Source organism: Lathamus discolor, chromosome 2 (assembly GCF_037157495.1).
Source record: "Lathamus discolor isolate bLatDis1 chromosome 2, bLatDis1.hap1, whole genome shotgun sequence".
NCBI classification, from domain to species: Eukaryota; Metazoa; Chordata; class Aves; order Psittaciformes; family Psittacidae; genus Lathamus; species Lathamus discolor.
This window is the reverse complement of record NC_088885.1, coordinates 86,161,939-86,232,008: the sequence shown is the minus strand read 5'-3', so window position 1 is coordinate 86,232,008 and position 70,070 is coordinate 86,161,939. Positions and strand designations below refer to the sequence as shown.

General features: G+C 43.3%; 4 protein-coding genes across 12 annotated transcripts; 1 reads left to right on the top strand and 3 right to left on the bottom strand.

Moving 5' to 3' along the window:
* Positions 1 to 4,259: 4,259 nt before the first annotated feature.
* On the bottom strand, positions 4,260 to 14,161 carry ATPSCKMT (ATP synthase c subunit lysine N-methyltransferase). Of its 6 annotated transcripts, none has more exons than XM_065667636.1 (5): positions 14,007 to 14,161; positions 13,101 to 13,384; positions 10,773 to 10,910; positions 9,700 to 9,750; positions 4,260 to 5,012 (listed from the first exon to the last, which is right to left on the bottom strand). In XM_065667636.1, exons 2-5 carry the CDS (start codon positions 13,380 to 13,382, stop codon positions 4,815 to 4,817), a joined length of 669 nt encoding a protein of 222 aa, XP_065523708.1. In that variant the 5' UTR covers positions 13,383 to 13,384; positions 14,007 to 14,161; the 3' UTR covers positions 4,260 to 4,814. The 6 variants fall into 6 exon arrangements, with proteins under 6 accessions (XP_065523708.1, XP_065523707.1, XP_065523705.1 ...); XM_065667635.1 differs by lacking the exon at positions 14,007 to 14,161 and adding an exon at positions 13,847 to 14,000; XM_065667633.1 differs by lacking the exon at positions 14,007 to 14,161 and adding an exon at positions 13,881 to 14,000.
* On the top strand, positions 14,160 to 22,316 carry CCT5 (chaperonin containing TCP1 subunit 5). Its single transcript, XM_065667630.1, has 11 exons — positions 14,160 to 14,345; positions 15,003 to 15,063; positions 15,153 to 15,317; positions 15,796 to 15,994; positions 16,726 to 16,918; positions 17,851 to 18,000; positions 18,314 to 18,433; positions 18,823 to 19,008; positions 19,985 to 20,122; positions 20,493 to 20,673; positions 22,029 to 22,316. The coding sequence occupies exons 1-11, from the start codon at positions 14,241 to 14,243 to the stop codon at positions 22,154 to 22,156; spliced, it is 1,626 nt and encodes a 541-aa protein (XP_065523702.1). The 5' UTR covers positions 14,160 to 14,240; the 3' UTR covers positions 22,157 to 22,316.
* Positions 22,317 to 38,155: 15,839 nt separating this feature from the next.
* On the bottom strand, positions 38,156 to 47,227 carry LOC136009288 (serine/threonine-protein kinase SBK2-like). 3 transcript variants are annotated; one of them, XM_065669306.1, is made up of 4 exons: positions 46,926 to 47,227; positions 40,248 to 40,443; positions 39,322 to 39,524; positions 38,156 to 39,071 (listed from the first exon to the last, which is right to left on the bottom strand). In XM_065669306.1, exons 2-4 carry the CDS (start codon positions 40,432 to 40,434, stop codon positions 38,502 to 38,504), a joined length of 960 nt encoding a protein of 319 aa, XP_065525378.1. In that variant the 5' UTR covers positions 40,435 to 40,443; positions 46,926 to 47,227; the 3' UTR covers positions 38,156 to 38,501. The 3 variants fall into 3 exon arrangements, with proteins under 3 accessions (XP_065525378.1, XP_065525377.1, XP_065525376.1); XM_065669305.1 differs by lacking the exon at positions 46,926 to 47,227 and adding an exon at positions 46,747 to 46,788; XM_065669304.1 differs by lacking the exon at positions 46,926 to 47,227 and having other exon boundaries at positions 40,248 to 40,476.
* A 12,934-nt stretch (positions 47,228 to 60,161) lies between these two features.
* LOC136008411 (carboxymethylenebutenolidase homolog) lies at positions 60,162 to 69,575 on the bottom strand. 2 transcript variants are annotated; one of them, XM_065667629.1, is made up of 6 exons: positions 69,400 to 69,575; positions 65,705 to 65,927; positions 64,771 to 64,878; positions 63,087 to 63,229; positions 61,558 to 61,649; positions 60,162 to 60,555 (listed from the first exon to the last, which is right to left on the bottom strand). In XM_065667629.1, exons 2-6 carry the CDS (start codon positions 65,917 to 65,919, stop codon positions 60,376 to 60,378), a joined length of 738 nt encoding a protein of 245 aa, XP_065523701.1. In that variant the 5' UTR covers positions 65,920 to 65,927; positions 69,400 to 69,575; the 3' UTR covers positions 60,162 to 60,375. The 2 variants fall into 2 exon arrangements, with proteins under 2 accessions (XP_065523701.1, XP_065523700.1); XM_065667628.1 differs by having other exon boundaries at positions 65,705 to 65,941; positions 69,400 to 69,574.
* Positions 69,576 to 70,070: the final 495 nt, after the last annotated feature.

The following is a 70,070-nucleotide window of genomic DNA, read 5'->3' as shown; positions in this document are numbered from 1 at the left end:
ATTCACAGGAAAAACATGAGTCTGACATTACAACCAAAGCCCCTAATAGAAACCCCAACATTATACTTCGAAAAAGAAATCAGCAAAATTCCCACCTGAACAAATAACCCCAATCCGAAGAACTACTGAATGGATAAAAGGCCTGTATTCATTTGCCAAGTGATGAAATACAATAAAAATGTGAAATTAAGTACTTAAAACTACTAAATAGTCAGAATTGTTGTAGACCAAGGCTATTTTTCAGTCTAAATACCATATGGGTGGATGTTTTTCTTTCATTTAGTGGAAACAAAAGTCATGCTGTGTCAGCACACAGACACCTAAATAAATCAAGGAGGTTAGTTAAATACATGTTAGAAATGCTGGAGAGAAAAAGGACATTCCTTGACAAATGCACTCTTCCTGCAAAGTTGCTGAAAAAAAACAGGCAACTAGGTTAAATGGGAAAAAAAAAAAAAAAAGGGAAATACAGGAAGAGATCTGATGAATTTATGAAGTCAAATTATAAAAAGACAGCATGAAAAAAAAAAAAAAGCCCACACTGAAATAAGAACAACTCAGAAAAAGAATGAAAAAAGAAGTACCTATCCATGTATAAGTCTCCCCCAGTTGAAGCATGCAAGGATGAACAGAAAGTTTATCAGTTAAAGAGATACATTGAATTGCGCAGCTCACTCAAGGGTGTTTTTTTTAAATTAAACATAGGTACCACAGCATCCTGTCAAGAACTCAAGAAGACTTCTAGAAGAAACTTACGGTACTTCTGAAAAACAAGTTGGGGCTACATTGTAAAACTACAGATTTGGCAAATGTAAAAGAAAAATAGATGACTGAAAGCAGAATTTGTTGGTATTATACCTAATGCTAGGCTGCCCCCTTCAAGCATGAATTTGAAGGATTAGTGTCTTTTCTTGAGCAAATGCTTCAGTATTTGTAAACCATCACAAAAAGTGAAACTACAGAAATATGAGGTGATCTACCAATAACCAGTTTTCATTCAAGTGTAATGGTATTAGACATTAACCCATTGCTGAGTCATGGCATGCTCATGACAGCGAGAAATGGGCACAGCTGATGTGCAAGTCTGTCAAACTGCTTCTGAAAAAGTTCAAAATGCCACACTTAAGGAAGGGAATCCTATGGCCCCTTTTCTCCCTGTCCTGGGTTTACCAGGAGCCGTTTTGCTCCTTCTTAGTAACTGGTGCAAGCTCTGTGTTTTGACTTCCAGCCTGGGCAGAGAGCTGATAATACCGATTGTTTTTAATTGTTGCTAGGTAATGTTTATTCTGGCCAAGGACTCTGTGAGTCTCATGCTCTGCTGGGGACGAGGGAGGCCGGGAGGAAGCAGAGACAGGACACCTGACCCGAACTAGCCAAGGAGGTATTCCATACCATAGCACGTCATGCCTGGAGGGGGAACTGGAAGTTACCCGGGAGGGGAGGCTCTGGCTTCTTCGGGGGGGTCGAACTCGTTCGGCGGTGGTATCGTATTCTCTTGTTATTTTCTCTTATCAATATTATCATTTGTGGTAGCAGCAGTGGTTTGTGTTATACCTTAGTTACTGGGCTGTTCTTATCTCAACCCGTGGGAGTTACATTCTCCTGATTTTCCTCCCCATCCCTCCGGGAGTGGGGAGGGTCGGGGGGGGGGGGTGAGTGGACGACCTGTGTGGATTGGTTTAAACCACGACACTCCCATAGCTCAAAACATAAGAAGATAAACAAATGCTATCTCTGCTTACTTCTCCTGTAGATCTTGGCATGGTATTACTGTGGTAAAAAATTTAAAGTACACACACATGAGAAAAGCAAATCTCAAGTCCTTCTTAAAATATTTATGCAGAGTTCAGGAGATCTCCGTCATCTCCTGAGCTGCACCCCACGTTAAAGGTGACTTTCCCAAAGCCTGGACTTCGGAACGTTTTTCCTCACAGACCATACTCATACATAAGTATGAAATGTGATACTTTACTTTAAACCTGATTCTGTACTGTCTTACCTGGCTACAACTCATGAGTCAGAAATAAATAGCAGCTCAGAGACAGGGGATTAAATTAGTTGGAGCAACATTAGATTAAGTGGTAGCATATAATCAGACCAGACGATAAATCAAGAACTTCTATACAGCCAGTAATAGAGAAGTGCCTAAAGCTCACAAAATATGTGCACATTTCACAAACAAATCTGGACAACCTTGGTTAGTGTTGCTGTGTAGCTGCAGTGACTGTGCATACACTGTGAGCAACCTGCATATCAAATGCCTCTCTTGTAGCCATACCCCTCTCCCTCTCCTGAGAAAACAAATTTATCCAAAATAGGAAACTACAAAATTTGAATTGTAGCATTCAGATGCCACATTGGTACAGCTTATCTTGCATCACAAAGCCTGTGGGGACACAATATGTTTCAACATTAAAAAAGAGGAAAAAAAAAATTGAAAGTTTGACTCCTGGAGAACTCCAACCTGTATTACTTTCAAACTGATCAAATTCTACATTATTTCAGGAAAGCATTACTTATTCAACAATGTAGCAACTGATTTTGCTAAGATCTAGCAGGGCAAGGAAGGAATAAAACAAGTAAGTCCCAAGAGGCAAGGGATTCTACTAGAAGACATAAACAAAGATAAACTATAGGTTTTTCTGTGCATCTGAATTACTTTGGTATTGAACAGCATGCACATCTTGCATTTCCTTCTACTGGCTTCAGACCTATGCTATAACTTGATGAAGCCAGTTCTCTAAGGCTTTCCTGGGTTTCAGAAGAAAGAAATTTGTGCTCTGCAGTAGAATATCAATGAAATCGTAATACACTATCCTAGCAATTGGAACTGTATCAACATAATAATCCATGCAGTGATAACTGAAGTCACAGTTAAGTATTTAATCTTGTAAACTACCAAATGAACAGAGCGAGTGATAGAAAAATTGAGGACATGACAAGAAACTGCTTTCCCAGCTCCTCCCCTCCCATGTAAATTAGAGCAATTTGCTTTCCATTTCATACTCCTGCCATGAAAACAGGAAATACTCCGCATTTTCTTTTGTAATAAGGAATTCTGAACCTTCAGACTACTGCCTGTCTCAGTCTAGGCCCCTAAAAGTAAATGGCCAGAGCAAGAAATAGCCCTCTGCCTTTAAAAGCATTCATACATCTTTCCTTGCTGTGAGGACAGTACTTAGCACCCTCAAAGCTCAGGCCATCACATCATTAATTCTATATTGCCCTCCTCAACAAATATTTCTGGAGTGATAGGTGGGAACTAAGAATTACACGCCCCAAAGCCTTTCCCATGAGCATTTACCTGAAATTATAGAATCATAGAATAGTTAGGGTTGGAAAGGTCCTCAAGATCATCTAGTTCCAACCCCCCTGCCATAGGCAGGGACACCTCACACTAAACCATCCCACCTAAGGCTTCATCCAACCTGGCCTTGAAGATTTGTAGGATCTTTTGTACAATGTAGGAAATTGTAGGATCTCAGCACTTCTCTTGTCCTGAGGTAATTTTAGTTGTGGTAACAACTGTCTAAAAGTAAGGTGGCAATTCCCCAGCCTATTTTAGCTTCATTCTATGGGTATCATACATGCAAAAGTCTGACAAACTTGCAAGTCATTGCTTAACAGTTTATATGCTAAACGGCACCAGGAGGGGTTAACTACAAATTCTGACTAATTTTTAAAGGGTGAAACCGGTAAAGTTTTACCTGGGAACCAAAACACAAACCAGGTAAGCAGACTGACAAAATAGAAAAGTGCTGTAACCATGTCAGAAAAGGAAAATGTCACAGAAGTAGCAGCAGTACCTCACTGCAAATCAGCAGACAAGGGGAGAACTTGCCTCGCCTTCCAAGAAAAAGCCATGCAGCGATGCCATGGGTTTCTGAGATCTCATCAGATGGCATAGAAAAGTAAAGCATAAAAGAAGCCTGACTGAAAATCTCCCTTCCCATTTCACTAGAAATTAATGAGGTCTAATCAGATTTAACCAAGTGAACCAGACCAACTATCCCTAAAATCAGAGACAGTCTCTATGACCCATTCAAGTAAGCAGCTCCTACCCATACTTTATCCAAGGTTTGAACACACGAAAGTGGTGAAACTTCACTGCCAAGTAGGTGACTTCTGAAACCCTTCCTAAATCAGAGAGGTTAGGAAAAATTATGGTTACTTGCAAAGTCTTATACCAGCAAGTGTTCAGTAAGACACTTCTGTAGTTTTGTCTTCACAAGTTAAATAAAAACACATCAAGGGCTGCATTTGTGTTAATGAACAAGCAACTCGTTGTATTTGCTTGCGTCATATTCAACTTCAAAAAAATACACATTCAAGGCTGAGGTGCAAAACATCGGTATCATAATCACACTCAATCTGCATCAGTTTGATGTATTCAGCTTTATGCCTACTCAGCACACATAATGGACATTTGGGAACCACGGCTCATTTTAGAAGCCATTTGCACACCGCTTTCAACACCAGTAACAAAAGCCACATAGGCTCAAAAAGAATGCACACATTTAGTTCATCAATCTGAGAATCTTAACTAGTACATACATTCCCGTTAACATCAGTGAACCGTGTTTTATCCCATTTTCCATGCTAAAGTTGCCCAATTCTTATAAAACGTTTTCTTAATTTTTACTAACTACATTAAGCCACTTAGCTACACCTTTCACAAACCTCTGCCTGCTTTCAGATACCCCGTGCATTTCATTTATTTTAGTAACTATATATCTCCATATCCTGGGGCTCTGTTCACTCTTTAAAAGGTGAACTCAAAGCCAGAAATTTCAGCTCAAAAACAAATCAGATTTTTAGGACTGTGTCTCTGGTGAAATTTCCAATCTTTTTGTTTCACATCCTCTGGAATGTTTCAAATCATAGGCCCACACAGTGTCTATTCCCTCTCCAGTAGTATGATCTGGGATCCAGCAAGGGAAAGGAAAACGACAGGCAATGATTCTGGCATTACATTCCAGTTCTTCTTCCAGCTTCTTCTCCAACTGTGGCATCTGTTGAATGACAAGGAAAAGCTTTCAGAAGCAGTAAAAACCAGAACCATTCTCTTTAGAATCTAGTTCAAGTATTTAAGAGAAGTCCAAGGTTTGAAAAATTTTTGGAAAAGAAATGTAGGAAAGTATTCATGACATAGATTTTGCCTTTGATGCACTGACAAAGAATATCAAACTAGAAAATGGTTACTGTGCCTTGATTGGCAAGTCAAGAAAACTGTAGCTCTAAGTTCTAAAAATTCAGTCAAAACCCCATAAATAAGCCCTTAGATAACCACACATTAAGAAAAGACTTTGCATGTCCCAATTTATCATTCTCTTCAGTGGGATTCTCTGTAGAGAGAATTTATGATACCCCAAGTCACATGAACTTTTATGTGATACTCAAAGGCCAATGCATCTTGTAGTTTCCAGTCTCACCCCAAGACATATCCTAGGACACTCAAAATGTTACACAGCCAACAACCCTAAGCAAATATACTGCTGCCACTGTATGTAAAGTACTGGCATGTTAAATACTATCGAACTTGAACTTTGTAGGGTCCAGCCTGCTAATATATGCATGTAAATTGCTGCACTGCATGAAACAGCATATAGAATCATAGGATGGTTTAGCTGGAAGGGACCTTTAGTGGTTATGTAGTTCCGATCACCTTGCCATGAGCAGGGACATCTTCAGCTACATCAGGTTGCTCAGAACCACATCCAGCCTTGCCTTGAATGTCTCCAAGCGCATCTACCACCTCTCTTGGGAACCTGTTCCAGTGTTTCACCACCCTCACTGCAAAACAATTATTCCTCATATCTAATCTAAATCTACCTTATTTCAGTTTAAAGACATTACCCCTTGTCCTATCACTACATTCCCTATTAAAAACTTTGTCCCCATCTTTCTTATAAACCCCTTTTAGGTAATGGAAGGCTACTGTAACATCTCCCTGGACCCTTCCCTTCTCCAGGCTAAACAACCCCAATTCTCTCAGCCTTTCTTTGCAGGAGAGGCGTTCCATCCCTCTGATCATCTTTGTGGCCCTCCTCTGGACTCACTCGAGCGGGTCTCAGAGCTGGACACAGTATTCCAGGTTGGGATCTCACCAGAGCACAGAAGAGGTGGAAAATAACCTCCCTCAACCTGCTGGTCACACTTTTTGATGTGGCCCAGCATACAGTTGGGTTTCTGGGCTATAAGCACACACTGTCAGCATAGTATGCATCAGTACCCCCAGGTGCTTCCGGAAGGGCTCTCAATCCCTTCATCCCCAGCCTCTATTGATACTGAGGATTGCCCCAACCCACGTGCAGGATATTGCACTAGGCCTTGTTGAACCTCTTGAGGTTCACATGGGCCCAGTTACTGAGCTTGTCCAGGTCCCTCTGGATGGCATCCCACACCCCAGGTGTGTCAACTGCACCACTCAGCTTGGTGGTATCTGCAAACTTGCTGAGGGTGCACTTGATCCCACTGCCTGTGTCACTGATAAAGATATTAAACAGTACTGGTTCTAATAAGGGCTCCTGAGGGATATCAGTCATGACTGATCTCCATCTGAACACTGAGCTGTTGACCACTATCCTGTGGATGCTACCACCCAACCAATACCCTATCCACTGAAGAGTCCATCCACCAAATCCATACCTTTCCAATTCAGAAAGAAGGATGCAATGATGCTGTGGGGGACTGTGTCAAAATACCACTACACAACTCCTTCTGGTTAAAGACCTGCAGTCTAACTTTCCTCAATCTGCAAAAATTGAGCAGATACAAAAGTCAAAGGAAATATCACTACTCTTTCAAAGAGAAACACCCATCCCCGTCAGATACTCTGTTTCCAGTAATTATTTTGCAAATTCTGCTATGGATTAAATGAGAAATGAATTAACACATCTAGACTTCAGAGAAATCTCTTGCACATCCTAGATACTGATATGGGTGGGGGGGTGGGCATGGGGGAGCAAGAAAAGAGAAAAAAAAAAAGGGGGGGAGAAAAAAAAAAAGAGGGAAAACTTGATAGATTTAGCCATTTTTGTCCTTTGGAAAAATTTGACGCGACATTTTATCTGATCAGTGCACATCCATTTGGAATTCCTTTATTTCTTACATACTCTATCTATCTCAGGGAGTAATAACAGCAGCAAGCTGCACAGGTTACCTCTATTACATATAAAAGTCTACTTACTTGATATCTAAATGTTACGTCATGATACCAAAAGGTTAAAAGGACAGCAATGATTTACAAATACAAATCAATATAAGTCACAAAGGACATAAAACATATGAAAATTTCACCAAAAGGAAAAAAAAAAAGGCAACAGAACATTATTAGAAAACAAGACTGACTGAAGCAAATGTATTTCCCAAGGCTGAAGACAGCTTCCACTATCATATACACACACAGCATGCCTTTGATGTAACATCCTATTATAGCTACATTTAAGCTTACAATGAAATATCTTAGGAAAATTATAGTCACAGATCAAATACATCAGAGAGTTACCTCTGGATATTTTTGAGCATTCTATGCTCCGATTTAATCCATACAGCAAATACTTTAGAACATTTTTGCTACTGCACTTAAATAAACTAGAAAAATAAGCCCACTTTGGAATCTCAAACCAAGCTGAGACTCCAGAAAAGGAAGGACTAAATTATTACAGAAATTACAAATACAGATAGAGCCTATTTTTTAATGAGTAATTATAAAAATTAGTGACACTGTAGGTCTATATTAGCTCAAATTATAAAACATCATTAATAGCTCAGGCAAAAAAGAACCATACCCTTGAACTAAACAGTCAAACTAGTTTTTAAACTAAATCTAGCAGTAACATTAGGTGTTATAATCATACTATATCTTTTACCAAGCCAGGTTGGGGGGCTTTTTGTATGTCTACATAGATATACAGCTTACTAAACCTTTTGCACAATATATAATCAGTTAAAATACAGAGAACCTGAGAACATGCACACCTGGTAAGATTTCTTTCATCCCACCCTGAGCAAGTAGAAGCCCCTGCAATTACTCATAAGCCCCCCTTTCCCCACACATTTGCAAGAACAAGAGAGGTCTTAGTTTTCTCTGACGATCAGTAGCTCTACATTCTGTAAGCAAATCTTGGATATGTAATAAAAGCACTGCTTGACAGCATGAAATCAGAGCAGTATTATTAAAAAGCTGAAAAGATCTTTTGCCCTCAGTAAAAACTAAAAAAAGCATTAAAGGTTCTAGAAAATCAATTTAATCATTCAGGAAGCTAAGCATTGACGACTTCTAAAGTAAATTTAAAGGGGATCATGAGCAAACAAACACTCAGGAAATGCAGCAGTTCATATGTTTGGATCTATCACATTTATGACAGTATTTTTATTGGAAGAATTTAGCCCAGTGTTTACTGAACTTAGTGAAGTTATTCTGAGCCCTACAGCTACTCTTTCTGTCATAGCTGTTACTAATTTATCCCACTTTATACTATTACATTTAAAGTTAAGCCAGTATTTCTGATGGGTTTACTCACATTTTCCCAGGGCACTTGTTTATTTCTAGTTTAGTGAAATCTCCTTCTTCACCTGCACTATTCCCCTCAGTGGAACTGCAGAACTTCTGATTGCAAATTCAAATATTTATACTGCCCCCTCCCGGAACTCAAGCTAGAGAGTACCTAACATCCAAACTTGGCAACATCTGTAGCACAAGTAATGTAACAATTCCCACTAATATGCCACCACAAAAGCAGAGAAAAAGAAAAATAACTATTTTCACTTCAGTTTCCATCATGTGTTACGATTTAAATCTGAAGTATGTATCTTAATTCCAATGCTGTTAAAGAAAAAACAGAATAGCGAAGCTTTATTATGCTTCTTGTTGCATCTTTGTGTTACTACTACAGAAATATTATCAGTGTACATTGTACAGTATAGCATAAAATTCTTCACTCATTTCATCCCACATTTGCCTTAGCAGAGGAAGAAGCAACACAAAAACATTTATAGGATACTTCTGTTTCATTCCTGCATCTGCATTCAACCTATATACAAGATTTCAGTAATAAATCAAAGTACCAAGAATATTTTAAATACTTAAGAAATTTTCCTCTTTTACAGAAAACCAAAACAAAAAACCTACATCATTTGACCAAATTTATCAAATATATTAGTAAAGCAGTCACTGCAACTCAGTTACTACACCGGTTCTGAAGAATACTTTTTCCCCAGAGATACAACGAACATAGGCTTATAAAGCCTTCCTAAAAGGCAAAGAATTTGTGGATTTGTTCTCTAAGCAATTATACCTGAAATATTTCTAAACTTATATCCTATAAGTTTACCAATATCCTATTCCATTATCTCCCTGCAAACTCCTCATTTTTTCAGTACAAAAAACTAAATTTGTCAAGAATCAATCTATCACCTTCCCTCCAAACAACTTGAGAATATCGGTTTTCATTTTGGTTATGAACTAGTGGACAGAAAATACTCCTTAAGAAAACATGCCTATTTTCAGAGCTCCAGTCTGCATGCAGTCACAAGTTTTATCAGGTTTTATCACAGACATTAGCAAGCAGCAATGAAATATCAAAATATTACTACTAACTACCTTTGACATTTTACAGGCTGCTTCATTTTGCAGATAAACGTACTAACACTGAATGCCTCAGTATTAAAATAATTAAACAATGCAAAAAAACTTACCATTTGAGGCACCCCAAAAACAACGACATTTGTATAACAGGAAAAAGAAACCTAAAATAAAATTTGAAAACAAGTCTTGATGAAAATGGCGTTTGTATTTGGAGAAGCTCTCACCATTCTTTGCCCTGCAGCTGCACTCCTTTCACCAGGGATTTAGACCAAAAATTAGAAAGAATATCCTGTATCAACTTTTCATCACGCAAATTTTAAATAGACAGCTTTATATTGCTGAACAGCAAAAAACTTTTACTGCCTGGCCAAGAATACAACTATGTCTAGTAGCACAGAAAGTATTAATTTAGAAAATTATTTTACTCATGGCTGACTTTTTCCGCAGCTCCTGTATGTTAAAATGATTTATGTTTTAGGTTTGCCCACCCCTCATTGTTAAATGTTAGCTAGCTACAAGAACTTGACAAGCATTCCAATGCCCGAGTTCTCCCACTCAGTGCCATGAAGTTTTCCTATGCTCCCTTCTGAAAAAAGGAAAAATAATACGTTAACACTTTTCCTCCAAATTCCTACTATCCACTTGGGAGAGGCCCACATAAACATGACCCAAGAAGGCACACCACATTGAAAAAGCAATTGTGACTCAAATGACTGTAAATTGTGAAAAAAATCTCAGTCACATGTAAGTAAGTTACCTTAAAGCAACACTCAAGACCAGGTAACACACTACACAGCTAGAAAAGGACACACATCTAATGAAATGTCAGGTGAGACTGTGATCTCACACATTAGATGAATAAAGTCTTATTGCTGAGAGCTGATACTGTGGGGTCAGCAACATCTTACATTACAGCACCCCACATCAGTCACCAGGCACAATCATACCATAGTACGTTCAAGGAGTCTGTACTGAAAAAGGACAGCACTTCACCAAAGCACAAAACCAGCAGAGAAGCTAACTGTGCTCTGAGTTTAGTTTCTACAGGCTCAAGTACTTTTCTCAAAGGCCAATACAGCATCTTGTGGCCAGTCAGTATTTCTGGTTCTTTCAAGAAAGTATTTCTAAATTATTGAAATCTCTCAAATAGCCCAGATTTATTCTTATGCATTTCACCACCTACCTTCCATAAGTCTGAAATATAAAATCTGGTGTTGTGATGTACCCCATCTCTCCAGGCACGGTATCTGGAGTACCAGACTAGCCAGGGATTTAATTCATAACCAACAGCTTTGAAACCCATTTTTGCAGCTGCTATCACCTACAAGGAAGAAAGTAAATCTTCATTTAGAAGCAGAGAAAGTGTATTCACACATAGTTTTATTTACAATATAAATCAAAGGAATGCACTTTTGTATTTCATACAGATTTTAATTCCCAAGAGATTAACAGTATAGCAAACAAAACCTCAAACTACATTTTAGTGTTCTGACTAGTCCCATTGAAATTAATATTCACATGAATAAAATGAACCACTTAAACATTCACAGGGCAAAGCTATAAGCCTGTAGTATGTCTATGATTCGCGTAAGAGTTTAATTTAACATATTCATGACACTGCCTTGGAGTTGGAATACTGAAATTGGCAGTAGAGAGAACAGTGAAATAAGCAGAAAAGCTCAAAATGAGACTACTTAACTTATTTGAAAAGCAGTGATGGGTTGGCACTTGAGAGACACCTGAATTTGAGACAAGATGACCCACCAATAGAAAGAGCATGAAAATAAACTGCTGACCTACATTTAAAAAAGAGGTGAGAATTTAAATGTAGGATAAAAAAAAAACTGAAAAAGAAACCCACATATAAATCTCATAGCAGAGCTTTCATCCACTTCTAAGCTTCATATAACATTTTAAAAGGCAAAAGGTAATTCAGATAAAGAGATTTTTAAAGATATTCCTCTAAATTAGACACTAAAATTTAGAATTGTTAAGCTGTATTGCAAGCTTCTTCAAACAAGATCAAAACCTATTGAGATTTTAGAAGAAGTTTCTATTCTCATAGAAGCATCACCAGTATCTAGAATTAAGACTTAAGTCATAATTTAAAAGGCTACTGCCAGATTCTCACCAAGAGAAGCCTGATGAACTACAAATTACTGAACAAACAAGGTGCAATCGGTAAGTACACATCTCAAACAGCATTACCTGGACAGTGTGTTTCACACTATTAAAATAGCACATCTTTCATCATGCACACAGCACATGCAAATACACTAGAAAAATCTGACATTCTTACCAAGCTTGGAAATAAAAATGTGGTCATATTTATCCATTGATCACACCGAAGCACCAACTATTTAAAAACTCCTGAACAGAAGGTCAGCTTTTTTTAGGACAAATTAAGGCAACACCAAGTATTCAATTTTAGGCCTCTCCAAGCAGTTTTCAGACTCCATTGAAGCACACAAACACAAATAAATATATACATATAAAAATCAGAATTAAACATGGAGTGCCTATTTAATTAGATGCCTCACGTGAGTGTCAAGTCAGACTGCTGAGAAGAGAGGGCATCAAAAACTTCAGCTCACATACCTACATGCTTTTCTCCATTTCCTACTTGGGCACAATTCCTTCTAAGCCACTTTAACAGATTTGGATTTCCAAATCAAGTTTTTTTTAGTGTTGAGAAACGGTTGATTCATTCACATGAACTATGGATGAAGGCAGCATTCAAGAACTTAATTCCATCAAAAACCCACTTCATGCACCATCCTGTTACTAAACCTGACTTGAAACAGATGGCTATGGTTCACAAAACATCACAACTACAAAAAAAAGACACCATTCTCTACTACAGCCTCACCACCACTTTTCCGAATCAGAGTTCAGACAATGTCCTGGAAGCACAGTATTGCTTTGACTTTAGTGATTCTCACCATTTCTCTTGGGAATTCTTCTAGTTTCACATCATTTTTGTAGCAGGGCTGCTGGCATTGCACAAAGGTGTGAAGACTACAGTACTAGTGATACCAGGATTGTTATTTATGTAATCCACTGCTCATTTCTCATTCTTCGTTCCTCTGTCACCTTTATACAATAAGCATAGAGCTGCAGCTCCAAAAGCACAGTGCTATTTAATCTCAAAACTTCACATGCTGCAGCTATAAACTTGGGTGGAATCACAGCTCTTTGACAATCACAATATCAATACTTCCACTGCATCTTTTCACACGAATTCAAAGCAATCCCTTCAAGCCAACAGCATGAGTTCATCATTTTATACACTGCGTCATCAAGCTGCAGGCAAGACTGGAGTAAAAAACACTGCTTACTCCCCTAAACTGAACATAAACCCTTCTCAGCTCTGAGCCTTTTTCTAAGGCTCAGACAAAAACACTGGATGACAAGACATTCATAAATATGAGAAAACAACATCAGCCATGGCTGGAACATCTGACATTTCTCTGGAAGGCAATATACAAGGAAAGCGATGCCCATGACTTACAATACGGCCATCCCCGCTACCAATGTCAACTAGCGAGCCACTTCTGTTTTCTAACATTCTCAGCACATTCTGGATCTGGGTGGAAGTTGCAGGAACAAAGGGCAGGCACACTTTCCTCAGAGCCGGGGTCACGAAGGGGACGACCACAGCATAGAGAGCCACTAAGGTCCCACCAACAGCAGCGGTGACCATCAGCCCCCAGCTCCTCCCTCTTGATGCACCCTTGCAGTCGCCCTGGGGGGGGGCTGCATAGCTCTCATTTGCTACCACCTTGAACATCATACCTAGAGAGAAACATGAAAGAGTAATTTCTTTAATAGCTTTATTATGTACTTAAGACAAAGCAGTACTAGGATACCAGGAGAGGAAAAAAACCAAAACAACTTACACCCCCTTGGGTGATGCCAAGGCTCTACGGAAAACATTACTATTACTACTTTTTTGAGGCTAAAGCGTTATTTTTCCAGCTACAAAACCAGTTTCCATGTAAGCCCATAGTTCCCCCCACCCGGCCGGGCAGCAGCGCACCCCAGAACAGCTCAGGGACGGCGTGAGGAAAGACCTCCCCGCCACAGACAGCCGGGAGGCCGCTAACCCAAGCGTCCCAGAGTAGTTACAGTTTTTTCCCCAGGAGTAACTTTTCTCCATAGCACAACCGCCCCCTCCACCAACCACCACCCCACCACCCCCACAACACCGACAAGCGTCCGGTCTTAGCCGGCCATATTTATAGGGGAGGGCAATACCACTTCGCCACGCGGGGGTAAGAGGGACCGAAACCTTTCTGATGGCGCCTCACAGAGGAACGGAGCGCACTCTTCCGCCGCGTGTCTGACCCTACCACTTCACGGTAACGGTGCCACCCGGTGCCGCTCGCTGCCACCGCGCTTGGCTCCCGTATTCTACCTCATACAGTATATCTCCTCCCCGCCCCTTCTCGCATCTGGGGAAGGCGGCCGCGGGCACTCCCGTTCTGAACGCTTCCAGAAGGTCCGCTGGAGGCGCCATATAAGTCTCGCCCGCCAAATACGTCTCGCAGCTGCCGGCTGCGCAGGCGCGGAGCAGCGTGCTGCGTCACGGCGTGGCGGCGTCCGGGTCGTGCTTGCCCGGTGTGTGGGACCCGCAGGAGGGGCTGCAGCCATGTCGGCCATGGGGACTTTGGCGTTTGATGAGTATGGGCGCCCTTTCCTCATCCTCAAGGATCAGGAACGGAAGACGCGCCTTATGGGGCTCGAGGCGCTTAAGGTGAGCTGGCTGGGGCCGCCGATCCGCCCGCTCCTCGCGGGGCGCCGCGCCATGCTGCCGTTAGGCCTCAGTGGGAGGATGGAGCTTAATGGGGCGAGGCGGTGCGACTCTTGTCTTCGCTCTCGCGTCAGGCGCACCTGGGCCCGCAGGTGAGGGAGGGATGGGGACGGGGGCAGAGAAGGCATTGCCCCGGGGCTGCGCCTCCGCCACCCGCGGCATGAGGTGTATGAGGGCTGCGGGGGGTCCTTTCCCCTGTAGTTTCGGCGCGCCCCTCCCAGCGCCTTCTGGGCGCGGCGGGCAGGGAGGCTCCTCGCAGCCTCCTTCTTTAGATCCCCCTTTTTTCCCCTGTCTGAAGGTCTGAAGCTTGTGTTGCTTTTTTCTGTTGTTTCACCCTTTTAAGCTTCGGGGCTGTCGTGCTGCCTCCTTTGGCAAGCTATAGCGGTGCATGTGCATGTGCAAGTAGTGCAAGAAAAGGCACAGAAAATGTTTCTGACGTAAAAGCAATACTCATATTGACTTTTTTCAGTCGTAATTAGCTTATGTCAGTTAAATTACAAAATCTGTGTTAGCAGCTTATTGTTATGTTTTTCTCAGCTTAATATTATGATTTTGGGATGCGGAATAATGATTTGACTTACTTTCTCCTTTGTTTTATAGTCTCACATAATGGCAGCAAAGGCTGTAGCAAGTACTCTGAGAACATCCCTTGGGCCCAATGGTAATAATAATTTTAATGATTCCTTTTCTTTTTTTTTTTTTTGTGGGGGTTTTCTAGATTTTTCTTTCATGCTGTGAATATATTTTTAGGCTTGGATAAAATGATGGTGGACAAAGATGGGGAGGTGACTGTGACAAATGATGGTGCTACCATCCTGAATATGATGGATGTGGACCACCAGATAGCCAAACTTATGGTGGAGCTGTCTAAGTCTCAAGATGATGAGATTGGGGATGGAACCACTGGAGTTGTTGGTAAGACAAGGTTTTAAATTTAACTTAGCTTTTCCAGCTTTAACATCAAGCTTGTTTAGTTATTTTAAGAAACTTTATGTGAAGTAACAACAACCTTTCTTTCGCACATTCTTAGAATATTTACTATTTCAGTTCTTGTATTAGAAGCCTTGTGATAAGAAAGACTTTTGTGATTACATTTTAAGTTGATGTCCTCTTTGTACTTTCAAAATTTTTTCTTCATGGTTTTCTTCCATAACCTTCTGTCTGTCCTGCTGTGATGGCCATGTGGCTTTTTGGTCTAAGAGCATGCAGTTTTCTTTCTAAGCAAAGCAAGTCTGGGGTTGTTTAGGGTTATTTTGTCATTCAGGAAAGCTTGAACTGTTAAAATACTACAGTAAAAATTAGAAGGTGTACTCTTGAATCTTTTGATAATGTATTAAAGCTGATGCTGGGACATGTGGAAGAGTAAATGTTACTGTAAAATTTTGTTTTATAGTTCTGGCTGGAGCCTTATTGGAACAGGCTGAGCAATTGCTGGATCGTGGTATTCACCCCATCAGAATAGCAGACGGTTATGAGCAGGCAGCTCGTATTGCCATTGAGCATCTAGACAAAATCAGTGACAGCTTTACAGTTGATCCACAGAACATTGAACCACTGATCCAGACAGCAAAGACAACCTTAGGCTCTAAAGTGTAAGTCACACAAACTTCAGAAAAATGTATCAGTTTCATTAAAAACGCCTGAAAGGTGAAACCCTGGTGGTTTGATGGTTTATTAAATTGTTTGAATTATTGGAGTGGCTGCTGAAGGCTAATTTCTCAATAGACTTGTGTCTCAGGATAAAAAATTGGGCTTTTTCTCTAAAAGGACAATTCTTTGTGGCTAAAGAGTGCAAAATTAATTTAATTCTAACCTGATAACTCCAGATTTCTTCATCATAGCAAATTCCAAGAGTAGTGCAGACCTCTTAAAAATAATTGTGTGTTACATTTCAAAGGTTGGTTTTGGTTTTTTCCTAATACTAAAAAAAAAAGTTTGTTAGATTGTTCTATAACTGCATATTTCTTTATAGGTTCTAAGTGTATATAAATTCACACATTATAAGCGCTTTGCAGAGCTGTCTTTTTAATAGTAGTTTAGTGTTTTCTGTGACTTGAAGGTTTCTTAACAAATTCTCCTTGCTTCTTTCAAGTATGTATTTTGAGACTATGTCTGCAAAGACTACTTAGACAAATCATGCTGTGTGTTGTTTTCTGCCATATTTAGCACCTTTGTTTCTGTGAACAAACAAGCAGGACCCCCTGTTCTGTACAAAAGTTGTTAGCTATAGTGGTAGTTTTTCTGTTCAAGATTGATAAAATAGCTTTTTTTCTTCCAAACTGTGGAAACATAATGCAACTTTATGTTTTTTTTTAAAACCTAGAGTTAACCGCTGTCACAGACAAATGGCAGAAATTGCTGTAAATGCTGTACTGACAGTAGCAGATATGGAACGTAGAGATGTTGATTTTGAGCTAATCAAAGTACAAGGCAAAGTGGGTGGTAGACTGGAAGATACACAGTTGGTTAAAGGAGTGATTGTGGATAAAGATTTCAGTCATCCTCAGATGCCTAAAGTAAGTAATATCCCTGTTTGCATCTCATCTGTAATGCTCAAATAACATTGTCTAGCTCACTTCAAATGCTGTCCTAGCATTTCTTAAGTATTTAAACAGTGCTGCAGTTTGGCTTGTTTTTTCAACCATATATCAACAGAGGAAGGGGAGAGGAGCATTACATTCTTTGTGTTGGAAGAGACCAAGGCAGAATTTTAGAACAGTCTTCAGAAATGATGGCAGGAGGGATCACTGTGTGGCCAAGTGAGGACAGGTGCACAATTCTGTTTTGAAGCAGAAATAATCATCCGTAATGTGTAATATGCTTGAGATGCTTAATGCAACTTAGTATCAAGAAATGCTTCTTAAGCTTTACGAGTTGCCATATTGTCCTGTTTGGAACAGGAAGCTCTCCTTCTATTATATTTGGTGTAGGTAAGGTCTCCAAGTCTGTGCAGCATACTTCAAGAACAAAGGATGCAATTTAAATTTTTTACTATTCTAAAATACTTTTCTAGTAGTTGATACTGTTTATCCTATGAAAAGGACGATACATAATATCAGTCATACATAAAAGGTGGCTGTGAAGATGAGTATGTAGTACTTCTAGTAGTCACAGTGGATTGGGCAAATAATAGTTTCACAGAAGATTTTTTCTATATGTATTTTTTTAATGATAAAAAGACATCAGTGGTAGAGATGGTTATGGGCTTAAACAGTGTCTAAGCTGTGGAATTTGTTCTAGGTGGGTTAGAGACTTCTGAAAGAATTATTTAGGTGTAGTTAGTTTCAGTTTAGAGTAAGTCAAATGATCCTTGAGTTTCCTCTTATCCCTGTGTTTTTATACATGTCTGTATGTTTCTCAGATACAAGGCAGAGGTGTTACTGAGGTCAAAACTCAACTTTTTTTTTTATTCCATTTTGTTTTTGTGGGTTTTTCTTTAATTATACAGGAGCTTAAAGATGCTAAAATTGCAATCCTTACTTGTCCATTCGAACCACCTAAGCCTAAAACCAAGCATAAGCTTGATGTCACATCTGTGGAAGATTACAAGGCACTGCAGAAATACGAAAAGGAGAAGTTTGAAGAGATGGTGAAACAAGTAAGATTGTTCCTCTGTTTTCTACATTTTCATGACTCTCACACAAAATAGCATAGTGCAGTGTTGTATTTCTGGAAATGAGCTAATAATCCTGATAGGAGGCAACATCCAACCAAGAATAATAAAAGTTAAGGTGACATAAGAAAGATACCACACTAGTTTGAAATTAACTTGAACTCTGTGTATGCCAAATAGTTTTTTTTTTTTTGGACTTGCATTTTGAGAAAATTAGGAGAATTAAAATCATGAAGAGATTGTTATTCTTTACTGTGTTAGTTCTGATCAGGAGATTGACGTTGTATGTTGCTTTCAGATAAAAGACACTGGTGCAAACCTTGCTATTTGCCAGTGGGGTTTTGATGATGAGGCAAATCACTTGCTGCTCCAGAATGAGCTGCCTGCTGTTCGTTGGGTTGGTGGAGCTGAAATAGAAGTAAGTAAAATCTTCTAAAATTGAGCTGTATACCAGTTCTCAAACATTTCTTAAGTACCATGCTGTACCAGTTAAAAGTTTGGGCTTCCTGGGTAGAACTGTGTAAGTATGTGTATGGGTAGGTTCTGGAGAAAAACTAGGGAATCTGTGAGAAGAACCTACAATGAATGGGATTATGGTTTACAATGGGAGTGTATGCATATTGGCTAGGAGTGTTTCTGCTTTTTAGTCTTGCTCTTTGCAGAAACAAGACATTACCTGCAATACTTTGAAGTGATGGGAAGATAACCTTTTGGATTAGGCATTTGACAGAGTCTCTCCCACTAGTTTGTTATGAAAAAGGCAATTGAAAAGTCTTCTCAAAATAATTGATTGTTGTTTAACTTCAGTTAATCGCCATTGCAACTGGAGGCCGCATTGTTCCTCGCTTCTGTGAACTCACAGCAGAGAAACTGGGTTTTGCGGGTGTTGTCAGAGAGATCTCCTTTGGAACAACCAAGGACAGAATGCTTGTCATTGAACAGTGTCAGAATTCCAGAGCTGTGACCATTTTCATTAGAGGAGGAAATAAAATGGTGAGATGCCTGGTTTTTTACAAGTGTTTTATACATACATTGCAGAATGTGTGGTTTCTTCCAAAACCATGTTAGCTCTTCTTGTATTTCTCTAAATTTTCCTTGCAGTGTGGATAAATAGAAGGGGAGGAGGGTTTTAGGCAGTGATGAGTATGCGTTAGAAATCACTTGTTAGATTCATGTACTAAGTTTTTGAATGAAAATTTTGTTTCCTCCTATTAGATCATATAGTTCATAAATAGAGAAGTAATTTTACCTGTGGATGGTCTAATTTCTTTTTTCTCATGGGGGGGTGTCACTTTTATGGGTAAAGGCATACTACTGTTTTTAAAAGATTGGGGTTTATTATAGATTTGGCATACAATTTCTGATTTAATCCTGTTAAAAAAAATTAAAAATCCCAAACCAGCCCCCACCTCCTGAATGAGACCACTTTAAATGCTGACATATTTAAGCTGGTTCTTGGTTTAGTGTTAGTGTTAAATTACATTTACTATTAGTCAAGTCCTACTCCAGGTGAAAACCTTATGAAGAAAAGAACATAACCTCTAGTCTGAAGAGTTCTTTAAGAAAGAAAAATGCAGCTTTAAAGGTTAGCATAACTTGTGAAATCTTCCTACATCTGTTGAAGCTGGGAGTTGACACAGATTGCAGTTTGAAAATAATGTTGGCATTTAAGTTTATGTGTTTTGCATCTTGGAAATAGGCAAGATTGAAAACCTTGTTATGTAAGTATTTGTTGCTTGAATTTACATATTTTACAAGTAACACTGAAAAGGTGTTGGGGGTTTTTAATTCCTGCTCTGCCACTGAATGTCTGACATTTTATGTTGGGAAATTAGTGTTAACATAGCTGCATTAGAGCCATGAAAAGATCCTACAATTTATTTGCAATTTCCACTTCTGTGTTAGGAAATGTATCTTCATACTTTTCAGTTGTGCATGTTGTAAAATACATGCTGGTTTATAATTGCAGATCATTGAAGAAGCAAAGCGATCTCTCCATGACGCATTGTGTGTCATTCGGAATCTTGTTCGTGATAATCGTATTGTATATGGTGGTGGCGCAGCTGAAATTTCTTGTGCCTTGGCAGTCAGTGAAGCAGCAGATAAGGTAAGAAAGAATAGTTGCAACTTCCTTTAATTTATAAAGGGAAAATAAGGATTAGGTTTGTTTTAAGAGATTCCAAAAAAACTGTCAGAGTTTCCAGAATGTACGTTATAGAACTTTCTGACCTTCTTTGATAACCAGTGCTGAAAGTTTTCCTTCTCCTCTGTAAAATGTCATTCCCAGTACCTTTTTCCTTTTATGATAAGAGCAGTTTAAAATGCTTTCAATTTGCAAGTAGTAGGTATTCATTCAGTTGATACTATTTCCAAGAAAATCTGCATATCACATATATTTTGTAGCTAATGTGAAAATCAGCTTTTGCTAACCTTTTTACTCAGAATAGCTGTAGGAACTTAAGTTTCTTTTCCCCTAGTGCCCATCTTTGGAACAGTATGCTATGAGAGCTTTTGCAGATGCTCTGGAGGTAATTCCCATGGCACTCTCGGAGAACAGTGGTATGAATCCAATACAGACAATGACCGAAGTGCGGGCTAGGCAAGTGAAAGAAAACAATCCTGCCCTCGGCATTGATTGCTTGCAGAAAGGAACAAATGGTAAGAACTGCAATGTGAAGAGGGAGGAGCACAATGGGGTTTTCTTTCTCACAAAGTTTCTTGGGGTGTTCTTTGCTTTGTGGTTTTGGCAGGGTTTTTTAACATATATGTCACTTCAGTTATGAACTCTTGCCCCTTACATAATAAGTAGGAATGCAGGTGGACAGATACATGCATGTCTACTAGATAGAAAATGTCTAATTGCTTGAAAAACCTTTATTTTATGGCAGTTCATCATTCAACCACCCTGTGGTACAGGTCTTCCCATGACATCCTTGCAGGCAAGCTCAGGAAGCGCAGGCTGGATGGACAGAGAGGTGAAACTGGCTGAATGGCATAGCTCAGACGGTTGTGATCAGCAGCAGAGTCTAATTGGAGGCCTGTAACTAGCGGTGTTTCCCAAGTGTCAATACTGGGTCCAATATTGTTTATCTTAATCATTAGTGACTTCGATGAAGAGATAGTGTGCCTTCTCAACATATTGTTTATCTTAATCATTAGTGACTTCGATGAAGAGATAGTGTGCCTTCTCAACAGATTTGCTGGTTATACAAAACCAGGAGGAGCATTTGGTATCCCAGAGTGCTGTGCTGTCATTCAGAGGGATATAGACAGGCTGGAGAGTTGGGCAGAGGGAAACCTAACAAAGTTCGGCAAAGTCAGGGTCCTGACCCTGTGGAGGAATAACCCCATGCGCCAGTACAGGCTGGGGGCTCGTGTGCTGTGAAGTAGCTCTGAGGAGAGGGCCCTGGAGGTCTTGGTGGACAATGAGTTGTCCATAAGCCAGCAATTAACCAAGAAGGGTAATGGTATCCTGGGCTGCATTAGGAGTGCTGCCAGCAGGTTGAAGCAGGTTATTCTCTCTCTCTACTCTGCCCTGGTGAGGCGTCACCTGGAGTACTGTGTTCAGTTCTGGGTTCCCCAGTTGAAGAGAGACATGGAGTTACCTGCAGAGAGTACAGCAAAGGGCTACTAGAATGATTAAGGGTCTGGAGAGTTTCTTGTTTGAAGAAAGGCTGAGGAAGTCAGGGCAGTTCAGCCTGGAGAAGAGAAGGCTCAGGGGTAATCTGGTTAATGAGTGTCTTAAGTATCTGAAGGGAGGATGTCAAGAGGATAGGGCCAAGCTTTTGGTGGTGTCAAGAAGTTAAGAAAAGATTTTGCATCTTCATGTTCCAAAATGTTTGGTAAGATCCCAGACATAAAGCTCCAGTTTGTGCAAATTGTTTCTCGACTATGGTGGCCAAGAGCAATAATTTTAAAATGGTCTTTACAATTACATTGAAATTACTACCTCAGATTAAATGTTATGTCTAGTTTTCAGGGCAGCATCTAATTCTTCTGCTTCTTTTTGGCAGATATGAAGCAGCAACATGTCATAGAAACCTTGATTGGGAAGAAACAGCAGATTTCTCTGGCAACTCAGGTCGTTAGAATGATTCTGAAGATTGATGATATCCGTAGGCCTGGAGAGTCTGAAGAGTAAAGGCTGAAAAGCACAGAACATTAAGGGGGCCACCACAGTAGAGAAGATGGTAGTAGTCTGACGCTTCATCTTCAGTTGTTTATTTTGGATACTTTTTCTTTCAGATACTGTAATGGCTAATTGTTGGAAATAAAACACAATTGAGCGCTGGTGGTTTCAAGACTTGTTTCAGAAGTATCATTGCATATTTCCTTACACAGGTGTGAATATTCATAGAAAACACTTACTGAGTGTATAGGAAACAAACATTGATAATGCTGTAATAAAATTGCATGGGTTCTTTTTCATTGCTTCTGCAGCTAATTCCATTAGCTGCTTGTATGCAAAGCCCACAGATTCTCATTTTTAGATGAGAATCTAAATTCTCTTCGTTGGTGAAGCAAGTAGAAGTTTATTGTGGCCTCCAGTTATTCTCATACATTGAAACTTCATTCTTGATCTATTTAGTGTGAAGATTTAAGGGAGCTGTATTTCATGCTTCTGGTTGCCTCCGTTTTTTCTGTTGTAGTACCCTGTTCCTGATCTATGTGCAAGGGTTTTTTTCAGGGCTATAAACACATTCAGGCAAGTGGGGTTTTATCCAAAACTTCTGTCTGTTCTACTGCAGATCAGTGCACTTACTTGGTAAGTCCCAGGTATTATCTTAGAATGGTAGAGTAAAATCTACTAGTAAGGTGCCTTGCTCGTGAAACTGCTAGCAAGAAAAAGTGGTAGACCAGAACTGATGAGCAAATCTTTCTGCAGATTTCAAAAGCTAGGGAACTATTGAAAATACCAACTCAGCACAACGTGTTATGTTACATATGCTTCATTTTAAAGTTTCAGAGCTTACCAGTACAGAGGAAATGTTCCTGTTCAGCTAGCAGGTCTTGCTCTAATAATTACATGCTGTGATGGTATATCACTTGAGTCAAACAAAATCCTTCAATGGGTGTTGATACAGACAGAAGCATAGAAATAACAAGTTTTACTTTTATCATGGGTGTGTTCCAGGACTTCATTATAACCGGCTATATTTTCATTGTTAGAAAATGAGTACTGGCTGTTCCGTTGTTACTCTTTTGCCTTTTCCTAAATCAGCATAATTTACAGGCACTACTGTGGGCAACCCCAGTTAAATCAGGTTTACTGCTGCTGAAGTCTGGCATTTCTATGTCAGTTTGTGATTGTGAGTTTAAAAGCACACTAGCTCACATACAGCTATCTCTCTCTTCAGTAGCACAAATAGAGAAGGGGTGTAGCTAGAATTTAAGAGGATCATACAGTTTTACTAATGTACCTCTTCCACCTCATAGTGAAGTTGTCCATATGATAGGAAGTGAGAAAACAGTTACTCACATTTTACTCATTTTACTAGTTTTTACCTTCAACTCCTATTCCCTGTTATGGTTTAAGCCCTGCTGGCAGCACAGCTCCTCGCTTTCCCACAGGGATTAGGGGAGAGAATCAGAAGGGTGGAAGTGAGACAACTGATGGGTTGAGGTAAAGACTTAAGCATACAAGCAAAGCAAAACAAGGAATTCATTCACCACTTCCCGTGTGACAGGCAGGTGTTCAGCCATCCCCAGGAAGCAGGATTCTATCACGAGTAATGGTTACTTGGGGAGACTAATCCCAAAATGCTGAGCGTTTTTCCCCTCTTCCCCCAAGCTGTTACAGGTGAGCAGGGTGCTGTTGCTTTGGTTAGTACTGGGTTGTCTCCCCTACCAACCTGCTGCGCACCCCCAGCCTGTTTCTTGGGGGGTGGGGATGGAGCATGAAGCAGGATGAGCCCTGATGCTGTGTGAGCATTGCTCAGCAATATCTAAAGTGTGTTTTCAGCATTGTTTTGGTCACAAATCTAAGGCATAGCACCCTACTACCTACTGTGAAGAAAACTGGCTTCATCCCAGGCAGAGACAGTACGCCTGTCTGCATCGGGGAACCCCATAATCATGCACTGCTGCTGAATGTCCCCACCAGGAGGACGGAGGAGGTGAGGGGGAGGGTTCTGTGCAGGCACTGCTGCAGTGGGCAGGCAGAGGGGAAAGCTGTGGTCTTGCTCTGCAGGTGGTGCATGGAGTTGGTATGTAGCACTGGAGCTTATGGCCCATTAACAGTGGACACATCTTCAGTGTGATAGGCTGGTAGTTCCGCAAGGACGTGTGAGCTGAGAGCTGGTCAGAATTGGGTGGTGGTGCGTTGCCTTTGGGGTTGCCTTTTCTTCTAAGGGCAAATTTTGATGGTAAACCCCTGCCTAGTTCAGAAGCCTCCTGGAACTCAGGACAATTTACTTCAAAACTGGTGAAATCCTGTGGTTTTGCTGATGTGACTTACGAAAATAAAGGTTTTGTGCTCTGTAAATAAATATGGTTTTACTGTTTGACCAGATCTTAATATGGGAACTCTGAAGTTTGGTGATGGAACTTTGAAACAATTGTGCAAAAGAAAGTCCTTTTAGAGGCTTGTATCTTCTGGTCTTCGATATAATGAATGTAGAGTGCTAGCATTGATAATTGGTTCATGGAGGCAACTGGAAGACAAACAACTTTAATCACATCGTGCAAGTATTAAACCAAATTCATGAAACCAGTGCAGCTCAAACTGGTATACTTTCAAGCGGTAGTACTTGAAATTGTGCTTTGAAAGAACAGTGAGAAAACCAGTATTTTGCTTTTGTGTTGTGATCTGCCTCCGGTCAAATACAACAGAGCAAAAGTTGTAAATAACAGTACGATTTTGGAGAGAAGCACTGATACTCAAATTAATCATAGGGTGTTTGTCTGTAACCATCAGGAAGTAAAAGCAAGTCCCATTGCGTGTGTGGGGCTGAGGGCTACAGGCCCCCTCGGTCCCTTCAGCTGCCGCTCCATGACTCCAGGGAAAGGCGAGGTTCACCACTGGAGGGCAATACACGCTTGCAGCTGCTGTAGCAGGCTGGAGCCCGAGCAAAAGGAGCACCCGGGCAGGCCTTTCCCAGCATCCCTGACATGGCACAAGTACGTCAACAGCAAGACCTGAATCCTTCCGGATCCCCTTCAAAGGCTCGGTTGCTTCACCTAGTTTCACGTGCCCTCAAATCCAGGTTTTCACATCTTCCTGGGACCCTTACCCTGGCCCTGCCTTGTCCCACTAGTTCTAGTCTCCCTGTTACCAGCCAGCTTTTCTTTCTTAGTCTCTCCTGCTGCATTCCCGGGCCTGGGCTCCTTTCCTTCTCCAGTCTTTCACACCTCCATGCTGACGCAGCGCTCATCTTCGCAGGCACACAAGCAAGGCTGCCAGGAGCAGAGCAGGCAGATTCCTCTCCAACCCTCAGGGTCACATCAGGCCCACAGCAGCCCCAGGCCATGCACCTGAGGCTGGGCTCTGGCTTTGGGTGTGCCGCAGTGACTCAGGGAAGTCAGGTCTGAGCAGATTTTTGTCAGGAATAGTGTTAAGCAGAGTTGTGAAACAACATTCTGGTTTCTCTACAAACTGACACTCTAAGAGAGAGCAACCTGATGTTTCGTCTTTTCTGATTGTGCTCTGCAGGGGAAAAGATGCCTCCTAATGCAAGCAGCTCCTGTCTGAACAAGCTGATCTGATAAGTTTGCAGACAGGGTCTTAAGTGCAACAAGTCAAGCAGTCTCCCTAACACACAGGTCTGCGAACTCCCTCTGTAATATCAAGACACCTGGATATTAGGATATCTAGACCCAGAACTACCTAAGCTATGCTGACTGGCTCCAGGATCTGTCAGGTCCTTATGTAAAGGCTGTACAGAAAAGAGGGTGCCATGGGAGCTGCTCTCCTCTGTAGCAGAATGGCATGTCCGTCCCTTGCACTGTAACAATTACTGTTATATTGGCCATAGGGATCATTATTACACCCTCTGGCCTCCTACCACCATCCAAGGAGGGATGGTTCAGTTGTGAGGTTTGGGTCTGGAAGAGTAGCCTTGTTTGTCCTCCTCGCATACAAGTGCCTCTCCATTTCACTTCTTGGAGGGTTTCCCAGGAACCCTCTGCCAGGGAACATTTCTCACCATGTTAAAGAGCCAATTAAATGGACTGACAGGGTTTGCTTTGTAAACAGCTCATCTCTGTGATACAAGAGAGACAGTTTGCTGAACTTAAATGACTCTGGGGTAGAGATTTAGTACATTCTGTGTAAGATGGGGACCCTGTGATACAGGCCTGGTGTACGTGGAGTAGGATCCACATCCTTGTGAGATTCCTCCCTGGGACCAGTAATTGTGTTATGGTGAGACTCCTGCCCTGCAGTGCTGAATGGCAGAAGCATGGGCACCGAAAGAAACAGATCTCTAGCAGCTTTCTGGTGCCTGGGTGCTTACTGAACATGGGACACTGCCACCAGGGCCCTGAGCGCTCTCCTCTTGCTCCCCACTGGCTACTTTCACTCAAGGCCAGTTCTGGCATAGCACATCTGTGTCACCTGGAATCACACTGCTGGAAGAAGTGATGGGGGTGAGAAAGAGCTGGGAGAACCCAGCAGAATAAACTTTTGCTCCAGAGCTGCGTTTAAGCTCAGGCCCTTGCCCTTGCTTCTTGCCTGAGCTATGTTTCAGCTATGCCTGTGCCTTGCTGGAACTGATGATGGTTTGACTTCCTGACTTGTCCTTAGCCTTGCCTAAGTCATCTTGACAATTCACTGACCCAGGTCACTGTGGCTGGACCTGCTCTGCTTTTCTTGCTTGGGTACAGTGATGTCAAAGAGCTCTGGAAGAGAGCAGTGGCCAGAAGCCTGAAAAGAATACCTCAGAAGGCCATTAGAGGAGACTCAACTCTTTGGGATGGAGAGTGGGGAGACAGCTATCCTGCACTGTACAAGCAAGAAGGGCTGTGCAAGCAAAGCTGGAGTGAGCAAAGGAAAGCTGAGGAACCTCACAGAAATCAGCAAAATCTGTTCACTTGCTTACAGTGAATGGTGGACATCTGGGACTTCAGTCAGGGAAAGAAGAATAAAACATCAAAATTGGGAAAACAGATGTGAGTAATGTTATCAAGGATTGCTGAAAGCATCAGCTCTGTGGGATGGGGTACTACCATAATTCCTCTCTCCCTCTCAGAAAAGTCGAGCAGCTGAGTAACACAGGATTATAAACACTCAGTGTGGATTCTAATGGTTTTTCTGTTTGCAATAGGGCCCATGATAGAGTATGGTGTTTTCTGCCATGAGGAAAAGATCTTGACTGCACCAGCTTCATCTTCAAAGTATCCCAATGCAATGGCCAAAGGGAGAGCAGCAACGAGGAACTTCAAAATGCTACGAGTGAACGAAGGTGCTGGACTTGGCTACTCACCTGTACTGTGTCTCAGGGATTCCCATTCCAATCGCCTGGAGCTTCACTTCTCTGCCCCGATCCAAACCAAGGGAGATTTCCTTCTTCTTTCTCTGCACCAACTGTCTGTGCTGCCAAGGACTATATATTCCCTTCCCTGAACTCCAGTGTGTAGTTTGGCTCTCAGAATCCACAAGGGGAAAAACTATCAAGGATCGCTAAATTTAACGTTTCCATATCTCCGCTGGCTCCTCTTAAGCTAAAACCTGCTGAAAGCTGGGAAGTGTCTTTGAGGAATTATCACCATATATTTGCCCTGTTCTTACATTTATTGTTTTAAAAGGTAGGTTATTGGATTATATTAGCCCTTCGTTCTGATGTGGTACAGGCATTCTTATTATCTGACTATGCTGAATAATCATTATCTAAGTATGATTATGCTGAGTAATCATACTGTCTGACTATGCTGAGTAATCATACTAAGTATGACTATGCTGAGTAATCATACTTGCTAAGTATGACTAGCATATGACATATACTAAGTATGACTGTGCAAGCTTCTCAAACTTTGTGTTGTAGATAAAACCGGCTGGTTTAAAGAACAACAAATAACTGGCTAACACTGGTGAACTGACATATTTTTTCTGATTCTCATAAGGTAGCTATTAAAATTATGAAGCTGCCTTAGACTTTTAAAGAGGTCTTTAAACGTACCTCTTTTCCTGGATTATACCCTAAAGTTACAGGAACAGTGCATTCTCTCCATACACTAATTTCTGGCAAAAAACCAAATACAATTGTTTTATATTTGAATTAATATTGTACCACTCCAATAAGCAAAAAGGCTTTAACTCATTAAAATTTACCGAGCTGCCATTGAAGCAGCATTGCTTTCCCTCAAAATCTTTTTATTGGCTCAATATTAAATGAAGAGTCTAGAAAATATTTTCTTGAATTCACATTTCTAGTGGTTTGTTCTTAGAAGAAAAATAAATATAACCCAAATATTTAAAAGTCTCATTTGAACTTAAAGATTTTGTGATTTCTGAAACAGTATAGCGCTTTCCTTACCCTGTGCAAAGAAAACCGCCTGTTTCCCTAAACCTCATAAGTAGTCAAGCTGGTTCCTCAAAGATGCCCTTTACTTTTTCTCTCCAGATCAGGAGGCAGTGATTTCCCTGCTGGCACTAACACACCCCATGGACAGAGGGGACTATCTAATGTCACCTCAGCTGCTCTGATCTCAGGGCTCAGCCTCATGCTGTCTCAGTTTCAAGAAGCTGATTTATGAGCCTTATGGCACCTAGTTCTCAAAGCATCATAAAAAGCCTGTCCAACATTAAAACTGCTGAGTTCCTGCTCTCTAACTGGATGTCTCATGGTGAACTTCTCTACCAGCTGCTCATATTCATCACTCACTGACCATTCCCTTCATCCAGCTCACAAGTGAAAAGCTCTCTGCCATCTCCTGACCTTTCTCCCACGTGTACACCGAGTCCTCTGCTGCCAGGTATGTGTCCCCGTAACCCACCAGCAGGAGGTGATGGTCCTCACACTTGGCTGGGTTGTCCAGTGAACATAAAGCTTCTCCAAGGAGGCTTGAACCATCTTTTGATGCACTTGCCCCAGATGGTTGTCAATTCTCCCCACTCTCTGCTGCTGTTTGAATCTGAGTCTTGGTCTGAGCTGACATTAGCTGGTTTCCTGCTTTTCACATCCAGCTACTGTGCTGGCTGGCATTTTGCAAGTGCCCTGACTAGACAGTAAGATACGAAGTCTTCTCATTAACACATCTCTTGTAATTGGAAGAAGTCCAAAGGCTGGGAAAGGCAAGTTTCCAGCTCTGCCTTTAACTATTATTAACACTAATAATTAAGGTTAAATGAGTGCAAGTGCTAGTGACTGGGAATGAGCTCAGAGGGACCAGAAGGTGATGTGTGGCAAGTGCTGGGGAAGCAGGAGTGACTGAAATGACTGAAAATCCATCCTTGGCCGAGTGACTTTGGCACAAGGTTACAATGGCACATCCTTTTAATACTTGTTGCACTGCCTCGCTTTTCAGCTATGTTGAATCACTCTCTAAGAAAAGCTACTGCTACAGATCCCACGGGAGCTCCATTTCTGACTCCTCAGGATCTGGGTCAGTGTCTCTTATTCGTTCATGCTGAGACCATGTGAATGCCCAGGAGATGGACAGATCAGCAGAGTCTTGTCTCTCTTGACAAAGAAAGTTTGCAGCAATTTCTTCTCTTTTGCTAATGTAAGATGTATGCACCCTCCAGCTGTGGCTTGTTTAGGAATAGCAGAGAACATAACCAGAGATGTGTCATTTTCAAAACTGAGCACTATTATTGCTTTTGAGTAGGAGTGCAGAAGCTAAAGGCCAACAAAATTCAGTGAATGCTTAGCAGTGGTTTCATTTCTTGGCTGAAACTAAGCATGGGAGAAGATGAAACTTAGTTCTGGAAAGAGCACTCTGGAGCTGGTGGAAAACAGGTCGTGTTACCAAATCTTGATTCCTGATGCAGCGGTTAGTGGGTATGGGTGTTTGAATCCTTGGCGTGCTCCCAGCGTGCTCCCAGCACTGGAAGCTTCAGCCACTGCAACGCAGCAGTGCAAGCATCTGAGGCACTAAGATGTGGTAATGAGAATCCCTGTAGTCAAACTGTCCCTTTAAGGTATCTGTCCCTTTGAAGTACTGCAAAAACCAGATTCCTGCTTTGCTCTGAAGGTAAGGCAGAATAGGGAGAGGACCTTTGCACACCCGTGTGGGATTGTAATACCTACCTCCAAGCCTGAGCTGTAGGCTGTGCTCCAGGTCATTAAAGGAAGATGGGCTAGCTCCTATGAAGGTTTAAGTAGTGCCACAGATGAGAGAGCGGAGGTCTTGCAGAGCACACAGAGAAGGTAAATCAGCAGCTCTGGTGTTCTGACTGTACAAATCAGAGACCTGGTCCTATTGGCTTCTGGTCTATGTACCGGGATTCCTGTGGAAGACAGGAGCTCAGTGACTTTTAGCAATGTGTACTCAGGCTCTTCTCCATCGTGGAAGAGGGATACAGGAAAGATGTGCAAGAACTCATTTACACATATTCCAGTTTATGTGCTACCAGTTTATCAACCCCTAATCCAGGCAGGTTGAATTTATCCTGTGTACATCTTACCAACAGAAAATGTGTACATCTGGGCTCTCTGTGTACTAGCATGAATGACTCTCATGGCATAGCTGCAGCCCTGAAAAAATGGGTTTAAGAAGGCTATACAGCCCTTTCTCAGGAAGTATTCATAGCTATTCCCTAATCATTAGCTATTGACAGCACTATAAGGAAAGAAAACATGGGGATGTGAAGACAATCCAATAAATTCCTCAGCTGTGAGACCTTGAAGTCTGTCTCAAGACATGTACTGGCTGTTTTTCTGTTCTTAAATGCTTCTTTTCAGCCCCAGGATTCAGGCAAGAGATTATTTTCCTTAGTGACTGGCCAGACTAGACTGGTGTGTTAGTCCTTACCTGACAAGCTATACCAAAAGGTGAGTTTTAATCTAAGTAATAGGTGTCTACATGAACTCTTCCCTTGTCTGCAGGCTGACAGGTTGTAGCCCTTGGTTCTTAATTGCAACAAAGTGATTTGGCTATGAAACAGTGAGCAGATTTACCACTAAAGTAAATACATGTTCAAATCACAAGACAATGAAGGCTAATGAGGGAGATTTGCAAAGCAACAGCTTTGTGAAGCAGCATGGAAATTGCTGCCAGCATCTCATGAAACCCTGGAGTAAAGGGAAAAGCCAGAAAAGCAAGCTGAACACTATCCATCCTGAAGTGAGCCTGCCTTGCAAATGGTCTGGTTTTGCTGTTAGTAAAGAAAGGTTCCTCACCTCTAGCAAAGATTTTCCCATTCCCCTTTCTTTTTCTTTATCATCATCTGATTAGGATTACCTATGGGAAAATAGCAATTTCGCCATGCCATTGTCCTCAGACCCTAAGAACAAGAAAGTTTATAAGGAGGGTTGTGAAATCCAACTTAATTTAACCTGAGCATTGGTTCTGGCATGCTACTCTCCTCTGAATAATTCTAACATGTGGATGCTATCCAGACATCCTCTTCTAGCAAGCTGAACGGTCCCAAGAGCCACTGAAGAACAGCAAAATCTATATCAGAGCTTGGCAAAATGAGCAGCTGTGCCAAAAAACAGGAATACAGGAAACAGGACCTGGATCCATACAGACATTATTGCCCCTGCCTTCTCCAACATTAGAAATTTAGCACCTATATGGATTGTGGTGAGGTATGCACTTAACATTGCTGGTATAAGATCCAAACTGCATGACTGTAGACTAGTCTATTTTAATCAAGGCAAGAGAAACGAGTCATTGATGCAGAAAGGAGCTACTGGAGCTGCTCAGAGGAAATTGTTTTGATTAAACAAGAGGGGTACTGGTTTTGGTGTCTTTCTTTCAGTGGGAATGATTGTTACTCCAGCAGCAACAGTACCCAAGATACTTTACTTGTGTGCAAATACTGTGTGGGGTTGTGCAGATAGATATCTTTGTTAGACTTCAAGAATTATCAGCCAACCAGCACAGCAAAAATGATTGCAACAAGAGCAAATTGCTACTGTCTTTGAACGAGACCAACTTAAACATTCATGCCATTTCTTCTGTAGTGATTTAGTCTGTGGCAAGAGATATGGAATTTAAGTTGCAAGTATGAAACTCAGGTTTGTTTTAGAGTTGTGTGGCTGAGTGCCAGAGCTGTCTGTACGCACACCTAGCATACTTACACTATTAATTCCCCTGATGATCAGGAATTCCTCAGCTATTCAGATGCATAGATGAGACAATAGACTGACCTAAGACAGTGGGCCAACTCTGAACTCCTAGCCACCTTCACAATAAAGTGTTTGGCTAATCACCACAACAGCCTCAGAGGGGAGATTTGTAACTACCTGGAGATCCCTCCATGCAGCCCCTGCTGGGCCCTGACCAACTGATAACGTTTCAGGGTGGAAAATATGGCCGTCCCAGAGACTCCCAAAGCGGGGTCTGATGTAGCATTGATCAAGCTGTATGTAAGTCCTGTTTAGGGACTACAGGAATCGTCTTCCAGAGCTGTGAGACTCATTATAGCCCTCTATGAGAAGAGACTAATTCCAGGTCTCTTACTGATGAGCTCTGAGGAGGGCTACACTCTGCTGCTGGACTGAAACACAGAAAGACCTATTAAAATCATTTATATGCTGGCTGAAATCACATAGTAGTGAGAGCAAAATGAGAAATATTGGTTCTGACCTCTGGAGACAGGGTGGTATTGGCATTCACAATGGGAAAGTGATGGCAACCACAATGCAGGCAGAGCAAAGAGTCCAGTGTATTGTAAACTAAAGAAAAGGTGGAAGGAAGTCAAGGCTCTTGTTTCAAGAAATACAGTCCTAAGCTGAAGTCCAAGGTGTAGGAGCTAATGGTAAGAAGGGGTGGAAAGGAAAAAGAGAACTCAGGATCAAGTCTTCCAATTCTGTGTCTAACTCTGAGAGAACAGTGATATGCCTTACTGGTTAAGGAGACCTGAAGTCAGGATTAGTGAATACTGTTCCCAGCTTACTGGGTGATCTAACTTATAGCTCAGGACTTTGCCCTGTGTCCAGACTTCTCATCAGTGAGGCTTCCACCCATTGAACCAAAGCTATTCTTGGTTGTGGGTGGCCAGTTACCTTCCCCCCCCATCATTCCCTTGGCCAGTGCCACATACCACGTGCCATAAACTCATCTCTCTCCCACAGTGACAGAAGAAAAGGAAAGGACAGGAGCATCTTGTTACAGCCAGATCTCTGCCAGCCCTATCCTGTTCCTGACATGCCCTTATGCAGTCAGGAACCAGTGGGAGGGTGGCAGGCTTCTCAGGGGCTGCCTATTGTGGCTCTCACTTAATCCTCAGTTTTCCATTATGGTGCAGTACAGAAGAGACCAACCAGTTAAGCACTTCCTGGGGTAGCCCAGCAACAGTAAACTCAAACAGAGGTTGGCAATGGTTATCTTCAAAGACAAGCAGAGTCACCAGGAGGCCCAGCGTCCCTCTGCCCTAACCTTCTCCAGCACTGGGAATAGAAGCCACACAACCTGCCTGCTGAAGTCCACTCCTACCCTGCTACCAGCAGCACTCAAACAGCAGCTGCTTTTCTTGGAAGTGCTTACTTATGTTTCCAGATGAGCAATAAACAGTCCTGGTGGAGTAAAGGTGCTGCAGTCTTCTCTGAAGTACTATGAGCAGTATGGGTATAACCTGAGGACACAAGTGCATGCCCCTTCTTGCTACAGCTTCCCACATCAGCAGTGAGTCAAATAAGTCATGAGTGAGAGTAGCACCTCTCCCAGCCCAGTGAAAGGAGCCATCAAGTTGTACACCAAGCACCCTTTATTGCTTCTCAAGAGAGCAAAGCCAAGGCTTTGTATCAAGGGATACCTCTTCTGCGGCAGGATGACCCCCATAAAAGTGAAATATAGTGGACACAGAAGGTGGCCATCAGGGCCTAAAGAGAGAGCAGGAGCCTCATGATTTAACCCTGAGATACAGGAGCCAGCCAGAGACATGTGTCCTCAGTTGGGTGCAGCTTGTAAACAGCAAAGAAGGGTTAGAAGTGCAATTAGTCTGTATGACAACTGTGACCACCTTCTGTCACCACGCTGGGCCAGGCCAAATCCCTCTTCCTCCCTCTCTTTCACAAAGTTGGGCCAAGACATAGGGCTTATAAACATGCTCAGCTGCCTGTCAGCCCTGGGGAAAACAACAAACACACCCACAGCAACAGGCAGGGCTGTATATGGGCAAGCCCAGACTATTGGCTGGCACGGCTGGCTGTCAGACCTTGAACAGACTGTAAGTAGGGAAGCCAAGGATACTGGAGAATCGTTGCAGGATTTAGTAGTGGTCAGTTCTCTTCTTGTGGTCAGCACTGACACAGATAGCCCAGCACAACACAAGAAGAGCTAAAACTGCAGTAGCAAAATACTGTGCAACCCGAGCTACAGGATGTAGGAAACACCAAGGCAAAGATCAAACACCTTTGATCTCTCTTATCTAAGGCTTTTCCCTCCAGTTCATGCATCTCCACTCAGGCTAACAGCTGAAACTCCATGAGCCATTGCATGTTTCCCAGTCAGGAACCATGAGTCTTGTATTCCAGCCACTTTCAATCCTACAGCTCTTTGTCCTTTCGCATGACAATGTGGGGTTTTACGACTTCTCATGGCTTCTCAGCTACAAGCAGCTCTAGAAGACATCAGCCGGGTTGCAGTTGTTGCCAAAATGTTCCTACGTGAGTAAGAATGAAAGGCAACAAATTCCATCATCTCTTTCCATCCCTGTGCTCAGAAGGATAGTTGTTCACAACAGAGTTGTATTTTGTGGGGGTTTTTTAATCAAAGGTCCTGCCTGCTTTGTCTTTGAAGTGAAAGGCAAAACTCAAGAATAAGCAGTGTTGGCGGAGGCAGGCACAGGCACTATGCTGTCTTGCATTTGCTTTATCACATTCCCTGAGATGCTTTCCCCCACTCATTTCTGGGTTCCTCTACAGTCTCCTGGCTACAGACCTGGCATCTGTGTGCAGAGACAGAAGGGTCACACACGATGGTCAGCACGCAGTCTTGCTCAGGAAACAAAATTACAAGGGAACTCTGGGGAATATGGAGACTTATTCCTTTGCTGCCCTTCCTAAATAACTTCAGTCACAGTTTCACTAAAGTTATCTTACAGTGTTTAAGTGGGAAGTGACATAATGCCAGTCAACAAGGCAGAAAGAAGATGATATGCTCCACACTTCTAGAAATTACACCAAAAGCCTAACTGGAGAGGTCCTGAAGGCTGGACCTCTGCCTTGCCTTTGGTCACTGGGTCAGCCAGTCCAATTGAGTGACTTTCAGTAGTCTTCATATAGGAGGAAATTACATTGGCCCTGCTATCCACCCTGGTCCTACCCTCCCCTTTCTGTCGTGATTCCAGCCAGCAGCACAACGTGGTCTATGCGCTGGGGGCATTGCTGACCTGTGGTTAGCCCAGATAATTTGCTCAAGTGTTCTCTTCAATATTCAACATTTTAATTCTGAGATGACTCATCTGTGCCACTGTCTGACTGTTATCATAGCCTGGGTTAATCACTTTCCTATCTGCCTGCGATTTCACATCTTTGTAGCAAAGAGCATTCACTTCCACTTTTTCTTACCAACACTTCCTAACTGGAAGGAGTGCTATGACTAAGGGATATGTCCAATTAATGGATCCAGTCTCAACTCATCACCCTGCCCCTGCAATACCAAAGTGCTGGCAAATACCTTCCCTATGTTCTGAAGGTTCTTGTTTGTGTCACAGTCCCCAGGCTGCTGCTCACCATGACTATTCAGGAGTGTACACACAGAATAGGGAGCAGAATCTGTAGTGAGATCCACTGGGGAATCCAGAAACACAGGCCATGCGTCCTACCAAAAGCCATTGGATCCATGCCCCTATACTGTGCATGCAGCATGCTGCACTAGGCACTAGTGCCTGGATTCACACTTCTTGGACCACAGATGCTGCTGCCAGAACCTACATAGTCTGGCGAGCTCTGTAATTACCCAATTTATCTCTTCGTTCCACCCTGGAGAGGAGTGAAGTACCGGGTCTTTCCCTCCCCTTTGGAGCCACATGATGCCTCTTCGGGTATGACACCAGATCCTAGTGCCTGCCTTAGCTGAAATGTTACCCTTTACGGTGCCGGGCACCAGGCCAGCCCTTCTGCACCAGTGGCTGCGCGTGCAAAGGGCCAGCATGTTTGCACGCAGCTCTGTTCCATCCAGCCTCTCCCAGCAGCTGCTGTGGGGGTGATGGGGACAAGCAGATCTGTTTTCAGACCCCCTGGGGGGGCTTCAACAGGTCTGTTTATTCACTGATTTAAGAAATCCAGCTGCAGTTATGGTTAAGCTGCTGAGGAAAGGAGACCAGGCTGGGGGCTTGGCTCGGGGCAGGTCTTCTGCCACTGTGCACGCTGCTGTGCTTGCTCCATTGTTACCCTGCTCGTACCACCATCACACATATGGTGCAGCCACAGTGCTGATCTCATCACTTAGCTACGTATCACACAACTTCCTGAAGCAGAAACTCCTTTTGCCAAAGTCTTAAGGTTCTGTGATAAAGGAGAAAGAGAAACAATCCTCTTCATTGCCACTGCTCACTGTCAGTAGCTTCTGTCACATCGTCTTTGTCAGGCAGCACTGAATCCCTGATCCTCATCAACATGATTGGCTTCTGCAAGAAGACATGCTTGGTCCTGTTGAAATCAGACAGTTTTATCTGTTTCCCCAAAGATGTCAGTGTTCCACCTGTAGTGGTTTTGTATTTACCTTCAAATCATGGATGGAAATGTTGATCGTTTTCAACTATTGATTCCTGCAGAAACCAACCAAAATAACCAAACAGCATTTCCAGCTGACAACTATTTCTCCTATACACTAAAAGTTCTTAGTTCACTTAACTATGCTTTATTGACTTGGCATAGCACATCTTCTTAATCAATACAGCATACTCTAATTTCCTTTATATCAATAGGTCATGCCTTACAAATTGTGTACTGTAATGTTATGAATTCACTTTATCGAACACAACTTTTTTAGCAAACAGTGCTGAGTATCATATTCCAAAGGGCATGTTCCTAACCTATAACTCACTATTAGCAATCATCTGTATCAGATTTTCCACTATTTTTCATCAAATAGTTGTCAGCTGCCTGGCCTTTAGAACCTTTAGGGTTTCTCCACTTTAAACACAGCCACTGTGTTGGTACCTTAACACTCCTGTGCTATTCCTACAATGATCAAAGAGTAATTAAAGCCAAATTTCAGTAGGCTGAAGTTGTGCAGCATTTATTATCTTTTGGGGTAATGAAAGATTATAAAATATGGAAGTGGACAGAAGAAAACTGTATCTTGAACAGGGCAAGCACAACAATGGTTGATAAGGTAGGTTGGGGAGCTGGAAGAAAGACATGAGGGGTAAGTGATGTAGAGAGCAGGAAAAGTACAAAATGAGTAGTATGAAGGTGATGTTGCTGAGAGAAGGATGAATGAAAGGTGTTTACCAGGTGATGGGTAGCAGAAAGGGAAAATTAATGAAGAAGATAAGTAATAGTAGAATTCCACTGGGTGAGAAGACGCTGGCAAAAGACAGTTGGGATGCTGGGAAGGATTAGCAACAGCATAATCCTGGGGACTGGAAAGAGGTAGTAAAGTAAGGAGAGCTTCTAACCTCTAACTCTCTACTTGCTACCTTCCTTCCAGGATTAAAATGTGCACCTAGAAGGACACTGGGGGATTAGGAGGTATGTGTTGCTACGGAAGAGTTAAAGTGGTGATAAGAAATGGGAGATGGAAGATCTTAGAGTGGTAACCAGGCATCTAAGAGCATGAAGGACGATCTCTTAGGATCTGAGAGCAGTACGGGGAAGGAGGTGTGCTCAACGCCATCATCACTGCCCAGCTACCAACTGCAGCCACATGCTGGAGGCTTCCCAGCACCTCCACCCCGCCGGCCTGAAGCCACCCTTCAAGGGTCCTGGTGGAGGCCCAGGCAGCATCTAGGGGTGGTCTCTGCCATGTACAGGTTGTCCTGAGATGGCAGCAGGCTCTGTCATGCCCCTGCTTTCCCACATCAAGCAGGCCCCACAGACATTTTATTATGAAGGAAAAAGAGCCACATACACAAACACAAAAGTACATATTTTGCTCTATTTTGAGACAAGGTAGGCGCTGCAGCACCTAGAAAACACCTTGGAGTCCCTGTGGCCAGGAAGCGACTGGGTGCTTCACACGCAGACAGTCATTTACAAAAGAAAGATATTTTCAAGCCCCAAGGAAGCACAAGCAGGTGGCACTGGGCAGCACTCAACCATGGGGCAAGGACCATCAGTTGGAGGAGCTTGGCTCCATGTCAACAAAGAAGTTGCTCTCTGCATCACCACATCACCACGGCCTCTCACACCCAGGCCACCATGGTGCCCCAGACTCTGAAGTCCCTTGCAGGGTGAGACCTGCCATCTCGCCCCTGTGGGAAGCAGGCTCTAGGGCTTCACTGCAGCCTCCTGGCTGTTGCCATTCTCCAGCCGCCAAGGGCTATCGACATAGCGCAGCACCACGCTGACGGGGCAACGCTTGGCAGGATCTAGGGCTAGCAGGCTCCGCAGCATCAGGGCAGCCTCGGCTGTCAGGCGTTTCCAGTGGCGGGGCAGGTCCTCTTCCAGGCCTGTCTCCTGCCACTGCATGAAATCCTCAAAGAAAGGGTCCTCTGGCAGGCTCTGCTCCCAGGGGAAGTAGCCAGTCAGCAGGCAGAAGAGCAGCACGCCAAAGGCCCAGGCATCCAAGCTGGTGTCGATGGGTACCCCCTGGGCATCAGCGGTGTTGCTCAGCTCCGGGGCGGTATAGGGGATTACCCCAGCCACCAGCTTGAGCTTGGTACCCTTGGGCCGTGTAAGCCCGAAGTCAGTCAGCTTGATGCGCCGACACTCGGGATCGAAAAGCAGCACGTTCTCAGGCTTGATGTCCCGGTACACGAGCCCTCGGCTGTGGATGAACTCCAGCGCGCTCACGAGCTGCTTGGCACACTGCTTAGCGGCTGGCTCGGGGATCCCGTCCTGCCCAGAGAGACAGACAGGCAGTGCAGCACACTCATGACACCTTGGCAGCCCTGCTAGCTACACTTCCACCTGCCTGCTCTGCACTGGGGAAGACCTTTGTATTTCTGGTGTTGCAAGCCTGAAGCTGTTTCAATGCTGTAGACACCAATGCAACAGCCCGTTGCCCTTACCTCCATCTGACCCAGCCAGCCCGCACAGTGCGCAAATGCTACAGTCCCAGTCCCCATGGCCTTGTATCAGCACTCACCCGGGGTTTGATGATAGAGATGAGGTCTTTGTGCAGTGCTGGTTCATAGAGGAAGCCATAGTACTGACTGGACTCGATGGCAATTCCAAACATTCCGATGATGGCAGGGTGGGTGGCAAGGGAAAGTGCCACACAATACTCATACAGGAAGGTGTGCAGCTTGGTACTGGCTTTGGGTAGCAGCTTGAGAGCCATAGGAGTTCCTGGGAATGGGAAGAGTGGGTTAGACTCCCCTGAAAGTCACTCTCCTCAAGGCAAACTGAGAGGACACTGAGCAGCCATGGGGCTGGACACCCACAGCCACAGGGAGGTCTCTGACCCAAAGCTTTGTGTGGATATACCCTGTGGACACCAGATCTGGGACCAGGTATTACCACTGGTGTGGGTTTTGAGCCAGTCAGTGCATGGGAGCACTGGGCAGCGCAAGAGAAACTCAGGCTACGTGGGCCCACCAGCCTGAACTGGGACTACTGGCGAAGAGTAGTGTCAGGGCTCTGTGGGCACTATTAGGCCTTAATGGCCTTGCCCAACTCCACCTAAGACCTCTACTCACACGCTCTCTACATGGGCCTTAGGGCACCATTTAAGCACAGGCCTGGGGCTTCACTCCCTGCCTGAGCTACATGGTGGGAGTGCTGTTTTCCAGCTATGTCACATCCGTGTCAATGCCTAGTCCTATTGATCCTGACTTGTGGATTGACTTCCCAGCTTGACCCTGTACCCGCTTCATCACTGTAACTTTGCCTGATGTTCTGGGCTGTCCCCCGGGCACAATGGGATGCTGCCCGGCTGGGGAGATCCTGTCCTCAGCGTTCCCTGGGGAGCCCCCATGGTGCCTGGCCCCAAGGAACCACCAGCCCACCCAACACCCTGGTGAGTGAAGAGGAGACAAGGCATAGTGGTTGACAGGGCAGTCAGTTCCTTACCTCTCTGCCTGTGGGTCACTAACATCACGTGGCCATACTTGCCCCTGCCCAGCTCCCGAATAACCTCATAGTGCTCAGCCACCTCGGTGCGCACCAGGCTCTGAGCTGTGATCTCCAGGAGCTCCTCTAGCATGGTTGGTGCCGCTGTCCCTGCTGCTGCTGCAGCCACAGCTGAGCTCTCAGCCATCGATGAGTGCTGCAGAAACACCACAGCCCGGGTCAGGAACATCACAACATGCACAGAGAAAACCAGGTGAAACTCGCCACGCAAACCATGCCATGGCAGCGGGTGCTTCTGCCACTTGGAGCCTGAGTGCTTTCACAGCTGTGCTAGAGTTGAGCTTGTGCTTTTATACAGTACACCCCTGGGCAGAGCCCCTCATCATGTAACAGGTCCCCATGTAGAAGAGAACCTCCATCAACCCTCTAATCCTTTCTGGCCTCCAGACAGATGTTTGACTCTTAACTGTAGTCCTGGAGCCTCTCTTTTCAAGGACCTGGATCACCTTTCTGTGTCAGCTTGGCTTTCAGGCCTCCTCTTATTCTAGTCTCCAAGGTGTTAGGCAACAAGCAAAAACATAACAGTCCCTGATTATCAAGCATGAGTGACCCACTCATCTTACTCTCCTTAGCCTACTGCAGCAAGACCATGTCTCTCTACTCAGAAACCCACCCTCGCTTCTTACTGAAGAAAGTCCTTGAGGCAGCAGCAGAGACAGACTTGCTCCTTAGGCAGCGGCACAGCTAGCCTATGACAAAAAAGGGATTACTAGTCAGGCAGTGTGCTCAGAGCAAGCCAAAGGGAGCTCAGTACCTCACATGCCTGCTGACATTTCTGACCCAAAGTCACTCATCTGTGCAGCCAAGAAACCCAGGCAGGAAGGAAGCTTGGACATCAATGGCATTCTGACCTACAGCCAGCTGCTTCAGACCCATTTCAGAGAAATGCTTTTTCAGCCCCCCAGCCAGCTACAAGGCAACATTTTAAGGCACCTACCGCAGCACTCTCCCCCTGACTACCTCCCTGTGCTCTGAACGCAGGCACCCTGGGCCTGGGAGACCCTCCTGGCTTTGGAGCAAGGTCACAGAACCAAAATCACAGCATGGTTGAGGTCAGAAGGTACCTCTAGAGATCACCTAGTGCAGTCTCCTGCTCAGAGGAAAGTTAACTATAGCAGGTTACTCTGGACTGTGTCCAGCCCAGTTCTGGTTATCTCCAAGGATGGAGGCTCCACAACTGCTCTGGGCAACTTGTTCCAGTGTTCAATCACCTTTATGGAAAAAAAGTTTTTTCTTATGCTTAAATAGCAATTCTGCATTTGAGGCCCACTGCCTTTTGTCTTGTCACTCAACACCAGTAAGAAGAATCTGACAGTGTCTTTTTTACAGGTATTTATACACATCAACAAGGTGATCCCATCAAGCTTTCTGTTTTTGAGGCTAAACAAGTCCCAGCTCTCTTAGTGTCTCCTTGTCTAAGAGATGCTTCACTATCTTAATCATTTTCAGAGACTGGATTCATTCCAGTATTGTCCACATCTCTTTTCACTGAAAAGCCCAGAACTGGACCCAGATGTGGCCTCACTAGTGCTGAGTAGAGAGGAAGGATCATCTCCACTGACCTACTGGCAACAATGCCTAATGCAGCCCAGGGTGCAACCCAACAACCCAAGAGCATGAGGGTTGCAGCATTCTCGGATATGTCATAAACACTGTGCAGTGAGACAGAGCTCTAGTGTAAAATTGCTGGCTCACCCCTGCACCTGCAAACTCAGGACCTCTTCCCATCAAGCATCCTGACACACGACACCTTCAGGGGAGGGAATAAGACCTCACATTGCTAAAAAGGAAGATGGCATCCTGGGAATATGAGTGGGAACAGAAAGCATGAAGCCTTTTCCCTTCGTTTTTACATTGTTCTGTCTGTGACCAGAGCTTATTACAGTTCCTTCAATTTTCAATTTCCAGTAATTTTCAATTAATCTGGTCATTCTAAAGAATCCACTAATTTAGCAACAGAATTATTTAAAACCAGGAAAACTACAAAAGGGCTGGATTTTCACACGAGACTGGGACTGCCTGTGGCAAAGTTCCCTTTCTTTGCCTTCCCTCTTTCCTAGACTGCATTAAGTCTTACCCAGTTCAGAAGTACAAAGTAATTTGCCCTACTTTTCTTCAAAGGCTTTGGCTTGGTGTGAGAGCCAACAGCAGTGAAAGTTAGTAAAGTCTGTGGGGAGTTCAACAATGAACTAGTGTATGCACGGGAGGGGAATGAATGGAAGGCTGGTGAGAAACTCACAGAGAAAGACAGTCTGGAAAGTATTTTAGAGATTTTGCTCTGATGTCCTCCTGCTTGCTGCCCAGCCAAACCAGTGTTGCCACATTTAAGTGTTAAAACATATAGCTGAAAGAGTGTTTTAAAGAGACCTAGCTAGGAATAGGAAGAAAAAAAACCCTTAAAGTGTAATAGACTTTTGAAAGACATAGACCTCCCTTGATGTTAAATAGGCTAAAGCCACGCTAAGCACGGAGTGAAACAACAGGAGAGATGTCAGCTTGCCTTGTGCAGAACACATTAGATTCATATTCGGGGGGAGGGGAAAAACACAATTAAAAGATCTCTTCTTTAAGACAGTGTTTCTCCTGTATCAAATTCATGTTCATGGACAAGTTCTTGTTAGCAAATGGTTCACGATCTTCTTGGATAACTTTATTTCTCAAACTTGAGTTAGATAAAATTTCTTCCCTTGTAGGCTGGCCACCTGTTAGTGCTATCCAACCCAAAGGTTAGAATCTTCTCGGTGCATCCACTCACTGTATTAATTAATAATGATGTAATTTTAAAATATTTATTAATTAATTTTATTTGTATTATTTATTATCTGACTCATCTATTCTATTTTTAAATGACTCATTACTTCTATTTACTGTATAAAAACTTCCTTTTGTAAATGGGAGGATATGCTTCTCTGAATATTCTTGGTTCTTACTCCAGATCTGGGAGTCAAAACCTTTCAGTCCATAAGCTTTTGCAGTTAAAAATAATCCCCCAAACTCTTTCGTCCTTCCACTTCACGTTTCAAGTGGACTGCAGTATAGGTGCCAAGGATCCTTACTTTCATGCATGGCCCCACTGGCATGGGAGGGCAGATTGTTTAGGTACAGAATAGACCATCAAAGTAAAATAGCCAGCATGGAAAAAAGATCAGCCAGAGGATATGGGTAGAATGTCTTGTGGGACAATGACAATACTGTGGGTCTGACGAGGGCTCCATATGAAGGAAGCCCCAGCTGCAGTCACTCCAGAAAAGTCTGCAGGCTTTGGCCATTGCTGCCCTTGAAGAAACTGATTACACTACACAGTCCATACTTCAGGAAATAGCGAAAGCTGTCAGGTCTTTCTCTGAGATACCACTGCCATTACATCGGAAGCTAAGTGAGGTCCATATCGGGGTCACCAGTGTGTAGAGCATGTCTGGGTACTCTGTACCTACCTCTGTTACCTTCTAGAGTGCCATCTGCCTTTTGCAGAGTGACAAACACTGAGGAGGAGGCCATCAGCGCTCTGGCCAGGATACACCCACTGTTTTGCTGTGCTGTATTGAAGTCAGCAGGCAGGCTCCTATTCAAAACTGTTCTTTCATCCACTATCCTTCCTGCGCTTCATCCGTGCTATAGGTCTTATTTCCAGGCTGTTAACATGTGAGAAACCCTAATTCCCCACAGGAGTTTCTCATTAGAGCAGCAAGAAATTCACTTCCTTTCTACCACCAGGAGATGCCTTTCAACTTCTTGAGGAGCTGAGGAGGAGCTAGCTTATGGAGACACAATGTCTTAGCTAGGTAATGTTATTCTGGTTCTTCAGCCAAAATGGTTAATATATTTGGCCCACAAAAGCACTCCATACATGTCAAGAGCCAAGGACTGTGTAATCTCTGTATAACAGAAATAGTGTTATGATGGCAGAATCACAGAGGTGTTTAGGCTGGAAGGGGACCTTTTGACACCTGCTAATCCAATTCCTCAGCTCAAGCAGCAGCAGCTGAAGCAGGTTATATAGGAAGGTATCCAGTCAGGTTTTTAGTATCTCCACAGATGGAGACTCCACAACCTCTCTGGCTGACACACTGAGAAGCTGCACTGCCTCATATATCCATCATGACTACAGAGTTTTTCCAAATTACTGAGGGCACTGGGGGAAAAGCTCCAATTCCTCTTCACTTCCCTTTCTGGGTGTTGCCTGCTGTATTTCTGCCTAAATACTTTCACACCAGCTTTTATAAATCTCATTTTGCTCAAATGGATTTAGTGTATCAAGTAATTCAGATCACTTGGTGTCTCTGTCGTTATCCAACCACCACAGTCATTCTGTCTAGGGGCTGTGGAAGGACCGTATCCATGGAGGTTTCCCATCAACCTCTAAATCACTGGTGGGAGTTTGGAGCAGTTTGCAGCCCAGTATTGGCTCAAACAGCACCTGCCAGAAACATCCCATTCACTGACCATTCTCTGAAAGCTGTCTGTACAAATTAATCATGCCATTGGTCAAAATCCATAAGCCTCATATTTTTAATGGATTTAAAAATAAGCACAGTACAGTGGAAATTATTGTCTTTTATTGGTGTCCTAACTCCACATGATTAATTTTGTTTGTCCTGACACTGTTAGAATACTTTTACCTTTGTCATTGATCTAGAAGAAAGCACTGAAATCATCCAGAAAATGTTCATAAATGACACAAAATGGGTTTGGGTAGATAATGCATTGCTTGATAAAACTAGTGCATGCACATACATGCCTATGAAAGCTTTTCAAATGACCAAAGAATTCAGGAATTTAGCCTGGCATTGCGTGACAGGAAACAAAAACATCATATTAATAAAATAAATCTAAGTTCTTCATGTTGCTTTGTAAATAAAATGGTCACTATGTAAACCCAGAAACAGATCTGGTATAGCCTCACTTTGCAGGCCTTAATATGTAGGATGATACAGACTTGCACTAGAAAGAATCTATAGTGATATAGATACACATCTATAAGGACAGAGATGCAACCCTAGAAGATTAGTGCTACAAGGGTTACTGATGCTACTTTTGCATTTACTTTGCTGAAGAGAATGTCCAAGAAGTGTCAGACACAGGAATCAGCAGCAGCAAGAGGCAAAATAGCGTTTTTCTGACGCTAAATTAGGAAAAAGAATAAAAATAGATATAGCCGCTCAGCTTCACATAGACCGAGACAGATCATAATAAGCGATCTGTTCTGAGGTGAAGTGCCTCCTACTGTGAACTCTGGTTTCTGCAGAGGTTCCTACACACAGATGCCCTGAGACAGTCTGAAATTTAATCTCTGAAAATCAGCTGAGTTAGGAAAGCTGTATTTCTGAAAAGCCGGCCACCTGCTGATGACATCTTCACTAGAATTGAGAATACTGTGCACCAGTGGGGTTTGTGTTTTGATTAGAAATATTCCTTCCATGGGCTCTGCTTTGCACTCTTATTTATTTACTTTTCTGTGATTTTTCTTTTACAATGTTAAAAACATACTGATGTGAAAGGATGGTTTCTAGGGTAAATTTCCTGAACTCCTCCGGAGGCTAGCTGATGGGTGAACAGAACTAGCTACTGGATGCTTTCTATATTTTAATGGATCAGTGAAACCATAGTTCAGCAAGCTTGAGCTGGTGTTCATGGTTTGATGGAAAAAGGACTAGAGAAGAACCATGAGAATGACAGAATGACAGTGGGGCTTCCAATTACAGGGGAAACTTCCAGGGGAGCAGTCTTTTTACCTTATCAGAGAGCAAAGAAGTTACTCCATCATCTATGTGTACCTTTGTGGGCACTAGAATTTCACTACAAGGGGTTCTCCCTTGGTAAAAGCATTATAATTAATAAAAGCTTTACAATAAAACCAATAGCTGAAGCTGAAACGAGGCAATTTCAGACCTCAGTTGCAGTGCATATTTTGTGAAGAAGGACATTTATCCTTGAAAATCTCATCAAACAGAATATCCTTCCATCTCTGGAACTTTCAACTCAAGAATGGCACTATTTTTTTCCCTATAATGTCCTCTCTAGTGCAAACCACACTTAATACACACAAGGGACCTGAACAGATTACCTCTGTGGTTGTTTCTGGCCTTTCTGTGGGCAGGTTTATGGGGTTCTTTCTGAAAGCGGTCAGCAGGCTAGTGCTTAATCTCCCTGTGGAGAACCGCATCACTGTCCCTTACAGAAACGCGTATCGCTCTTCTCGGGCAGAAACACCTAACAGCCTCCCCAGTGAGAGCCCTGTAAGTCTCTCCCCAGCAAGCAGTACACCACAGTCTCTATCCACACAGCAGCCTCCTCGGGCAGAAGATGGCACACAGTCTCACTGGGACCAAGCCCCATCACACCCTCCTCCCAAGCAACCAGCCGGTACTATGGCACCATCCGACCGGACACAACTAGACAAAAAGCAACCTTTTGGGGCAGAGCCACCCAAGGAGCTCACCATCAACCTGATGTGGGAAATGGGTGCACTCCACGTTGCGCCAGCACACTATGCCAGAGTCTCCAAAACCAGTTTGTGAGAGGTGGGTGCCCTTCTATGCTCCTGCCCAGCCTCCTTCATCCCGCCACGCTGTCACTTCTCTTCCCACACTCCTTCCCTGTCCGCAGGAAGCCGCTCACCTTCTCCAGCAGCACAGCACTGACAGCCAGCCGTGGACTCCCTCGCTTCTCCAGCCGCAGACTCCAGGCTGGGTTCAGCCTGCACGGAGCAGCCGGAGGGGGCTGCCAGGCATTACGGGGCTAAGCGTGACGCTCCGCCCCTTCCCCCTGCCTCTGGTCCTGGGGGCACGCTGCCGCCCTGCTGAAGGTGACCTCCCGGAGGGAAGAAAAGAGGGGGAGCCGGGGAAGAAAAGGGGGTATCCATCTGCCCTCTCTATGGAGAGGGAGGTGTTGCATGGGTCAGAGTGAGTGGTTGTTTCTGCTCTAGCTGTACCATCATAAGCCCAAGGGACCCTTCAGCAGACCCACCCTTTTCAGCCCTTCCCTCCAGCTCGGGCTCTCATTACAGCTGAGGGAGTAAAGCGGTTCCCTGGGCTAGTGCATGGGCCTTGCGCTGGAGCTGTGCCAAGTGAGAGTCCCTGATGGCAGGGCTCAGAATGACTGTGGGCTGCCAGAGCTTGCCCTTGGCTACCAAGACAGCCCGTGTCAGTGAGCGTTAGAGACCAGGCACAAACTACAGCTGGTTCAAGGTCCCTTCAAGGGGCCCAGTGGGGTCAGACTCCTCACACACACCGTTACCACAGAGCATTACGATGAAGCTGAAATCATTAATGACAACTACAGTGACTGGAAGGCATTTCGCCCGTTCTCAGTACCTGCACCCAGGCTATAGTCCTGTGCCAAAGTCCGCTTTCTTCCATGTGAGCATGGAGAGGAAAGCAGCTCCTGGGGTCAGGGACACAACACAGGTCCTAGATCTTGGCTCTGAGGCAGTTTTTTTCTCCTGGGGAGACAGATCAGTTTGTGTATCTGCAGCAGTGATGTGTGCAGCTGTGACACAGGCCTCCTTGTTCCCTAGAGCTGGGGCCACGCAGGGGACCTGTAGGGCTTGAGCTTCCCTGCTAAGCCTCTGCGCTCTCTCTGGGGGCACAGCTTCATGAGGAAGGCTGAGAGGACAGAGGTAAAAGACAGTGTCCCAGAAGAGAGCAGAGCAGCCCCATAACCATAAGTACTCTGGGTCTCCAGCACAGGTAATTGCTCTCTCTTCAGAGAGCAGGCAAGAAGATTCAGTCCTGAGTAGCAGTGAGGCTCCCAGCCGTCTCTGTGCTTCTGGATAAGATGTGGGGAGTGAGGTTATGGTGCTGATGGCCTACAGGTCTAGTGCCACTCCAGGCTGCTCCTTCACATTCATTCTTGAAGGATGCTCCACAGACTGGGAAAGGCCTTCAATGTGCTGGGTTAAAGCAGGTACAGTGAAGGGCCCTAATCAAGAAGGACTCCCACACCTCTTTAATACTTCCTTCTCTTCCCTTATCCTTCTTCCTTAGCATACACACAACAGCCCACTTCACTCCCATTAGAATAGCAACAGTTCTTCAGGTACACACCATACACAGCTCTAAAGGATTAGGGTTGTCAGTGCTCAAGCTAGATGATACCAGAGGAACGGTTGCAAGTGGAACACTGCCCCTTCAAAGAGAAATTAGCCCTGCTCTAGCAAGCACCTGAAGAGCCCCTGGGGAGAGTGGCTGTTCCAACACACGGTTAGCAGGACACTCAGTTTCTCCAGTGTTGCCTTTAGTGTGAACTGTTTTTCACAGTGTCCCTAGCCAATGACTCTGGTGATTTCCACAGGAGATAAGTTGGGTGAGGAGGTTTGTGCTGCTGTTTCAGAGTTACAGAAACCCACATCATTCCATACTACGAGAGGCACCAACAGCATCTAGAGTGATGGAAGATTTGATGCCATTTGAACCCAAGAGAGCACTCTTTGGTGGTATGAAGGCTTATTAGCAAGGGCATGTGTGAGAGAAAGCTGCTAAAATACAGACATCAAGCTCCTTTACCAGAATCTAAATGGCACTGCTGTTTCAATATTGTAGTCTGTGGCAGTACTCAGTTTATCTGTATATATTCAAATGGATCATAAGCATTTACCCTATGCATCACTGATGGCAGCTTTTCATACAGTTGTGGGAATCGCCGGGAGACAAGCTCATCAGATGATGACCGACAAATCTCATTTATTGCTAAGCAGATGGATACTTATATACCTTGCTTGCATGTTTATAGTTTGGTTACAGAGAGATCATTGGCTTATAGCTTTTACATGTTACAAGATCATTGGTTTATAGCTTCTACATTTTTGCAGCTACACCGTGAACCCCCCCCCCCCCCCCCCCCATCCTCCTTCTCATGCACTTATCACTTAGTGGCCTTGGCTGTGATTGGTCATAGTATGTTGCTGTTTGCCGGTGTCCTTCATTTCCTCATTATCTGGCGTGAGAGGTTTGCACCATGCTCTACACAGATGTCTTGTTTCAGCTCGTTGATGGGAATGTGACCTTTTGACCTTTTTCAACAAGCCAATCCTCCACATACAGTCACTATACCTTAATTTCCAGCACTCAGTTTTACTCAGGCCTGTTCAGGGCCAGCTTTGCCTGATGCTGAGATGGAAATAGCTCTTTGACTTTCCCCATTAACTTCCTACTTCTTCTGCTAACAATTCTGTGAGCTGCCAAGACTTTCCTTCTCTTCAGCTTCAGCAAGCAGGCCAGCAAGCCATTCTGCAGTGTGCTACAGGGTGCTGCAGGGTGCTGTAGGGTGCTGTAGGGTGAGGGGTGCCTCCTGGACAGAGAGCTGAGGCCCTTGGTTCTCCTCGGCACAGGCAGGGTGCTCAGAGGAGTCCGCCAGCTGCGCCGACCATTTGTGCTGAGGTCATTCAGAGCTACCCCATCGCTGAGGAATCTGCTGGCCTCCTTCCTGACAGTGCCGTACAGCATCCCACCTCGCCTGCCAGCTATCACAGCATGCTCGTGCTGAGCCCAGGCCCTGCTCCCCAGGGGTACTTCCCAGCCATGCTCCCCAGCTTTGGCAAAGCCCCTTGCACCCAAAGCCTCTGGTCAGCCACTGATCGCGATATCTGCTCCAAACACCCTGCATTGGGTGCAGAGTGGTTGCGAGAGGCAGTGCTAATCCACTGGAATCTGTGAGCACTGATCCAAATGCCTCAGAGCAATGCTGAGGCAGTGCTCTTCCACCCCAGCACAGGGAGAGGCACTCACAATAGCTGTATTTTTAACCTTTTCTACTGTAATCTCTCCCAGCCTGTCCTCCAGGGCTTAAAACAATATACAATAACCAGTATTTAGGATGCACATTAGGCTTCTTCCTCAAGCTGAATGACTTTCTTGTCATCACAGGTACAGCCAGGCACTGCCCAGGTGCCAGGGTGGGCTTTTCCCATAGTTTTGCACAAGGTGAGAGCAGGACAAGCCCAGGGATAGACTTGGGTTCCGCTGAGCTTATTCATCAGATGAGTTTGTGGTGACGAAGCAGGTCCAAGGTCCAGCTGAGAAGCTGCGGGTCAGGGTCAGTCCCAGCAGTGGTAGCCAGTGCCAGACACAGCCCAGTGATTGCCAGGCAGGTCTGAGGTCAAGCCAGGAAATCAGTCCATGTGCCAGGCTCCAGACACACAGTGTCTATGGACAGACACAGCTGTGAAAGAGATGGAGGTAACCATGATACAGTTCAGGCAAAGACTAAAAACCCAGGGCTGAGCTGAAATGGGGCTCCTGATCTCATGGGCAAAGGTTGCAGGTAGAGGCTGGTCAAAGACATCAAGACCTATCAGTGCCCTTGGGACAAGACAAAACTACGGCTCCTGCCTACTTCTCAATTTTTCAGCAGCTTCATGTCTGCCTCTAACAATGGGCTGGAAGGCAAAGGGTGCTTCTAGTCCCTGAGGAACACTGATCCCTCCTGTGCTTCCTCACCTCATTTCTACAGCTTCATCTTCACAGAGCAGCCGGCCAGCTCCCTGCAAAGTGTCTTCCACCAACCAGCCCCTAGGGACCAGTGCTGCTGCAACAGTGTCCTAGCGTCACTGTCTCATCTAATGCCAAGGCACTGCACAGGCATCTCTTTGGGCTGTCCACAAAATTAGGAGGCAGAGAGAGGTCCCACATGGGGTACCAGCAGTGAGTGCCTGCTTTCTGACACATCTGGGTTGCCAGGGAGGGGCTGGGAATGCTCATGGGTGAACATTTGGGGCACACAGGTCAGCTGGGCTCTGGCACTGGCGATGGGTATCATAGTATCACAGCGCCAGGAGGCCCCTCTTGAGGCCAGTTCATGCTTGCCCAGGGCAGCTTCAGCCAACGTCATTTCTGGAAAAATGTTCTCCTGGGGTAATGATTGGATTTGATGATCTTAAAGGTCTTTTCCAACCTAGTTCATTCTGTGATTCTATGAAAGACATCCAGTGACATAGGCTCCTAGCTGCCTGCAACCCTGCCTTCTTCTCCAAAGAAAAGATGACAGAGGAGAGAAGCCATAGAGCTATAATAAATAGGTATAATAAAACCTTGAGGGAAATAAATAAGGTGAAAATAAATTACTGCTCACTGTCTCTTCAAAAGATAAGACATGAGAACTAGGGGCAAGTCCAAGCAAGCACAAGGCTTCCTCCTGCAGCACACCTTCAAGCCGTGGACACCTTGCCTCAGGAGAGTGTGGGTAATAAATGCTTACATGGTTTCATAAAATAACTGGATAGAGATGCTGCAGAGGAAATGAACAATTAAATACAAAGATTAAACATCTGTCTCAGGCTGCTGGAGGCTAGGAGTATATATGGGGGATTTACTACGTACTTCCTTGCTCTTTTATTTTCCACGAAGAATTTGCCACTGGACAGTCTCACGGGCAGGATATATCATTAAACAGTGTTTTATTCTGATCTGGTTCAGCCATTCTCATTCATCGCACTAATGAAACGTTCATTAAGCTGCAGCACCCCTCGAGCACAGCTAGCAAGGCAATAAGCCCCATGGCCCTTCTGTGCAACCACTTCTCCCAGAAGAGCCCCATACCTGCTATTTAAATAGCTGGTGAGTGATTGTCCTGGCCTAGCTCATCACCTCTGCAGTCTCTCCCTGCCAGGGTGACAGCTTTCCGATGTGTCAATCTCCTTAACCTGATGAGATGATGTTGCATGGACATGCATGGCAGGGGTAGGGTTTTCAACTTCAACATCTCTGCTACCACAATTCACAGAGAAAAAAAGAGGCAGGACAGCTGTGGCAGCCTTGGGGCAGACCCCATCCCTGCTAGCCTGGGTTTACCTTCCTGCTGTAGGAAGGTAAACCCTGTAGGAGCTGTAGGACGGTAAACCCTGTAGGAGCTGTAGGACTTATCTACTGCTGTGGTCTCTGCAGATATTTCTGGTTGCATAGCCCATGCAGGGAGCTTCTCTCTCAGGGATAATCTGCACATATGACACAAGCTATAGGATGTCCAGCTGTGCTCTGTCCCCAGGGAAGCTCAGGGACAGTTTATGTCTTCCAGAGAAGAGATCACATGAGAACAGGCTTCACTCACTGGAGGTTCAAAGTCCTCCATCATCAGAGAGTCAGAGAGAGCTGCGGGTACAGGGATGTTAGCAGGGTTTGTTCCAGAGATAAAAGGAACTGATCCTCCAGACTAACCCTGAGCTGCGTCACCTTTATACCCTGTCATAGCCAGTGGCTCCATCAGCTCTCAGCAAACCCACATACCTTGTAAAGCATTCCCACACTTTGTGGAGAGCCTTCTCTCTTCTAATCCTCAGTTCTGAATCACAGAACCAGGCAGAAAGGATAAATCCAGGATAAACATGCCCATCCTATTGTGTCTTGAACATATTACTATTTCTGACAGTGCAAACAGAAATCTGTGGGAGGATGCACTGAGCAGGTTTGGAAAGCTCCTGAATAGGCTTGGCCAGTAAGAATGGACATGCCAAGATGCTAAACCAAAATGTATTATCCAGCTCATGCAAAACAGGGAACAGAAAAAAAGTCTTTGGCCTTGAGTGGCAGCTTGTTCTTTTGTACCTCCATCAGTCGATCATAACTCTGGCAATTAAACAGAGCTCTTTCAATTTGCAACACATTTTGGCTTATATTGCACTTACATTCCAACGAAGATAAGTTCAGAATTATTCCAACAAAATTGTGTGCAGTATGAACAGAAGCTAGTCCTAGAAATAAGAAAAAACAAACCAACCCCCCAGAAAACCTACAACCAAAATAAAATAGTAAGAACTTGAATCCACATATCATTTCTTAAAGGATTTTATTTCCTGGATGCTTCTAAAGATACTTTTTTAATAAAAACTCAGTGAGGGAGGTTCTCCACAGACTTCCTAAAACCACACGTGCCAGTAATTTCTGGAGGAACCCAGAGTACCCAAAGTGATTGTGTATCATTGCCCAGCCATCTAGCTTCTTGAGATATTGCTGCTCTTTACCATTGTGCCCATTTAGTTCAGTACCAGCTCACTTCTGCTGAAAAACCTCACAGCTTGCCTAGGCTAGCAGAGATCATAGGCTTGCACTACAGGAAGCTGGTCTTCTCACACAAGCGCATGTATGAGTTTGCTTAAAGCATCACTATGAGCTTTTGCTCTATGAGTCTTTTGCTCAGATGAAATTCAAAGTGCTTCTCTCCACAGCCACCAACCCAGACTTGTGACCATGGCCAGCTGTCAGTGATAAAAACAGGATATTAAGTAGGTATTTTCCTCCATTAGAAAAGACGCAGATTAAAGCTTCTTCTATAATGGCCATATCAAGTCTTTAAAAACTATCCATCTGTTGGGGTCCCTGTGCTATACTCTGCTAATCCTTCAGAGAAGGAAATGGTTAGGGTATTGGTGATGATCTTGCTGGAGCACAAATTAGGTGCCTCTGTGTAATGCTGCCCAATGGCTCTCAGCCACAGCTTTGAAAGCTGAAAGCCTTCCAGCTAATGCATTATTTTCTTTCAGTGATCTCATGTTTAAAGAATCATTTCCTTTGTCGTAGGCTGTCCCATGGGGTCAGTAAATTCCACATTCAAAGAAGATTTTAATTCCTTGGTGAGTGACAAGCGGGAATGGCAATTTGAGCCCTAATTCCTCTCTGGAGTAGTGAATGGAGCATCTTGTCATTAGTACCTCAGACAGATGCTGTCAACGATATCATGAGAATAGCAAACACCAGCAATCTGAGCCAGCTGGAAAACAATAAGACTTGGGATGGTCCCCTCTGCCCTCCATCAGCCTGCATCCCTCCTACTAGTATAGCATGAAACAGTACAGACATCTTTCTTTCCTTTCTCTTCCAGCTATATTCCTTCTAGACCAACCATTCCCCAGGTTGCTGGGGGGGGGGGGGGAGAAAGAATTAATATTTAAAACTTGTTCCACTTTCTTAATTCCTGATTTATTTCTTTCCTTTCAAATTATTTTCTAGCTCATTGTCTTTCTAAGGAAACATGCTGATATTCTTCTCTTCAGTCCCCTTTGCATGTACCACTTGGCATCAGCCCAGCAGCATAAGGACATCTGGAAGACAGTGAAATAAAGGCCTCGCAAGGGAAGGAGGTGGGTGAGATCACAGAAGAATCACAGATGCCCATTTTTCACCAAGATGCTTTTGTCTTGCTGAGGATTAACTTCCATCATCCCACCAACTTTGCTGTCTACTCCCTGTCATTATCCCGGGTTCAGCAATTCCTGGGAATTTCACTTTGCAATTTGTCATCCAGATCACCCAGCAACAGCCATGAAGCAACACAAGGCCACCTGTCTCTTTACAGTGCCACTGCTCACAGTCTAATGGGGAAGGGCTTAGTGACAGCAAGGACTGTTTATCTCTTCAAATCTCTAGGGCACCTGGAAATAGAAATGTCCCCTGCCTTGCCTCTTCAGTGCTGACCCACTGCCTTCCCTTTGAAGCAGATCTCCCTTTATCTCTCTCCACAAAGGGCTCTACCTCTGCTTACTACTGCTGGCTTCTGTTCTTCAACTGAGGTATCTCTGCTAATGTTATCAAGTGTGCAGCTAGGGCTGATTCTTGGGACAATAAGCTGGGGAGATGGAGGGAAGGCATGGGATACTCATGACTTTCAGGAAGCACCATCACTACCAGTATCTTTCCCCACTTGGACACCCCACTTCTGCATGTCCTGCCTTACCATCTGCCTCTTACCACTTCACTTACCTATTTGTTTTTTTACCTCTCTGTCCTCACAGACAGAAAAGACATGTTCAGCAGGTCCTTGGGAAGCAAAAAAATATCTGCACAGGTAAGATGTATATGGACCAGTGATCTTCAAGGGTCAGCCTTAGGTCTCTTTTCCTCTTGTTTACTCCATGCTCTCTTCAGTGCCCATCTCCTGCACCTGTCACTCTCACAGCCAGCCATGTGCTCCCTCTTCATCCCACCTAGTAACTCTTCACTTTTTGCCTGTTCTAGTTTCATCAGACTCCTTCCTTCTCTCTCCTTCCAGGAAGACCCTATAGCTGTGCTATCTCTTCCTGTTCTGTAGTCTATGTTGCTCTACCTGTAGTCACTTACCACAGGTAGCTGCTTGCAGACATTTAGTTGGCAAAAAGTGAGAAAATTGAAAGAGAGAGATGTTATACAGCCAGATGGTTAGGGTTGGTTCTCAGCAGTCTTTTGCAGAGGCAAAAAAGACAGGGTTATGTGCACTCTCGTCGTGTTGCCAACCACTGCAGTATAAGCCCAGTCCCCCTTGAAAGCCCTTTGGCTTTTGACCCAGGTTATCTCTGTGTCTCTCAGAAACAAAAAATCTGGGCAAAGTTAGAGCTAAACCAGCTGGGTGAGCAAAACAGGGAAAATCTGGGACAAAAATAAGCACACATTCTACTCTAACCATCTGGTGGGCTCACCTTACCTTACACTGCTAACGTACCCCGAGCTGCTAGGCTGCTGCGTATAGCTACTCACAGTGGCAATCCTACTCACAGGGGCAATTTTCACAACTCACTGCTCTCTAAACCAACATCACAGAGCACTATGAAGTACAATATTTGCAGATATATGCAACAACATGCAAACTACTCCTTCCCCCTGCATCTCCTTCTGGTTGCAAACACCAACGCCTAAAAATTACTTTCAGCTTTTTGCCCAGAGGAGTCAGAGGAGGCGCTAATGTTTTGTCTTTACTGAGGGACAGGGGGTTTTTACTTCTGGTTAGGCACCCATCTGAGGTACCTTGGCAACTCTCTTCATTTTCTAAGGACTTGGGAAAAAGAAAGAACCTTAAAGAAAGCTTCAACAGTCTGTAAGCTCAGCACCTGGAAGAAAAGCTAAAGAACAGTTTAATAGTGCAGTTGGGATATTTTGCAGTCCTCTTAACAAATTACATTATGACAGTTTTGCTCAAGTTCATGGCAAGCTACCAGCCCAGATGCAAAATTCCCTCACTAGCTCTTAGTATAGCAGTGGCAGGAAGGGAAGGAAAGAAAACATATTGCCACAGGTGCCACCATCTGCTCCATGGTCTGAAAAGAGAACTTTGTTTTAGAGCTGTATTAGCCCATTTCATTCTCCACTTTCTGAAATCCAGTATTCTGTAATCTGCTGGACTTTGATATACTTCAGTGCCAAAGATGAGAAATGGGCAAATAAGTAACATGTGCTGAGGGAGGTTTCTGAAGGCATAAAGAGGAGGTAGGCACTAAACCCCCATGGGAGCTCTGCAGCCAAAGTACTCATTGTGAGTTTACCTTTATGTTTTCTTACCTCACATGAAACAAAGCTAGACTGGTTTGTGTCCCTGTGGCAAAACGACCTACCTGAAATATGGCCGCCTTGCTATACCTTTCTAGAGGCTAAAGCTACCATGAGAAACGTGCTCACTTCTAAAAAACATTTATTAAGGAGAAAGTCAACGGATCAAAGAAAACAGCGCTGGGCGCATGACCATAGCCAGAGGCACACCGTTATACCCATACACAAGCTTTTTATCCATTCCATATTGCATCAGCCAAATACATATTCATAGTTATCCCGAGAACGGGGAAGAATTATTACAATTGCTTCTCCGACAGGATTTCCATAAGTCCGCCCAGGTCTCCTCCTTTTGGCGCATGCTCTCTGCCTCCTGGTGGTTGCCTCGGGGGTCTTTGGGGATGAAGTAAGACGTCTTCCTCTAAGGTGAACTTTTCACCCTGGGTCTCGAGCCAGCTCTGAGCAGTCCTGTGGGTGTTAGTTCTGTCAGTTTCTCTCACTGGTGTTACATTACAGGATGGACATGTTTGATAAGCTTTTATCTTGTGCAGGCCACATATGCTTGGCAAAAGCAAAATTTCATTAACCCTGGATTACCTCTAACATTACTACTCACTGCCTGTGGTGAAACACATTGGAGTCTCATTAGTTAAAGGTATGAAGTCCAGTTTGATTAAAACCTACGCTATGCAGGCAACTACAGTCCTAAATAACAAACTTAGCATGCCTGTGGATGTGGCCAAAATGAGTTACTGTGAGGCCTTCAGATGGGCAGGAGCTGAATTTACAGGTGTAGTCACCTTTACAACATCTTCCATCAATTCTCCAAGTCCCAGCAAGTTCAGCTTCTGGTCAGCCTGCCAGCCACAAAGCCTCACTAATCCAGCCCAGCAATCATTCAGCTTTCTCCCTACAGCCTGCTCTGTCTGCAGAGACAAAAACCCCTCCAGACATATCAGCAGAGTTCCTCAGAGCCAGAGGCTGCTGCTGAGGAAGGAGAACTGCTCCTCACGCTAGCACAGCTGGCACTGTGCAGAGTGCCATGCGTTTAAAGGAAGTGCACAGTCTGTTATAATGTACCACGAAGCACAGATGCCATTCTGCCTGCAGGCTAGAAGGTATTAGGTATTTTTGTATGCTGACTGAGTGCACGTTACTTTGCGGACATATTGGCATGTGCACTTATGTGGGTGGATGAGTCATGGGGATGTGCTTTTCTTTGTCCTTGGTGACTATGGCCAGTACACTAAAAGCCCATTCCTGCTTGGAGTTTAGGAGTCAGAAAAGCTGGGGAAAATAATTAAGACAAAACAGTGGCTGTCTGGTTCAGACATCACAGTAAAAAAATATAGTAAAAAAAATAATAAAGAAATGCTAACCTGACAGAAAGAAATGCAAAAATGAAGCAGAGTCAAAGAGTCATCTTGTTGATTAAAAATTGCTGCCATAAAGATTAAACTGAAACCCCACAAAAGAGATCCCACTCAGTGTGTAAAAGAATAAACAAGTAAAGAAGAACTAGAAGTTAAGTCTGTGCAATATTAAACAAAGATATCAGATGCTACCAAAACGCTTGTGCCAGAGACCAGAAATCAGAACCTGGAATTCAAATTCCAAGAAGGCAGAGGATCCAGTGGTTCAGATTCAAGCTGTGTCTGACTATTTTCTCTTTTATAAAGGATATTCATCTGCTTGTGAAGAGGAGCTTATCAGCAGTGGGCAGGATATCATAGAATCATAAAATCATTTAGGTTGGAAAAGACCTTTAAGATCATTGAGGCCAGGCATAAACCCAAAGCTGCCAAGCCCACAACTAAACCATGTCCCCAGGTCCACATATTCACATCTTTTAAATACCTCCAGGGGTGGTGACTCCACCACTTCCCTTGAATTGATCAAAATGCTCTAAAGTTAATAGGGAAGGACTTACAAGACAGCACAACACCCAAAGGAACAAAAGCATCTGCTTGAGGTCCCCTGATCAGGCACCACGTATCTACTATGCCTACCCCACTGTTCTGCAGCTGATTCACCTTATATCAAGGCTGCTAGGTTCAGTAGAAGTGAACATTATAAACCTGAGTTTGTAATGTATAATCTATACACCTGTTTGTCAGTGTTCTCTAGGCACAAAGGATATTCTCAAATACAAGTTTTGAGAATATGTGTGTGGTTTTTAGTAAATTAAATATTAATATTGGCAAGATGCCGAGTTTTCCATCTTAGATGCCATATTTCTCAAATACATAAACCAAATATATAATGAGATGCAAGACCTGTCCTACAGCCGTTCTCAGTTCTCCAAGGTCAATGAATTTTGACAAAATACTCCTCAGTTTCACAGTCTTCCCTTGTCTCAGGAGTAATTTGGGAAAGTTTAGCCAAATTCCCTGAGACATCTGTTCATTCACATAGAAACCAAGCTGTAATGGTTTGCCAGCCAAGATATTACCTTCTAAGAAACCAAGGCTCTTTTATTTAAAATCCATGTGAGACAGTAGTTGTAGGGAGATCAATTTCATCATCTCTGTCTGTTCTCATAGCAACCCTGATACATGGGGCACAAATCCATAGCTGGGATTTTGAACTGACTTTATAGACTATCTGACCCACAAGCCCACATTGCTTTCTTCCAGGAAGGTTTGTACATTGCTATCCTCCCATTACCCCATAGCTGCACAGGAACATGCATCAGATGTGTCTTCACCAGTGAATAAAGGTATCTGCTGTTCTCCCATGTCAAACTGTTACTTTTCTATATGTGATGAATCTAGAACCATGTCAGGACTGGCAGGAAGCACAGGAGTCACTGTCTGGCTCTTCCCTCCATCTGTAGGTCACTGGAAGCTGCACAGATCCAGCCCAAGGGCAGGATCAGGGAGGGCATCATGGAACTTCTCACCTCACATGTGGAGGTACGATTTTTACCAGCATGACTCATGGCAACAACACCCTGTAGGCCTGAAGAGACTGTTCCTGTGCTGGCTGGACCCACTGAGATCAGGCTTACCTTTCCAGAAATCAAAGAGCAAGGAGATGGGAACACAACGTGTGGTGCCCAAACCAGATAAGAGCATTAGTCGCTGACCAAGGGTATAAGTGAAGAAGCGAGGGAAGATTTTGCACTTTTACCTCAGAGGTCTGAACGAAATCTTTTTGAAACACAGGAAAGTTTCTTTCATATCAACTCAGTGTGATGCAGGGAGAACTATTTTCCTGTGGGAGATACTTGGTGCGTTGCAGGAGGAAGTGGAAGAAGTGATGTAAAGAAAGGGTTTGAAATGGAGGGATGGCTGAAGAACCACTGGGGATATGGAATCCGAGGTGAGACCCGCCTTGTGGGAGACTGAAGCAGAGGCACTGGGGAGTTCAAAGACACACAAGTGGCTGCAGCTCCTCCACAGACCACTCAGGTCTGGTCTGACACATGCCCCCCGGCAAGATGAAGCTAGACTGAATGTGACTGCATGAGGGAGCTGCCAGGCATGGCTGGCAGAGGCAAATGCAAGAAGAAAAGCATTGGGGGGCAATGGGAACAATTGAGGGGCTGCACCTTGAAGAGCAATGTTCTGTGAAAGCTGAGGGCTCCCCAGGCTCACATGAGGTTCTAATAATGTTAAGATACACAAGCTCAATTTTAAAATCTATTTTTATATTTATAGATTTCAGCATTTGAAAAGCCATTTCCAAGCATCTACTTAGAAAATAAGTGAAAATAAGCAGTGTTGTTACAAAATAGTTTTAGAAAATATTTTGATGGCTTTAAGGACGTCTTAATCGATGTAGTCTGTTTTATTTTCTGGTTTCCATCAACAATTGACTTATATTAGGGACATTTATTTATGCTAAAGATATTTATTCAGCCAGTTGATCATATCCTTTCTTCCTTCCTCAATGTAAGGCTTATCTTGAGGATTGATATCTTCTCTTTTGCGATGTACAAACCCATGCGTCTGGCCAGGGTAAATTTTAACTTCATAATCAACTTTACAGTTTTGTTTAAGCTTCTGCTCCAGTACGGCGATCTATAATACAGAATGTTCCATGTTGGTTAAGTACACTGTGAACATGGTATGTACTTACACTCCTTAAATTGCCCTGGTTTTTCACTTTTCTGGGAAATGGTGTGTGTTCTTGCCATTGTTTTCCTTTCTAATGATTTTATACCCAAATCCATTTCTGTTACTACACTTTCTTTACATAAGTAGGCTTTTTTCTCCAGTAAAATAAGAGCATGTGACTATAAAAAACTGAAAAAATATATGAGTTACGGCAGTAATACCTGTAAAGGTAAAAACACCTATTGCTCAGTGTCATGAGAAGGTTAGCATGTAGTGATCGCTGTCCAAGTTACTGCTGACAGACCTCGCCAAACAAAACAGGACAAGAAACTGAATTGATTTGAAACTGAGGGAAGAGAGGCACAGATACAGAATCAGCAGTTCAAAGCGACTGGCATTCTTGGCAGGAAAACTAACGCCAACACCACTCAATGAAAGAGTATCTTCCTCTTTGATCCCCTTGATAGATAATTGTCTTCCTCCGGCCATTCTCCCCTTGGGCTCCCCAGGAAGGCTGTTGCCAAAAGTACCACAAAGGAGCAGCTATGCACGACAGCAGGGGGAAGGAAGAGGATGGTCATGGGATCTTTTAAATTCTCCTACAACTAGTGATTCCAGCAGCAGAGATGGGGATTTTCTGCTGAGTTTGTGCACCCTCAGTATGATTAAAGAGGGTCTCCTGTCTTAAATTTGACAGAAGTCTTCCTCTGGATCCTTGCCCTTTTCCTCCTAGAAGCATTCATATATAAATCATCCATATTTTGCAACAGAAACAGAAAGCATTTTTTAGTGTCACTTTAAAACTTTTTGATTTGAGGGTGAACATAAATTGTGTAGAATTATCGTAATAGTGAAAGAGGAAGAAAATGCAAATCGGTTTTCTAATTTCTCTTAATTAAACATCAGATTACAAAACAAGCATGAAAAACATTAGAAGACATTAAATATCTCTGATAGGAAACTCACCTGCTGCAATGGGATGAGCTCATCCTTTTCACCAAAAATGAAAAAGGTGGGATGAAGAAAACTGGATGTGTCCGCAAAGAACTTTATCACTCCTAGGGAAGAAGGAGAGGCATATACAATGAGTCATGCTACTTAGAGTGGTTAAATCACTACCAAAGCTATACAGTTGAAATAAAAGACATTCTGTTCAGTAAAAGCTGGTCAGTTTGTAATGGAATTAAACACACTTTACTTTAAAGTCACTTTTCTTGTGAGAACTTCTTGTGATTTAGGATGTCATTGAAAATAGACAGACCAGCTCTGTCTGAAAAAGTCATGGGAGGATTATTACATTTTTGTGGTTTTCCTTGCATATCTGCTTCTAACCATTGCCAGAGACAGGGTCCTGTGAAAGATGGACACTTGAGAGCTGCTGGCCTCTAGCCTGACATGGCCATTTTTAAGATAATTGTAAATATTCATCATTCCAAATACATGGTTAGGATTTCAGTGCACATATATTTATACTGATATAAATTCATAGCAAATTGATACTGTAAGTATGGCTATTCAAATACATTCGAATTTAAGTAACAGTAAAACTAACGAGCTGCCACCCTGGCCACACTTTTCATTATTGAAATTATTACAACAGGCAAGCAAAAAAATAGCAAGTAGCATTGCTGAATTGACTCAGCTGATCAGCAAATCAGTGCAGTAAAATACTCCCCATAAACTTTCTAGAAAAATACCTTCAACTTCCTTTCACCTCAAATGAATATTAATTGCTTTGCGTTATACAGAAGTACAGAGGTTTATAACAAAAATATTAAAGGTAGCACAAATGCATTAAGAATGGAAGCATGAGAGTGCAAAAACACTGAGGTAAAAAGTGGTTCATACTAGTAACGATGGACCACTGCTAGCAGTAGCATTGAGGAATAAGTTGTTTATGTCATGACCTGAAAGGCTGCAGCCTGTGTAGCCCCCAGCTGCTATGTCTCATCAGCAAAAGACCCTGCACTCTAACAGAAGGACAGCAAAAAGGCTGCAGCATATCACTACTGCCTCTGTTAGCCCAACAGGGGAAGAGAGTACAGACTTGTGCGTCAAACAGGTTTTCCAAACAATGAAAAACAGATGGTGGGCAGCAACCTGTCCTGACTTATGCAGACTGAGGTAGAGAAAAATGCTGTGGCAAAGAAGCACCTCTTCGTAACTGCTGGCTCCTAAAAGATATAAAAGATGTGCCCAGAAACCATTTTGTTATCACCAGCCAAGAGGAACCTCAGCCATAACGAGGCATTGGCATTTGTTGTCCCTTGTAAGCTATGTTGCATGGAACCAATCCTAACCATGCCACTTGAATGCTTAGATCTTGCTGGTTATGATTAAGTACAAAAATGTGAGTGCACAAAATCAAATTGCTTAAAGATTTTTTGTAATAAAATTACCTTCTTCCATAAGATGTTGCACTGAATTTTGTTACAGCAGTAGTCCTACAGAATAGTACCGGTCATGTCTGCTGAGAACAGGTATTTCAGACTCACCATAGAGGGACACCCCAGCCTGTAAATGAGGATTTTTCAGCATCAGATGTTGTACTGCTGCTCCACCCCAGCAAAACCCAACGACACCGATTTTCTTTGCACCACATTGTTCCTTTAGATACTTCAGGATGACATCAACTTCTCTGAAACATGTAAATGAAAGTGAATTGAGTACCTAGCTCTATTCCCCTGGCCTCCACGGTGGCTGCTGTTCAGAGACTGGCTGGGCATTGGTCTGCTTATGGGAGGCAGTGACTATCTTTGCATCACTCCTGTCTTTAATCTTTCCTTCACTCATCAAACTGTCTTTATCTCAACCCATGAGTTTTCTTCCTTTGTTCCTCTTACTCTCTTCCCTGATTTTTTGGGACTGTGGGTGACTGAGTGGTGGTAAAGGCACTTAAGGTGATTTTATAAACAGCAGCCCGATTAATTTCACAAAGGGCGATACTTGTCTGTCCCGGGTTCAGCAGTAGCAGTCTTTTTTCTCCTTCTTGGTAGCTGGTGCAGTGCTGTGGTTTTCACTTTCAGCCTGGGAACAGCGCTGATAACACCGATGTTTTTAGTCACTGCTCAGTAATGGTTACTCTGACCAAGGACTTTCTGAGTCTCATGCTCTGCCAGGGAGGAGGGGAACCCAGGAGGAAGCAGAGACAGGACACCTGACCCAAACTAGCCAGAGAGGTATTCCATACCACAGCACGTCATGCCCAGTATATAAACGGGGCAGTTACCCAGAAGGGTTAGATCACTGCTTGGGTCTGGCTGGGTATCAGTTGGCGGGTGGTGAGTGGTTGTATTCTCTCCCTTTGTTATTTCCCTTATCATTATTATCATTGGTGGTAGCAGTAGTGATTTGTGTTATACCTTAGTTACTGGGCTGTTCTTATCTCAGCCCGTGGGAGTTACGTTCTTTCGATTCTCCTCCCCATCCCTCCAGGAGCCAGGGGGAGGAAGGGGGGAGAGTGAGAAAGCAGCTGTTTGGTTCTGAGTTACCATCTGGGCTTAAACCACAACATTGTCTTACAAGCTAACATCAATAAAAGTTTAAGAGGCTCACAGCCAGTCAAGAACATCCCATTATCACAAATGTGACTATAAGCAAACTCTCTTATCAGGGAGACAAATATTCTATCAAACTGTGGAAGTACATTTGGGATTGCTGCTTCAAACTCAGCAGTAACATGCAATCGAGCTAGGTGTCAGATAAAACCAGGAAAAAATACAGGTAGAAGAATGGGAAAGTAGTATGTTTTAAACTACATGGGATCCGATGGGGAGCAGAGCCAGTGTTCCCTAGTTAAATAGTGTTCAGTGACTATGTTTGCACCCTCTCTGAAACCCATGGAAGTTGTGCCTACCTGTGGGAACTGAATCAAACTGAAGAGGAAGGAGTGAGCTACATTTTCTGGCTTTTGCTTGTTCTTTTCTTTTGAGTCGTTCATCTCACTTTCTGCACAAGTAAACAGTGGGCACTTCTGTTCTTGTTCAGAGTCTTACTTTTCTCAACAAAAGCCCCCCCTCACATAAGCATGAGCTTGACCCACAAGCCGCATGAAATTTCTGTTTGTGGGCTGTATTTGACCCATTAATAATTTAGGATCTAATCCTGCATCTTTACTGAGGCAGAAATTGCTACAAAAGAAGGATGTCCACTGTCTGGGAAAGGAACAGTGGGTCGTACTTGTCTATTTTGCCGGCACTTCGGGTTTTCAGCCAGTCATCGAAAGTCGCCCAGTCATTAGAAAGTTTCCAAGCTTCTTGTCCCACAAAAAAATCTGGGCAGGTGGCTCTGGAAGAAGAATTAAAACCCTTTATGACCATAAGGTAATACTGAGGAAGGATTAAAGACAAGGCTGTGTGTACTGTACAGCAAATTCATTTTGTTGGGTACGCTTAGAATTTAACCTACATCACAACGCTACACAAGCAACCCTCATTATTTTTCTATGCATAACAAGCAGGCTCAGCATAACTTCCAGATACATTTTGTGCTGTTGAAATGCATTCATTAATTTGACAAATTGTTAACTGCAATTGAAAATACTCAGTGGTTTCCTACCAAAATAAAACAAACAAACACAACCTACCATTTTACATACATTGTACATACATGGTACATATACCATGTACATACATGATAAATACGTTTGGGCTAGAGGGAGTGCTAATCCAGTAATACAGAAGAGAGGATACCCGATATGCTTTACACATAATCGAGTACTTGTTTCTTTCTTTGGTGCAAGCTGGTACACTTCATCTTCACAGAATGTGTTTCAGCTTCTCTGGAATTTTTACCCTATGAGCAAAGTTGCACAGATGCTATGTCAGGAGGAAGGAAGCAGGCTGCTTTGGGCTCATGGAGGATGAAAGATACAGAATAGGATGTTTCTCTCTTTCATCTCTGTTCTTCTATGCTTACCTACTATCTTGTTACAGTAGGACTACTCACTAGGTTAGATTTCTTACACTGTTTTAACAAAGAAGAAACTCTAGCGAAACATGCAAGGGAAGCCCATGAAATTATTTGCATGGTTTATGTTAGGAAAAAAAAAAAGGAAATGGTTCAACAAACTTTCTTATTAAAAAGACAATGTGAAAACAGTAGTATTTCTTACATGTATCCATTAGTTGCTAGCATATCAGCTATGTATCGGGTGTTCGGGAGTTCCCATCCAAATATATCATGAATCACAATCACAGCCTTGTCTGTGCTGGCAGGTGGTTTGCAAACATACGCCTTGATGTGCTCGACTTGCACTTCCTCCCCACGGCCTCCATAGTCAAACTTGTCACCAATATCACATGGACAGGGCCTCGATTCGTTAGCCATGTGTGATACTAGGGAACAAAAACTATCCAGTTGTGAATACCCCAGCACACCATACTGGAAAAAATTAAAGCACAGTGATATCATAGACTGTTGACTTTCTGAATCATTGCGGTAATACTGTGAACATGCTGATTACTGTTAGATCTAAAATGCTGCATTAGTCAATAAGCCCACTGGTTTGTTTGATTTATAAGTAATAATCTTATCAGTTAGTTACTTATCAACTTATGAACTCTTCAGCAGGGTACATAACCGGGTATATAACCAGGATTTCCATGCCTTACAGTAAGTAATACAGTAAAAACAAAGTTATGACCAACCAGCCAAGCAACCATCAGAGATTAATTAAATAGCAATTAAGTCAGTTCTTTCACTCTTCGTCACGTGTATGTCCATGTCAGGAATGCATAACTGTCTTTAGTATAGAATGTAAAGGCTTAATACAGGACTTAGCACTTTGAAGAAAAACAAGAAAACAAACAAACAAACAAAACCCAACCAAACAACCCCACCCCACCCCCAGCTACTGTGTACAAAGATAAAAATGACACTTAACGTGGTATTTTCATCCAGAGACTTAAAATATCCCATAGCTGACATTTAGTGTCAAGAAATCATTTTTCCAAACCAGCTTTAGCCTCAGACATTGCAGGCTTTTGAAGAAGGATATTTAGAGAAGGCACCAAGAAAAGTATACCAGTGAAAGCCAGAGTATAAGATCGTATTTATGTAGTATTGAATACCGAATGCATTCAAACTCCAAGATAGGAAAAAAGGAAACTGAATATAAGGAAAAATTCCTTAAGTTGAGCCAAATGTTTTGTCAATGTGGCAACAATATGGTCTGGTTAATTTTTTACAAACTATTGCTGAAGTCAAAATAAACAAGTAGCTCACAAACTTCATAAAATGCCAACAGAATCTAACAGGTTTATGTAGCCCGTCAGTCTCAAGTTAATGAATTATGCCATCAATCTTAGGTTTACCAACTGGGTGAACTGACTTCATATTGCTGCAAAATGTCCTGAATAACTTACTTGAATATGGACAGAGCAGCTTCAAATTCTTAAAGAACTTGGAGAGAATTTAGATAAAGCTTTACCTGAATTCTCTAAGGATAAATTGTGTGTACTACCTAAGAAAACTGTTGGTACAGAAACAAGGATGCTCAAACTTGACTATGCCAAATATACTCCTGGAGAGAAATGGGAAAAAGCAGGTTACTGAACAGTCCTGACCTATTGGGACGTAAGTAGCTGTAGCACCAAAGGGACAGATTTAGGATCTGCACAGATATCCAGGGACCAAGATGTTCTGGATTTTCAGACTTCAAACTTCAGAATATCCCAAACAGTATTAGCAGGGATAGGGTTACAGACTTCATTTTCACAGATCAATTCAAGGCAAGTTCTATCCTATTTGAAAGCTCTGTCAACTCTGGGCACACATTCACACTAATCCTCTACTTCTCTTTTAAATAAGCCACACCCATGCGTAGGTGGGGGTTTTCACATATTATTTTCACATATTTTCGCATAATATTTTCACATATTATTATGAATATTCACATATTCACTAGTCTCACACATAGGACTTCTAGTTTAAAATTAGTCTAGCAGGAAAAAAATTAATAGGTGAGCATATAAGACAAAATACAGTTTAAATATATAACAGAAAGGCATTGATAATTCATTTTCCATTCACAAACTATTTCCTTTTGGTTAGACTAAAATCAGAAAATATAACAAAGCCAATAATTGAGTATTAAATAAATTTATATTTCAGAACTGCAGAAGCACAAACACAATGCCCTTCCCAGTCAGTGTATCTTTAAAGGCTTCAATTGAAGCATTTCACATTATCTGATAAAACGTAAAGCAACATGTGAAACACGACATATTTAAAGATGCAGGTGTAGCGGCTGAGTAAGAAAAACTCCAGACACAAACCTGTGAGGGGTGGTGTTTGCTTGTAATGGTTTATAAGCCATATAGACTTGCAAGCTTTGTAGAGCAGTTAAAATGGTTCACTATTTCTACATTTATTGCAGTATGCATTCTATATGGTTTTCTTTTCTAAGATGCCACTGACACATTCCTTAAGAATTACATCCCCCCCTTACACCTGTGAAATACGAGTTCACTCCTCTAATCCAGGTAACAGGGTTTTAATGAGGGATGGAGTCAATAAAGCAAAAACAACAGCGCTGGGCACTTGACCATAGCCAGAGGTGCGCTGATTAGTATTTGTTACAGGTTTATATTCTTTCACTATTGCATTAGCCAAGACATATTCATAATTCCCATGTATAGATGGGGAATATTATAACTAGCTGCAGGAAATTCTTATCATAAGTCTCCTCCTCTTGGCATCTGTGCACTGCTCTCCAGTGTTCATGGGCAGGGGTCTTGAAGATGAAATAAGCAGTCTTCCTCATGCGGGCAGGGGTCTTCAAGATGAAGTAAGCAGTCTTCCTCACAGTGTACTTTTCACCTTTGGCACAGTTGGATGCCCCAGTAATCACAGAACTAGCTGAAACCAGCCATATCTGTAATTCTTCTGATAGACAGCAAAGATTTGGAACAGCGTGACCTTCACAAAAAATTTATTGCAAGCAAAACAGGATGGGCAGACAAAGAGGATCTGAAGCCAGCAGATGTTCGGGAGGCACTGTCTCCAAACTAACTGATAAGTAGAAGGATGGTGTGAAATAATTCACTCGTGTTTAGTGGGGCCACTAAATCCTGTTACACAAACATTGTTCTTTATCTTCGACCTAAGTTAAGCTAAAAGTGCTTTAACCCTATGTTTTCCAGGCACTAACTTTCCTCATATCAAGTCCCCCCCTTTTCTTTTACTTTTACAAATTCTTTTGCTATGTGACTCCGTCTTGCTCAAGAGTTCTGGCCATTTTCAACTTGTTGTCTAATCTTGTGTCTTTAGTGAGTTTTGTTTCTGTTATTGCAATCTCATACAGTTATATCCACATAGCAACACCTATGATTTGCGAAAGCTGATACGTTTATGTGTCTATCACACATCCATTAAAGCTGCTCTTTTAGGAGGATGTGTAAACACACAGCCTTGTGTTGCACCACATCCACCTGCAAGTGCTTGAGCATTTATTTGAAGAACAAACAGTAACTTTGGTTTTCAGAAACTGGAACCTACAAGCAGAATAATTACAAAGCCACTGCTGTGTAGCACTTCACTATTAACAGACCTTCCTGAGTCCTCCCCCTGTGAGAGGTTTTCCTCATCTCAGGAAGGAAAATGAAAGGTTTCTGAGCCATCATCTCAGTCAGTGAAGAAAGCAGCCCCCTGATAGCATTTAAATGAGCATGGCCTCTTTAAAAACACACGTAGACAAAATGAAAGTCCCCGGGGGAGGCTGAGTGAGGCCTCAGTACGCACTTGTTTACATTTCTCAGCACAAAAAGCTGTGAAGGCTTCTCAACAAACCAAACACCCCACACATACCTGTAGCACAGCAAGTGTGCGACACAGCAGCGGCAGGTCGGAAGAGCTCAGTGCAGATGGTCACCGCTGCGTGTGCTCCTGGGAGACAGTGCTTACTCAGAAAACGGGCGAGCGCAGGGATCGGGTTTCTCAAAGTAAGAGTTATGTAAGGTTCCTGCCTTTATCTTTGCCTAACGCAGTCATAAAATTGAGTGCCCCTTTACTTTAACCTTAAACTTTAGACACTGAATAACTTTCAATTTGTTTTGCTGTGGTTTCATGTTGCTTGATAGGAAATCAGTGCAGGTTTTTTTTACTTAGAAGGCAAAAAATTCAACACACTCATGCTCTCTATGCAGTTGGTTGCACTTCGTACTAATTCCAACAAGAGCTGCATCTGGTTTTTTGCTTTTTTGCTTACACATGGTATTAGTGCTACAGCACACATGGTTTTGGCATTTCTGAATGACTGTGTTCCCTAAATATATAAACTGATCATTCTCCCACACATTAACTACCATTAGCTAATGGAACTTCATTAATGTGGAGTTATTCAGCTTTTAGTGGGGTAATTAAGGCACAATAAGCTTCCAGACCTATACAGTCTTTTCCAGGAAAAACGTGTTATCAGACCTGTAATCACCCAGGTAATAGCTGGATTAGTATATTACATGGAGGGTTGAGAAAAAGCA

Coding starts and splice junctions, on each gene's coding strand:
- LOC136008411 (XM_065667629.1), bottom strand. CDS start 65,919: ATGGCTAACGAATCGAGGCCCTGTCCATGTGATATTGGTGACAAGTTT. Junction 64,879..65,704: donor CTAGCAACTAATGGATACAT/GTAAGAAATACT, acceptor TTCTTCTTCCAG/AGCCACCTGCCCAGATTTTT. Junction 60,556..61,557: donor AGCTCATCCCATTGCAGCAG/GTGAGTTTCCTA, acceptor TCTGTATTATAG/ATCGCCGTACTGGAGCAGAA.
- ATPSCKMT (XM_065667631.1), bottom strand. CDS start 13,525: ATGTTTTCCGTAGAGCCTTGGCATCACCCAAGGGGGT. Junction 13,385..13,488: donor TTGGCATCACCCAAGGGGGT/GTAAGTTGTTTT, acceptor GTTTCTCTCTAG/GTATGATGTTCAAGGTGGTA. Junction 10,911..13,100: donor GTAGCGGGGATGGCCGTATT/GTAAGTCATGGG, acceptor TCTTCCTTGTAG/GTGATAGCAGCTGCAAAAAT.
- CCT5 (XM_065667630.1), top strand. CDS start 14,241: ATGTCGGCCATGGGGACTTTGGCGTTTGATGAGTATGGGCGCCCTTTC. Junction 15,064..15,152: donor AACATCCCTTGGGCCCAATG/GTAATAATAATT, acceptor ATATATTTTTAG/GCTTGGATAAAATGATGGTG. Junction 19,009..19,984: donor TTAGAGGAGGAAATAAAATG/GTGAGATGCCTG, acceptor TTATAATTGCAG/ATCATTGAAGAAGCAAAGCG.
- LOC136009288 (XM_065669304.1), bottom strand. CDS start 40,476: ATGTTCCTGACCCGGGCTGTGGTGTTTCTGCAGCACTCATCGATGGCT. Junction 39,525..40,247: donor AGTGACCCACAGGCAGAGAG/GTAAGGAACTGA, acceptor TCCCATTCCCAG/GAACTCCTATGGCTCTCAAG. Junction 39,072..39,321: donor TCTCTATCATCAAACCCCGG/GTGAGTGCTGAT, acceptor CTCTCTGGGCAG/GACGGGATCCCCGAGCCAGC.